At 35.8% G+C, this 72,089-nt stretch overlaps 2 protein-coding genes and 1 non-coding gene across 8 annotated transcripts; 2 read left to right on the top strand and 1 right to left on the bottom strand.

Annotated features, from left to right (window-relative positions):
• Positions 1-6,310: 6,310 nt before the first annotated feature.
• On the top strand, positions 6,311-10,674 carry LOC111920081 (uncharacterized). 4 transcript variants are annotated; one of them, XM_042899310.2, is made up of 17 exons: positions 6,311-6,381; positions 6,479-6,586; positions 6,956-6,992; positions 7,303-7,442; positions 7,541-7,612; positions 7,788-7,860; positions 7,942-7,979; positions 8,105-8,218; positions 8,320-8,439; positions 8,550-8,699; positions 8,777-8,854; positions 8,954-9,106; positions 9,199-9,303; positions 9,400-9,468; positions 9,568-9,630; positions 9,717-9,829; positions 9,941-10,674. In XM_042899310.2, the coding sequence occupies exons 3-17, from the start codon at positions 6,956-6,958 to the stop codon at positions 10,404-10,406; spliced, it is 1,791 nt and encodes a 596-aa protein (XP_042755244.1). In that variant the 5' UTR covers positions 6,311-6,381; positions 6,479-6,586; the 3' UTR covers positions 10,407-10,674. The 4 variants fall into 4 exon arrangements, with proteins under 4 accessions (XP_042755244.1, XP_042755246.1, XP_042755245.1 ...); XM_042899312.2 differs by lacking the exon at positions 6,311-6,381 and having other exon boundaries at positions 6,388-6,586; positions 9,947-10,674; XM_042899311.2 differs by lacking the exon at positions 6,311-6,381 and having other exon boundaries at positions 6,388-6,586; positions 9,944-10,674.
• Positions 10,675-40,525: 29,851 nt separating this feature from the next.
• On the top strand, positions 40,526-40,598 carry TRNAA-UGC (transfer RNA alanine (anticodon UGC)). The gene has a single exon. It is a non-coding gene; the product is annotated as a tRNA-Ala (tRNA).
• A 690-nt stretch (positions 40,599-41,288) lies between these two features.
• On the bottom strand, positions 41,289-45,843 carry LOC111920082 (probable alpha-amylase 2). Of its 3 annotated transcripts, none has more exons than XM_052768537.1 (14): positions 45,155-45,843; positions 44,500-44,648; positions 44,358-44,427; positions 43,879-44,272; positions 43,759-43,790; positions 43,549-43,681; positions 43,352-43,449; positions 43,105-43,255; positions 42,878-43,004; positions 42,662-42,777; positions 42,412-42,488; positions 41,926-42,060; positions 41,760-41,828; positions 41,289-41,676 (listed from the first exon to the last, which is right to left on the bottom strand). In XM_052768537.1, the coding sequence occupies exons 2-14, from the start codon at positions 44,640-44,642 to the stop codon at positions 41,404-41,406; spliced, it is 1,818 nt and encodes a 605-aa protein (XP_052624497.1). In that variant the 5' UTR covers positions 44,643-44,648; positions 45,155-45,843; the 3' UTR covers positions 41,289-41,403. The 3 variants fall into 3 exon arrangements, with proteins under 3 accessions (XP_052624497.1, XP_023771431.1, XP_023771432.1); XM_023915663.3 differs by having other exon boundaries at positions 45,201-45,843; XM_023915664.3 differs by having other exon boundaries at positions 44,358-44,418; positions 45,201-45,843.
• Between the last annotated feature and the right edge of the window lie 26,246 nt (positions 45,844-72,089).

Genomic DNA, 72,089 nt, shown 5'->3' with positions numbered 1-72,089 from the left:
GAGGGTACGCGGGGCGTACTGAACTCGGACACGGGGCGTATGCGAAGGGAGACGTGTCAAGATCCGAAGCGCGTTCCTTCATCAGCGATGGGCGGCCCAGATGCAGCCACGTCATCAACCTCGCAACAGACTTTGTAGATTCATGCTTCAACTTTAAAAATTCGTAACTTTCTCATACGAACTCCGTTTTTGACGTTATTTATATCCACGCGAAGGTGGGAACGTACTCTACAACTTTCGTTTAGACTCCGTCAGCTAATTTTGGCTTGATTTTAAAATTTATATTATTAACGGGCCGGGACAGGATTGGCCCGTTAAATCCTCATAACTTCTTCATCCGACATCCGTTTTCGCCCATCTTTTTCTCGTTACGCTACTCTTAACGAGATCTTCGATTCTCGTTCAGGTCGAGTCGGCTAAAAATCGCTCGATCTAATATTCGAATTTCGGGTTGTACACTGTTAATCCGAAACTTCGAAAAATCATAACTTCTTCATACGAAGTCAGATTTGGGCGTTCTTTTTATCGATGTTCTTAGTTTAACATATTCTACGACTTTTGTTTAGATCGCTAAGGCTAAATCTCGCTCTATCGTAAATTCACTATTTACGCTTCCCGGTATCGTGTCGGTTCCGTCGCGAAACTTCAACGGGTCATAACTTCTTCGTTATAACTCGGATTTCGGTGTTCTTTATATGTACGGAAACCTTGATACATATTCTACAACTTGGTTAAGATTATTTGTTCTAAATAATCTTTTGTCGAAAAGTCATTTTCGACCCCTATTGCCTCTAATTGACTAACCCGGATCTGCGGGCGTTACAAATAAGGTATGGTATACCACCTTTACAAAAGGCCCTTACGTTATTTTTGTCATTTTTAATTATCTCAGTCTCTATTCTAGTCTCAAAAGCATGTTGTTTTATTCTATTTTTCCAACTCTTCAGACGAACCAAAAGTCTGATACATATAAAATGGATCAGTAACACGCGCTTCACTATTTTCTTGTGCCTTTCGTATTGCTTTAATTGACTTTCTTCTACTTTTATTCCCCCCTCATCAGTATTGTCATTGTTAAGCCCTTCAATTTCTTCATCTTCCTTACCATCTTCTACATTCACACTTGATCGTCCATTGTCACCCATCCATTCCACATTTTGGTCAATGTTTAAGAAAAAATCTTTCATATCTATGTCAAATTTATCAATGATGTTATCCTCATCTAATAGGAAGTCACTATAGTCACTATCAATCAAATCATCACCATGCACTTCAATGTCCTCGATTTGATTGACATCATCCTGTACAAATACAGTAAAGTAATTTGGGGGGTTTTCACAATGATCAAATTCTTGGTCAAAACCTTGTGTTTCAAATTGAGGCTTATTTGGGGAGTTTTCTAAATTGATCAACTTCTGGTATTGTAGAACCACTACAATCCCCTATTTTTTGATTTATTCCATTCTAAGAAAATCCTTTTAGAACATGCAGGGGGTTAATAATATCCTCGATCCTAACTTTACTAGGGTTAGGGGACATTAAATATGTCTTCAACATTGTCTTACCATGGTTTATATAAACTTCAATAAGTTTATGTTTCTCCACATATGTCCTCAAGTGGTTAATATCACTATCACAAGCCAAAACAAACCAATGTCCAAATTTGATAATGGTTATTTAAAGTGATAATAGAGCAGCTTACCTTCCTCCACGCAACCAAGGATGTCCATAATTTCGTCAATATTATGGACCGAGAACTCACCAATGTCCACTAAATCAACATACTTTTCTTTTTCCCTTTATGTATCTCCTTCCAGGAAAGTTTGTAAAAACTCCATTATAAAACAGTTTAATCGAGAATATTGACGGATTACCACCTGTGAAGAAGGAGATTGAAGCTTAGGTTTTGAAAGTTTGTACTTTAGATGAGAGTATTAAACACAAAAATACTTACTGTAAACTCGTCCAACGTCTATTTCCGCCATGTCTGCTCAAATCCTCCACCCCACCAGTGTTGCCTTTGCAAAATGTTGATTGAAGTTGAGTAGATTAGGTTTTCTACATGATCTAGTTGAGAGTACATATATTTTTGACGCAAATGAGAACGATGGCTGAGAAGATATAAGAAACATTTGGCATATCCATTTAGGTGCCATATGTAAAAGGACGAATATATCCTTAGCGTGCCAGACACGTGATACATTTAACATAAATGAGTGACATAAAACGTCAATAGGGGTGAGGCGCGTAATAAAATGAAACCTTGAGTATGTGTAACGCCCGTGTTTCTAGGCTAGACATTAATATTGATGTAATAGTCTATTTAACCGTTGTAACTCGTTTTGAAATAATATAAATGTATTATTTGAGTATTATGTGTTTTATGCTTAATTATTGTGACTTAATTGAATTAAGGATAAAATAAGCGTTAAAGTAAATATTAGATAAACACAATATCTATGAAGGAAGTTGTAGTGGTCGTGACAAGGGTTCTAGATATATAAAGAATGCCAAAATCCGAGTTATAATGAAAAAGTTATGACCTGTCGAAGTTTCGCGACAGAACCGATACAACACTGCGTGGCGTAAATAGTGAATTTATGATAAAGTGATAGTTAGTCTTAGTGATCTAAACGAAAGTCATAGAATACGTTAAACCGAGAGCATAAATAAAAAGAACATCCAAATCTGACTTCGTATGATGAAGTTATGATTTTTCGAAGTTTCAACTTAGCAGTATGCTACCCAAAGTTTGAATATGAAATCGAGTGATTTCTAGCCGAAATAATCAAAATGAGAATCGAAGATCTTGTCGATAGTAATGCAACGGTAAAAAGACAGACGAAAACGGACGTCAGATGAAGAAGTTATGAATTCCTAACGGAGTTTTCCCGTCCCGGCCTACTAAAAATAATATAATAAAAATAAAGTCAAAATTAGCCGACGGAGTCTAAATGAGAGTTGTAGAGCATAATCTCACCTACACATGGATATAAAGAACATCGAAAACGGAGCTCGTATGCGAGAGATATGATTTTCTGAAGTTCAGAACACAAACTTCGAGGCCTGTGTCAGAGTTCACGACGTGAACATAGTGTTCACGACGTGTGTGACATCCCCAAAATCACGGCCAGAAAAGACCGATTTTGTTTATGCTTTATAAAAATCAGAGTTACATTTTAAATGAAAGTGTTGCGGAATTTGTCCCAAAACAAAAATATGATAAAGATTTATCAAAAACATTTCCATAGAAATGTATTTCATTAAAAGACTCGGGATGTCATGTTCGTACAGATCAAAAGCATAAACAGTACAATATAAGCCTTACTACATTATTTCATATCTACAGGCCTATATCCGTAATCCCTCGTCCAAAACACCACACCTATGCTCATGCGCCACTACCTGTAATACAAGAAACTGAGTGGGTCAGACTTGGGAGCCTGGTGAGCACATAGGGTTCTCAACCCACAATAAATAAGTTTATTAATTTCATCGATCAACAATAACCCGATTACCCGTTCCCGTTATCCTCACTTTACGTCCCTAAACACCTATCATAAGGGACCTAGCCTAAGGATCATCATCGGGACGGACACTACTGCTAAGGGGATTCCTCAGCAATAAATGTCCTAAAGGCAACCATGTGGGGGATGGAGTACACCGGTGAACACATCGTTCACAAACACCTACAGGTTGCGAGCCTGCTAGTGTTCCACTGGACTGTCTAGAAGAGTCCGTGGTCGTCATCCATACTCCGCTAGATGACAGAAACAACAACATCAACATCGAGGCCTCTCATCATTTTATCACACATCAGCTATTACATCTACCCATGTTTTACCCCAACATTTTCGTAGATATAAAATACATATACAGTTTAAATCATTGAAAACATGTATAACAATGTTCATCCAGCATAGATAGCAAGTATTAAGATAATATGCACACATAGCACGTAATTTATATAAAATACTTCATATCTATGTGTAAGTTGAAAGTAACTATGCACTCACCTGGTAAGGTGGTGACTCGGCACTCGGATAGCTCTTCGTTACTTCTTAAAACAATTTTTCCTTGACCAAACCTTGTATTAATACCACTAGAGTTTAGTTTTAACGTTAATCGCGACTAATTAATAGTCTAGCTATTATTACTATTATATAAGCGTTAAATAACACTCAATATAACTCATAATAATAGCCCAAATAATTATTTTAATGTCCTAATAATGTTACTATAATTAAATAAAAGCTATATTAAATATAGTATAGGCGTAACTCACTTACAATGGGTTTTTATTAAAAACCGGACTTCGCTGGAGCAGCGTTTCCGAGCCGAAAGCTTTTCTTCTCGGAGCCGTCGGGCGCTCCGGGGCTTTCTTCTCGTGATAGGGAGGTTCCCTAGACTTGGGAGGGGTTTAGGGAGGCTAGAGAGAAGTTAGAGAGAGAAAGAGAGGCTTATGGTGTGAAGAAAATATGAGGAGTTCACCCTTGTATTTATAGGAGTTTTATAGTAAAGTAGTCTCTAAGCTTCGTTCGTAACTTTTGCATACGAGCTCCGTTTTTGTCTGTCTTTTTACCGTTGAGTTCCTATTAATGAGATCTTCAACTTTCATTTAGACCTCGTTAGCTAATTCTCATTCTATCTCGGATTTACAAAACTGTATCGAATTCGCCGCGCTCGAAAAGTAGAGACTAAGCTTCGTCCATAACTTTCGCATACGAGTTCCGTTTTTGTCTGTCTTTTTACCGTTGAGTTCCTATTAATGAGATCTTCAACTCTCATTAGACCTCGTTGGCTAAAAATCGACCGATCTAAAATTCAGATTTCGGGCTGTGCACTGCTATGCTAAATCTTAGAAAAATCATAACTTCCTCATACGAAGTCAGATTTGGGCGTTCTTTTTATCGATGTTCTTAGTTTAACATATTCTACGACGTGAACACTTGTGGCTCACGACTTGAATGTCAAATTTCAGCTCTATAAATAGAAATCGAAGGGCAGCCGGCCGTGGTTGCTATTTCCCCATTCTCTCACTCTTTATACCCTCTCTAGCCTTCTTGAAGCACCCCGAAGCCCCGGTATCATCCCGACACCCGAAGCAAGTCCCGACGCTCCGAAGATCCCGAGAAGAAAAGAGTTTCCGAGCCGAAGTTCTGCCCGACAATCGTCTTATCAAGTGAGTGCATAGTCCCTTTCATAAACACGATTTTAATACAAGTATTGTTTGAATGTATTAAATATATGTTTTGTTTGAGTGTATATTCATTTTCTTCTAACAGCTAAATACGAAGTATTCTCTATAAAATACATGCTATGTGTATATACATTATTTGTTTATTTAAGATAAGTGTTGAATGAATGTTTTATACAAGTTTTAAGTTGTATATGTATTTTATCTACAAATATGTTGGGTGAAACATGAGTAGATACTTGATGTGTGACTAATAAAATGATGAGAGGCATCGATGTTGTTGCTGATTCAGTCATCTAGTGGAGTTTAGATGACGACCATAGACTTTTATAAATAGTCTAGTGGAACGCTGGCAGGCTCGCCACCTGTAGGTGTTATTAAACTTGGGTGTTCAATTGTTGTACTCCATTCCCCACATTGTTGCCATGTTTGACATATATTGCTGAGGAACCCCCGAAGCAAGTGTTGTCGCCCCGACGAAAATCCTTAGGCTAGGTCCCTTGTGATAGTTGTTTTAGGGACGTAAAGTGAGGATAACTGGAATGAGTAATTGGGTTATTGATGGTTGATGAAATTAACATAAATATTTATTGTGGGTTGAAAACCCTATATGCTCACCAAACTTCCAAGCCTGACCCACTCAATTTTCTTTGTATTGCTGGTAGTGGTGCCAGATCATAAGTTGGATGACTTATCAAAATATTTTTGATTATAGGCCTGTAGTGTATATAACTGTTATAAGACTTATAATGTGCCGTTTATGCTTTTGGTCTATATCGGAACATGACAACCCGAGTTTTGTTATATAATGCAAATACATTTTTTAAGAAATGCTATGGTAAATCTTATTTTATCATATTTCGTTTTGGGAACAAATTCCGCAATTCTTTTAATCAAAGAATTATTCTAAAAATTATTTTAAAAAACATAAATTAAACCAGTTTTTTTCTGACCGTGAATTTGGAGATGTTACGGTATGTTACGAACGTAAAAAAAAAAAAAAAAAAGGTTAGAAAGTAAACACGCCAATTTTACCTAAACCACAATGACTATTTCGACAATTTAGTCTAAAGATAACACATTAAAACAATGTGATTGCCATACTCTTTAGGCCAAATTTTGGTAATCGGGGAGAGAGACCCAAAAAGATAAAAACACGGAGTAAATACTAAACAGGAGAGAAGGTACGGAAACAAGAACCCTAACCATAACCATAGATAGTTAGATACATCATCGTACAACTCTTTTTCCTAAATCTCAAGAGTTCACTCCTCGTATCAGGATTCTTTCCTTTCCCTTCCCGTAAAACAAGTCAAGTTTCTGCGGCGGAATCACCAGGGTTAGGCCTCAACGGACATCTTTCTCCGAAGATTGGGGGAGCATTTTCAGGTAATCAATCGGAGAAACATGGTAATGTTTTTCTTTTGGCATCCTTGTTACACCAGGGAACATGATCAGTTTTGATTATCAAAATGTTCCTGGATAAATTTGTAGACGTGTAGTGTAAACTTCGATTTCCCATACTTGATTGCACGAAATTCAATTATGAACATGATGCACTTTCAGCACAAATAAATTGTCACAAGTTCCAAAAAAGTGGCGCAATACGAGTATCAAATTGGAGTTCAGTTTCCAACTGACCAACTCAAGTCAGTTGGAAAGAAGTCTGTCTTGATTTTCTTCGATAGGTTTTACGTGATTTTGCAATATGCAAACTTGGAAAGAAGCTTACTAGATTGGATGTGTTATTGATTGCAGATGAGCTACTCACTGGATCAGAATTCCACTGATTATCGTAAGTTCCACTTTGTCTAATCCTCCATTAGCTAAGTTTATTGTCCTAAATTCTAACTATAAGGTAGAATTCGAAACCACAAGTTCATTGTTCTTCTAGTACACAAGGCTTGGATCCTCATCATTATTATTATACTTGCACTATTTAAGCAAATTACATTTGTAAGAAGATGAAAATGTAGCTTTTTTGGAATAGAGGAACATTATTAGTTCTTGAGATAGGGAATTCATCTTCTAATTTATATATTTTTAAAGACTTTATATGCATCCCTTTCAATCATGTGTTGGGTTCTTTCTTTTTGTTTTTTCAGAGCATGGAAGCAGAGGTGTGGAGGTATTTGTTGGGGGTTTAGCTCGTTCTCTGAATGAAGACAAGGTTCGAAAGGTATTTGCTGCTTGTGGAGAAATTACAGACATGCGCTTGATAAAGGATCAAAATGGCATCCTAAAGGTCTTCCATTTCGATATTATTATTATTATTTCTCATTACTCATTATCTGTTTCTCTCTTTTAAAACTCACACATCTCTTTATATGCACAAATATATAGGGATTCGGCTTTGTACGCTTTGCAACAAAAGAAGCTGCTGACAAAGCTCTGAAGGAGTTATCTGGATCTATGGTACAAAAAATATTCTTCTTATTTTTATATTTTTCATGCACATAGAACTCAACCAAATTGTTGTTAGTGTAATGCAATCCCATAGATAATATATATACTTCCTCAAGTTTGATTATGTAAACTGAAAATAATTTAGAATTTTGTAAAGTTTACTTTTTTGGCCTTTATGTTCCAGCTAGAAGGTAAAAAGATTGGTGTTCTTCCATCAGCTGCACAGGATACATTATTTTTAGGAAACCTTAACAAAGGTTTGTTTTAACTTTTGATAACCTCTTCATTACAATCTCAGTCTTTCAGTTCCCTTTATCTTAGTTATTTTCTTCATTTAGGGTGGAGTGCTGATGATTTTAATAAAGTTGTACGCCAGGTAAACTTATATATATATATATATATATATATATATATATATATATATATATATATATATATATATATATATATTTGTTTTTCATTATGCACTAACTATATATAACTGTTCTTTATGGTGTATAGGTTTTTCCAGATGTTGTTTCAATTGATCTTGCAATGCCCCAAAGTGGTAGTGAGGCAACGAGTAAAAAATTTAAAAATCGTGGTTTTGCTTTCGTGAAGTTCTCATCTCATGCTGTAAGTCATTTTTTTTTTACAAAAATATCAACCATTTTATTTTACTCACTTTATTATATTGTTTTTATATTTCTACTCTTTTAAAAAAAAAAAATTCTCAGACTGCAGCACGTGCGTTTAGGGCTGGATCAAAGCCAGATTTTGTTCTTGGTGGTACTTTACATCCATCTGTTCAATGGGTTGAAGAGGATCCTGAAGTAGATCCGGATGAACTTGCTAAGGTGTTCATTGATAATCACAGTAATTTAAAATTCATGATTATTCTGAATTATCTGTTGTTAAATGATTTTTTTTTTTTTTTTTTTTTTTTTTTTTTTTTTTTTATTTCCAGATAAAAATAGCATTTGTTAGAAAACTACCCTCAACTATCGATGAAGGCTACTTAAAGAAACTCTTCATGCCTTTTGGGAAGGTAGAAAAAGTGGTGGTGTCCAGCAAGGGAGATTCTTCAGTTGGATTTGTTCATTTTTCTCAAAGATCAGTAAGTCGTGTGTAATTTTTTCTTTTTTAGTATGTAGATTAAATATTTTAATTTCTAAATTTTGTTTCCACATGTAGCACCTTGATAATGCCATAGAGGGACTAAATGAAAAAATAGTTCCAGGACCAAAAGGTGGGCCATCAATTAAAATTCAGGTACCATAAATTTACTCTTTACTTTTTTTAATTTTATATTATCCAGAACATAAAAAAATAAATCTGAAATTTATTTAATCATTAACGCCTGTGTACTAGGTTGAAGTTGCAAGACCTATGGACAAAAAAAGAAAAAGGGTTCATGAAGATTTTCAAAACACTCAGCCTCGTGATAATTTAAATAAACCCAGACCACAAAATCACGACCCATACTTGAATTCATTTGATGGTCATGAAGAGACACTTCAAAAGGTTTATTTTAATTTTGATGTCTTTTATTTTTTAAAATATTCATTTTTATTTTTTGTTGTAATTTCTATATATCTTTCCAATCATTTATTTAGGAAGCTGTTGTCGATCCCCATGAAGCTGCTGTTCTTTTGTTACCAGTAGCTGTCAGAGAGCGGTTACTTCGAATTTTACGCCTCGGTATTGCCACTCGATTCGATGTACGTTCCGTATTTTTTATTTTAAATTTTCTATTTTACTTATTAAATATGGTCAGAAAGCTGACCTTTTTCTTTTTTTAATTTGTCCTTAACCAGATCGAAGTTGAATCCCTATCTAATCTAGCAGAATTACCTGAATCCATGGCCATATCAGTTCTTGATCAGGTTAAGTATATCTTTAATTCTGTATCTACACACACACAAAAAAAAAAGGTTTCACTTTCAGTCCTTCATAAATTGATCATGTTACACATTTCTCTACAGTTCATGTTATCAGGAGCAGAGAAACATGACAAAGGAGGCTATCTTGCAGCCCTAATTTCTAGGGTATGTTATTAGTTTTTCCAGTTTAAACTATTATTAGTTTATGACCCGATAAACATAATTTTTTTATTTTATAATTATATAAACAGTACCAGGTGGACAAATTTGGAGCCAATCAACAACCTTCAAGTTTATCAAGATTAAGAGAACCAGTAAGGGCCCACCTTCCATCTGTTGACTCTCTTCCCTATGTTGACCCAAGGTTTGTTTTATTATAATTATAAATATATATAAATAAAATTATCAGATGAATAATAAAGTTTATAAAGTACATTGCTATTATGGGTTAAAAAAAGTTTCGTGTACAATGCAGCAGCAGGGGTGACAGTTATACATCCCGTTATTCTACATTATATTCAGATTATCGTCTACCGAGTCGACCGGGTATGGTAAAAACAGAAGACAGAAGTCCTATACAGTTGCATGAATTGCCTGGTTCTTCTTCTTCTTCTTCTTATGGTAAATATTTAGTAAACTCACATATTCCAACAGCTTATGGAAACATGGAGGAAATGAGCCCGGTCCAATCCCACCAAATCCCGGGCCCATCTTTTGCAAAACCTTCACAAGATCCATACAGCAGAATACCGGGTCCTATCCCGACTTTATCTTTTTCAAAAAGTGGCCCGAGCCCGGATCCTCAAATTAATGATAGGCCAGGAAGTAGACCACAAATGAGATTTGACCCGTTTACGGGTCAACCGTATAAGTTTGACCCGTTTACGGGTGAGCCGATTGTTCCGGAAAGTTTGGCCCGTCGTTATGACAGCCCGTATTGATGGGGAGATGTCAATTGATGGTTGTTTATGGTCTGTTAGATTTTACAGCAGAATTAAGCAATGCAATGTACATTAATTAATGGATCTTGTTCATCATTCTTGCGACTTGTCTTGTTAATGTTATCAAAGGGATCGGTCATAAAAATGGGGGGAATGCATGAATATTGGTTTATTACCTAATTAATGTCTATGAGTAAGATTAGCTGTAACATTGTAATTTGAATGTTTTTGTTTAATGATAAATCATAATTCTTTGCGGAAAAGATAATGTTACGGACTTATGAGAATGAATAAGTACCTATATATATATATATATATATATATATATATATATATATATATATATATATATATATATATATATATATATATATATATATATATATCAAGATTAGGGCTGTAAACGAACCAAATGAACACGAACAAGGTCTTGTTCATGTTCGTTCATTTAAGTTAGCCGAAGAACAAACGAACAAGAACGGATAAATGAACAAGATTTTCTTGTTCATGTTCGTTTGTTTAACAAATTACTTTGTTCATGTTCGTTCGTTTATGTTCGTGAACATGCTAAACGAACATAAACTAACAAAGATAAAAAAAAACACAATTGAACATATATGAACATAAACGAACATATAATATAATAAAAAAATGAATATAAATAAACTTAAACGAACGAACATAAACGAACGTAAACGAACATCATAAACGAACGTTCACGAACATAAATGAACGTACTAGACTATTGTTCATGTTCGTTCATTTATTAAATAAATGAACATAAACGAACTTCCCACCGAACAGTTCACGAACGTTTTGCTGAACGTTCAGCTCGTTTTCAGCCCTAATCAAGATGTCATATTTATTTTGTACAGTATCGACATCTAATTGATGTTGGTTTTTGTGAACTCTAGAATAGCACGACCATGAATTTCACTGGTTCTTAACTAGTCATGGGCCAGCGCCGACATCCATTACTGAGCCTAGTGTAACCTGTCTTCTAAACAGGCCTTAATCAGGTATTGTTTAACGGTTTCTCGACTTGAAAACAAATTGTTCAAAATGGTCCGATTCTTTTTGGGCCGGTCTGTTTCTATTCGATCTTTTTTCAAACCGATCATTTGATGTTTTGGGATAAAAGATAATTTATTAATTTTAGACAAATATTTAGAGAAAAATAACAACTTAAATAATGAATTTATAAATAGACTTGAGGCTTTAGAGACGGTATTTCTTTCTATAAACATACTTGACACAAAGACTAGATTGTGTAATGTTGAGACTGAAAAAAAAAAAAAAGAATTGCCTAGTTAACAAAAAGAATTACCTAGTTAAAATGGATGATTCCTTTTTGACTGGGATGTATCGTGGAAGAATCAATAAATTGTTTTCATCTTCAATCATAAATCAAATTTCGATAGAAAATTGCGCAAACACTATTAGGGAAACGTTCTATTGTTTGGTATTTTTCTCACAAGTCAATATGTAAAACTAGGGGTGCAAACGAGCCAAACTACTCGCGAGCTACTCGAGATCGGATCGTTAAAAGCTCGACTCGAAATCGATTTTAAACGAGCCCGAGCTGAGCTCGAGCTTAATATTAAGCTCGTTTATTAAACGAACTCGAGCTCATGTCTATGTCATTAAGCTTGATTAGGCTCGCGAGCCTAGACGAGCCTTTATATAATATAGTTTAATATTATTTATATATATTAAAATAAAAAATATTAGGGGAGTTATGGATTTAGGGTATTAGTAAGCGAGCTTCTTAATGAGCTCGATCCGAGCTTAAGCTTATTTAAACACGTCAGATAAAAAACGAGTCAAGCCCGAGCCCGAGCCCGATCCGAGCTTGTATAATTCTTTACGAGCTCAAGCCGAGCTCAATATAAGGAAGCTCGAATCGAGCCAAGCTCGAGCTCGAGCCTTATATAACTTAAACGAGCCCGAGCCGAGCCTGTCCAGGCTCGAGCTCTGCTCGACTCGTTTGCACCCCATGTAAAACACTATATTTCCGATAGAAAATATAGTATTTTTTAATTATTTGTTTTATTTGTTTCCTGATATTATTCATTCTCAACTTTGAACCCACATGTGTTTGAGAATAGCTTCTTATTAAATTGCTTGAGAATAGCTTTAGATGATTTTAAGTTTGATTTTTTTAAATGAAGTTAAATATGAGAATTAAGGATTTTATATATAAAAAATTGTGGTCTTTTATATTATATTTCACATGAAGTTTTTCACGAATTTTTAGAGATTGTTTGTTTTTTTTTAGTAATGATGCAATACACGTGCAACTTTTGCCATTTTCCAATAGTTTGTTTTTTGGAAGACTTTAGATTACAAAACATCTGTATGTGTTCTGCACAATACAACACTTGACCCGCCTCCTCAAATTTTTTCAACTTTCATTTTTTTTGCAAGTGATTTTTTTAGAATTTTGGTATAGTTTGATTTTTTTTAAACTTTGTTTTTTTAAACTATGATTTACGGATCTGATACAATTTCTTTTTATTGTTTCCACAATTTTTTATAACTTGATATTTTTTTTAAAAAAATTTGACTTTTTGTTTTAAAACTTAGATTTGTTTAAATTTTTTTACCGTTTTTTAGTAATATTTTCGGTTTCGACTCCATCTTTTTTAACATGTGTAATTTTTTTACGAAATTTTCTAGACATTGTTTACAATATTTTCTATTGTTTTTTATGTTAATTTTTTTAATAAATTATCTTAAATTTTTTATGTTCTTTAAAATTAGTTTTTTTTCTAGAAAAAAGCTGATAGGTTCTTTAACATTTTTTTAAGAAATTTTATATTTTTGTTTTTTTATATGTTCTTTTTAGTATTATTTCAATATTTTAAGACTAAAATAATTAAAATTTGGGCGTTGAGAACTATTTTTAGTTTGTAAAATAAGTTTATTTAAATTTCAGTTTATTGTAGCAGTCTGCAAATGTTACAAAACTAACAAGTTTCTTATTATAGGTTGCAGCCGTTTGGTCCACCTCTTCTGTTGCAGAGGATTGCATAGTTGGTCCACATATTTTATGAATTTTGGCTTCCAAAAAAAACAACACCTTAGACAATACGAAACTGACTACGAAAATGACACAAAACGAACGTCAATACTTTTGATATTGTCATAGGGGTCTATGCATAAATTGTAGTTATTTGGGTATTTGGTTTATTTTTATAAATCTTACAACAAGTTTGTAAATTTATCTATTTTTTTTCTAAGACAATTATTAAAAACTAAATTCTTGACAATTCTTTTACTACAATAAAATAGTTATATAAATACTTAATATTAATACAAGGAAGAAAATCCTGGAACTCAATATTTTTATATAAGCACTAAAATTTTCCCAAAATCAAAAATTTGTGTTCTTTAAAAATCTTTTCTTCTTATATATTTTAAGTCATATTCGTCTTCGTCTTATATATTTCTTTTTATATGTACTCTTTTATATAATCGTCTCCGTCTTACACATTTTTAAGACGCATCTTTGTATAAAATATTTATAAAAAAATAAATAAAAGCATCATCATCCTCTAAATTGTCTTTCTTGGCCGTGGGATCTTAGAGTATTAATAAGCCATGTGCTGCTTCTTCTTCCTGTGTCTTATTCTATGTTCTCAGGACCCTCAAGCCAACACATGATGTATATGTTTTGTTTCATCGCAATAACATTTGGAAATATGGAAGCCTCCAGCTCTACATAGATAGCGTTGTTAGTTTTGTTTTTTATGACAACTAAATTAGAGCAATGACAAACACAATCGGAAATAGTTGGTCTTTTTCACTCCACCATGCCGAAATATAAAGATTTACACTTTCGTCAATATATACCATAAACATAAATATAGTATCCTAATTCGGTAATAGAGGATGTGGTATGTAATGGTTTACTAAATTTGTTAACTTAGGTTATAAAAAGTTGTATGATACTACTTGATGTACTAGCACCATCACTTAAAATTATGTTTTTGGGCACCGTAGACTTGACCTAGTTTTGTATTCGTGAAAATTGGTCTTTGTTAGTTAAATGTGTTTGAGTTTCTGTTACTTACCCCATAAACTCATTCCACAAACTCTTCCCAAGACCTTACACACTACGTTCAGTATTGTATCCATGACTTGTGCATTAAACCTCATAAACAATCACAATAGCAAACACTATTATCATTTAAAATTGTCTCATATATATTTATTTATGTGTGACAAACACCTCTAACATTACAACTACAAAAGAAATGAAGAGTTGATAAAACTCATATCAAGTTTCATTGACAATTACATGTCATTCATTTTTAATATAACAGTAAGGTCTAATTTGAAACCGTAAAAATAATTTTTGGGTTGATGTTTTGTTTCGGTTTAAAAAAATCATTTTTTTTTTTTTTTTTGCTTAAAAGATGTTATTCTTTAGGTAAAAAATAATTATTTATAAAAGAAGTTTACATATTAAAAAAATAAATGTTATGACATCTTGTAAACATTATATTATCAACTTAAAAACATGAATATATATATATATATATATATATATATATATATATATATATATATATATATATATATATATATATATATATATATATATATATATATATATATATATATATATATATCTTAACGCTCCATTGGGGATTTCAGGATGGGACTCTCCATACCTGCCCCAAAATTAAAATGGAGAACCCCTAATTTTTTAAACGCATATCCCCTATGGGATCGACGACCCACAAAACTTTTTGACATCTCTAATTCTATTAGTCTTTTCTAATGCAGAGTGAGTGGTGACTATAGATGCATATTACCTAACTACATGTTACTATTTTTGTTGTGGGCGTAGGAGTAAGAAACAATCTCTAACAACCCGTTTGAGTACTTAAGCTAAATACCAAGCTCTAGTCGACATTACTCGAGAACTATTTTGATTTTGTTGGCAGGGGCAGAACACAACCATTACAACTAGGGGCTTAAACCTAAATTCTAAAACAAAACAAAACCATATAATTTAATATGGTTCAAAGTTATAATACATCAAACAATTAAGACAAGACAACTATTAAGCCATGGCCTCCCCCAGTCCTCTTCCGCCACTGTTTGTTGGCTTTTGGCTGGGTGCTCCTAAGACATCTCGTACATCAACATGTTATTCAGATAGCCTACAATGATGTATTTCATGACAAATAGTCAAAATATGATCATTCATTCTCTGATTCATGACCGATTGAATATCACACACAACTCACCACACATTTGGATTATCATATTACAAGATTCGTGATATCAAGACGATTGTAAGGTCGAACTTAAGCATAATGATATGGACAGTGAATAGACACGATCTAGTACCATATCCAGGATTTGATTATTTTCATATCCTATATTCTCTCCGTTTTTCTAACAAATTAGATAATACAATATTTAACATCTACATACAAACGAAAAAAACCTCAATATCAATGTGACTCAAACTCCTTTTTTTTATATATATTTTAAGCTTAATTACTTTCCCATTCAAAGTGGGGATCAGTTTAAAACTGAAGTGGTCTTAGATTCTATAAAAAACAAAAATCATTTTCCGGCATCGTCATTAAATTTCATAAAAGGAAGTAGAGGAGGAAGAAGAGTCCAAAAGCAGGTACAAACATGTATGCAGAAGATACAAGTGTGTCTGAGTGAGTGAAACTGAAAGCGGGCCTCATGGTAGTGGGCTCAACCGACCGGGAAACAAAGGGAATAAAGTGAACTCCGTCTGGCACATGGACTCCCGCCTACACCGGACACAAATCTCACCCCAAAAGTGACCCGATATGGTCCTCCCTTTTCTATCACTTTACATTTTCGATCCCTTGATTACCCCACTAATTTTTACTCTACATCTTCCAAATTGCCTTTATTATTTCTACTTTCAATTGTCGGCTTATGTTCAATTTTACTGGCTCATTTCAATCATGATCATGAATTTTAGCAATTTTTGATGATTAAATTATAAGGATTGTTAGATCATTACCTTTGATGGATTCTTTTACTTATTATAAAAAAATATCAATATTTAGTGATAAGATATCGTTCATGTTTTTTCTTCACAAAAGTAAAAAGCCTATTCTTTAACACCAAATGGCCATTAGTAGGTGGGTTGGAAAGATATCACCTCCTAAATAGGTGAGAGTTCAAATTCTCAGACATATGTGACACGAGACCATTAGATGTATGTTTTATCCCTTTTTGTATTCGTGAATTAACATGCATAAGTACATTATTAGAAGTTGTTGATGATCGATTAACATATATTGTGACTTCATTTGGAATATTGTGGAATAATACAAACAAAACCTCTTTTTAATAAAAGATCAAATGTGTACGAAAAAGTAAAATAATATTCTAGACGAATCATACCAAATATACAATTGTTTATGATATATTATATCATTAAGTTATTCAAGTGAGGCGTTGGAGTAAAAGTAGATATAAGAAGATAAAACAAACGTTGCTCTTATCAAAGTTTATTAATTGCTCCGTATATAATCACGTGCTTTATCTGCCACGTTTCATCATCTCATGCCACCTCAAAGTTTGAATAGTCTAGTCAACTTGTTTATTTAATTTCATAAAAGTCTTTTTCCAAATCTAAAAATATCCAACTAAATACAAAACTATTAGTATATGTATATATTCTTAAAAGTAAATTTCCGTACACGATTTACCTATTATTCATATTATACTGAATTTACTCAATTTTGTTTGAAACAAATAATATTTCACATCAAAACCAACCATTTTTCATAAAATCTACAAAAACTAAACCTGAAACATGAAATAAAACTTGACAGATAGTTAAGGATAAGATAAGGTTTGTGGAAGTTGTACATAGTGCATGGAAAGGTGTACAAATGAGGTAGCAATGGCGTGGTGGCTGGCTGCCATCGGAGCAGAAGCTGCAGGGAATGTGCAGAACATGCGGTACAAGTCATGCTGCTTCACTGTCCCTCACATGCTCTCTCCAACGTACAACTCTCTTCTGCATGTGCTCCTCCATGTGCATGCGCCGCTTTGCGCACTACGCACCCCTTTCACCCTGCTGGCCCATCCCCCTTTCACATGCTCCCTTTAGGGAGGCCACGCTCCCTCTATTTCACAACTAGGCCCCACACATTCTTTTTTCCTAATTTACCCCTCTCTATTTTCCAATTCTATAACCTTTTTTTTTCTTAAATTCGGACAATTTATCATGATTTGAAATTTTTATGAAATGTCGCTAGCTCTCAATAAATCAATAATAGTAGCTAGGGACAAAAAAAACGATTAGCTGTTACCTAATTTGTTGGACGGTTTTACCCATGTGCAGTCCTTTTCGTTATATTAAATAAGGTTCGACACCGATTCACGTGGAAAGCTAAGAGTCGAAATGCCTAGCTATCAATGGCAACATGAAATGTCGTTTTCGATTATGTAAGGGTAACATTGAAGAAGTTTCGAGTTCTGTTTTCATATGTTTTTATATAAATATAGTAAATTTAGACAGATATTATATGGAAAAAAATAGGAAGAGGGGTATTTTGGTAAATTGAGGATGAGAAGGACCCTATGTGATGCTTTCACATGTGCCAATTTGCAGATGAGCAGGCTTTGTAGGAGATGGGTGCCATTTTCTTCCCGCTACAAATCTTTCAAAGTCAAGTGAGATAACATACGTTTGTCGTTTTCTGCGTAATAACAGGTAATAACACGTTTAATAAATAAAAAGTAACAAAAACGTTAATATATTGCATTTTAGGTTTTGTTATAAGATATAAAATGAAGAATGGCAAATTCGTAAATAATGGAGAAAACCGGAGGCAAAGGAAAAAGATCCAATTACTTAAACCCCATAACGCCCATGGCTCTTCCGTTATATGAATCACCCCACTCAAAACGGAAACGCATAATCCTCCACTCTCTCCTTCCTATCTTTGAAGCTCTTGGTTATGGGGTCCACGCCGAGGAGATTAAAGAATTTTCCGGCGAGAAAAGGATCGACGACCACAAACTACAGAAGAAGATCTAGACCACATCATAATAAATCAACAATAACGAGGACATCTTCTGTTTCCGACAAGCTTGAGGCTCTGAAGAACCTCATACCCGCTCAGGAAAACGACAGAGCCGCTTCCACAACCGCCGCTACTGCCACCGCATCATCAGCCGATCAGTTGTTTCAAGAAACGGCCGATTACATTCTCCTTCTACGCACGCAAGTCTCAATTTTACAAAAACTAGTCGATTTTTACGGCTCCTCTTCCTCCTCCCTTGTACAGCAGTAATTAGTAATAACTAAAAATATATTATTATTTTTTTTAATTTGGATCAGCGATATAATCAAAAGAGACCTCTAATTTCTTTTATCTTTTTTTTTTTTTAAATTTTATTTGGCATTTAATTAGAGTATGAATGCGACCTTCTAGTATTTTGAAATCTTTAGTTTTTATCCGCTTGAAGTTTTTGATATGTTGATTTTGATTTGATTTGGGATTTGTATGGTTAATTGATTGATTAATTTTAAAGATTTATTAATTATTAATAAAATCGAGATGAACGGAGGTTGGGCACACAGTGGTGGCGGTGTTCGGTGGAGGTGAAGTAACCATTAATTTTGGCAATTTCTCGTTGTTAACGGTGGATGTTGGTGGTTTGACGCGGTTGAGATACTTTGTGGGCGGCATTTTCGTTTGTGGTTAAATAATGAGTGTGTAGTTAAAAATTAAAAACTTTGTTGCTTGTATTCTATGCATTACGAGTGGTTTATTGAGATTTTACTATTGCATTACAAGCTGTAAATTCAGATTTTACTCAACAACTGTATAAATTATAATTGGCATACAAGTATACTTGAATACAAACATAATCTGATCTAGTGTATTAGTTGGTTTGAAACAAAAGAAATCAAAAATCATACCGAGATCAAATTCAGACAAAACCAAATTTCCAATTCGATTTTTGGTTTAGTAGCGTTCGGATCGTACAAAATAGAATTACCGAAATATGATTAATTAATTTTCTTATTAAGTAAACGTTATAATTTTTATAAAAAGGGATAATGATTAAAAGAGTAATATATTTTTCGATTTCTACACATTTGGAGTTTTTTTTTCGTCCATATTTACCCCTTCAATTTGTTAAACCGTATACATTCAATCCTTATGACCGGCTACTGCAAGTTACCCGGTAAAAATGGTTTAATAGGATAATATATTTCTCACTTTATACACATTTAGTCCTTAATATTATTGTATATATATATATATATATATATATATATATATATATATATATATATATATATATATATATATATATATATATATATATATAGACAAAACTGCAAAAATGGTCCCTGTGGTATGCATTTTTTTGGGGTTTTAGTCCAAACCATGACTTTTTTGGATTGGTGGTCCTTTTGAGGTAGTTTGTATGTGGAAAAGGTCCCTCCCCAAATTGAAAAGACTAAAATACCCTTAAATAATTTATTTTTCATTTATTTTTCTTTTTTTTTTTTATCTATTTTATAATTAATAAATAAATACAAAATCTCTCTCTCTCTCTCTCTCTCTCTCTCTCTCTCTCTCTCTCGACTAGTGTTCCAGTTTGTCTCTCATTTGGAATGACCACCATCAACTGGAACCATCTCTCGTTCTTTATCCTAATCTAACAAACATACACAAACTATAGACTAGAAGCCTCCTTTTCTGATAGATTTGATGATGATTTGGAGGCTTGATTTTGAAGGGTACAAATCCAAGTTCATCCCCCTACCAGATCGGAATCACTATCTCCATCGAGACCAAGCATCCACCTTTAATGGAGCCTCCATCAGTAGTGGGTATGATGGTGCATAGAGTCGGAGATGTAGCCATGTGGAACAAATCAATTCTCCATCAGTGAGATGCGATTCCATTGATAATTAATCTGTTAATGGCACTAGGAAGAAGAATTGATCAAAGCATGTTGCAGATTCTTGATTTTTTGTGTGCTCATCGATGATGGAGGGCTGGGTCATCGCTTCTTCTTCCCTGGTGAAGGGAGAATACCATATCGGAATCCACAAAAATCAAACACATTTCAACCAATTTCAAACCCAAACTCACCTCTGTTCCTATTCTCCAGTTGCAAATCCAGACCTGTGTAAGGGCTTCTGTCAATGTTGTTCATCATCGGTAATACACACAATTAGGGCTCCATCTTCACTCAAGAAGAAAGGGGAGAGGAACAACATAAATCGAAGCAGATCTCCATACACAATCGATGTTTTGAGATCTAAGTTCAATACACACACGAAACTGAAAAAACTCACACTTGAAGGAGACAAAAATGTTGTAAACCCAGTTGAAGAAATATGAACTTGTGGGTGTTTTATCTCTGATTTGCAGGTCTAGTTTAATATTGTGGTGGTAGACAATGGGAATGATGATGTGAATGGGGTATTGGTTTTCGATGAACTGTAACAAATATGAGTTTGTAGGTGGTGTGTTGATGGTGAAAAGATGACGGACCTGTGGGAAGAAGATGAAGGAGCAGCTGGGTTTTTTTGGAGAGAGAGAGAGAGAGAGGTGGGTCCCATATATTTTTATTAATAAAACTTTAATTTAAATTAAAAAAAAACATAAAAATTTATCAGAAGGGTATTTTAGTCTTTTCAGTTTACCAAAGGACCAAAATCACAAGCAAACTACCTTAAAAGGACCACCAATCCAAAAAAGTCATGGTTTGGACTAAAACCCCAAAAAAATGCATACCACAGGGACCATTTTTGCAATTTTGTCATATATATATATATATATATATATATATATATATATATATATATATATATATATATATTGCAAATTAAGTCATTTTTTTATACTCGTTCACTACTTATGAATGATATTTTAGTTTTTTTCTCACGAAATTTTACGTAGGACATTCATTAATGAGGTGTATGAGGCTTTTGATGCTTATATCCATCGGGATCTCGACTACTTGGTTGCTTATGTCATGTGTTCTGAACGTCATAACTTTTTCATATGATCTCGGATTTTAACGATTTTTATATTCATACGTTCATATTTTAGTCTACTACAACTTTCATTTAGATTACTCCCATTAAAAAATAATATATTTTTTCTTACCATTTTTATATCCATACCCGGTGGCAGATTTAGTATGGTCCCGGTGTTGCACCGACAACACCTGTTTATTCTGTTAGCAGTGGAAAATTTTCGCTTTATTTTTTACGCTTATATCGATTTTCCATGTATCAACAACACCTATTTCATCTCGGCAACACCTACTATGTATTACTGCGTCTTCCCCTGTCCATACGTTTTTTTATGAATGCATGTATGTATGTTTTTTTATAAAATCGTTAGTAAAAATATATTACATTTTAACGGGGGTAATCTTAATGAAAGTTGTAGTAGACTCAAAAAATGAACAATGTGGATAAAGATCCTTAAAATCTGATATCGTATGAAGAAGTTACGATGTTCAAAATACAAGACCTAAGTCAAACTACAAGACTTACGCAACCAAACAATCGAGATTGCATTGGACATAAGCATCAACAACCCCAAGCACCTCATCAATGATTATTTCACGTAAGATGTCGTGAAAAAAACCTAAAGAAATCATTCATAAGTACTGAATGAGTACAAAAAACGACTTCTTTTGAAACAAATTTTTTTTAAGGACTAAATGTGTACAAAATGAAAAATATATTACCCAATCAAATCATTTTTCCCGGCTAACCTGGAGTAACATGTCATAATGACTGAATGTGTACAGTTTAACAAGTTTAAGGGGTAAATGTGGACGGAAAAAAACTTAGTGATCAAATGTGTACAAATCGAGTAATATGTTACCATTTTAAGTCATTATCCCTTATAAAAATTACATAGAAAAAATGAAAATACATTATGATATTTTATATTTCAAAATTACATCTTGAAAATTTCAAAATTTGCGTTCTTTAGCCGATTCTTCGCATCTTCTCTTATGTTTGTTTTAATTTTATATTTGACATTTGAAATTTTAGATATTTATATTTAAAACTTTTGGATTTTATGTTCGTGAAATTTAAACTTGTGGATTTTTTTTTTTTATCTTAAACTTGTGGATTTTTGGGAAATTGTTTTGTTAGAGTAATTATCATTTTATGTTCATATTTTGGTAATTTTTTTTGGAAAAATATAGGCAAGGAACTTATTGAAAGTGTTCATAAATGACCATTAAAACAACTTATATAGCAAGTTACAACTTAAGAAGTATATACGTGACAAAGAGGGTAATGAATTATTTGTTTTGTTTAAATTTAGGCATTTTTTTTGTTTGTAATTGGGCATCCAACTTGTTGAAGTTGTTCACATAATACTATTATTTTGAAAATAAAAAACAAGTAGTTGAAGTTGGGAAAATCGTAGGTTAGGTTTTAGAAATTGAAGTGTTGACAACAATCCATTCTTAATCTTCTTGTCACAGAAATTTTTGCGCAGCCGAATTATATTAATAAAGTCATTAGAGTTCATTTGTAATCTTCTTATCGAATACATCTAATTTGCTGAAAATGTGAAATTTTAACATGGTCTAAATACATTAAAGGTATTTTCCTTAGAACCACAAACTCAATAGATTCTATGTTTACCTAGTTAGAATTTTGGAGATACACTGGCATACTTTAGATGATTGATTTATATGTTATTATATGCTAGCCGGTTGATTGTATTTTCTTACTTGATATATATTAAGATTTTTTGCATTGGTATTAGTACATTAAAGGTAATAACTGGTGACAATTTACCAAAAAAGTCCATAATTTGATTGAGGTAACAAGAGTAGAGCAAATGTTTCTGACTTCAACTATCGACTTCAATTCTGAAACTAGTCTTATATAGACAACCTTAACATATGTTGTTTGATTGCATGTGAACAAGAAAAGGAAAATGCCTGTGAACAAAACTAATAATTCCTTACCCTCATGGATAATTATCTTTGTCATGTATACGTCAATTAAGTTGTAACTTGTTACAACCGACGATAATGATTATATGCGAACATTTCTAATAAGTTTGTTGCCTACATGTATAAAAAATACTTAAATATGAACAAATTTAAAACATGATCCCTTTAAAGATTAGTTGTTTCGTTTGGAGATTATTTAAAAACAAGAACCCTCTCTTTCAAAACCTTTTGAACCGTGGTATTAATGTTCATTACTTCTTATGTCATTTCTGTCAGATTAGCGTCGAGACTCTAGAGCATGTGTTCTTCAACTGTGATATGGTGAAGGTTTTATGGAGTTGGCTTGTGGGGTGGGATGTGATTATCCAGAATCCTCCTATGTGGGGATCTTCTGGAGATGTTGAATTATAATGCTATTGACAAAAAAAATTCAAAAGCTTAAGTTGGCAATTACTTATTCCACCTTATGGGTCATTTGGAAAGCACGTAATGATATTGTTTACATGAATGTTCGGCGAGCTTCGATGCTTTTGGCGAATAATATTTGCATTAGCACATTTAATTGGATTAAATTAAGATCCAAGTTAAGTTATCTTGATTGGTAGATTTGGTGTACTTCTCCTACTACGAATGTTCTCTTATACTCGATTTGACTCTTTATATTTGGCTTAAGTTTCTTACTTAAGTATTTTTGCTTTATGCTAACACTATTCTCGCCGTTCAAAAAAAAAAAAAAAAAAATCCAACAATTTGTAACTTGCCCCCCACCTTAATAATTATTAAATTCTAATATTTATATTTTCATGATTATAATTTTCTAACATTTGTCAATTTACTTTATGTATGGATTATTTTGGTTTTTAAAAAGGGCCTGCGTATTAAATATCTTGAGTTTGTAAACGGAGTTTAAGCTAGAATTTAGACATGAATTGATGCTAAAGGTTCGAATGTTCGATTTTGTATTTGTATGTACTTAATTTTTTCTTTGTAATATTGTATGATATTTGACATGGCAAACACATTGTGTTGGATTCATGTTGAATTGAAACATTAAATGAGTAGAGAGTTTGACCATAATCCAACCAATTTAATTAGTATGTTGTGTCATTCTGTTTATTTTCGTGTCGTTATAGCAGATTAGGGTTAGATATTGTAAATGTATTGTATAATGTCGGATTGAAACATTTAATATGGTAAAAGAATAAAAGTTGGGTACGGACAAGGAAAAATGAAAATTGTAAATAGTGAAAGTTGGGAGGTTTAGATGACAATATGGAAAGAATATGAATTAGGATGATAAAAGGGTAAGATCATGAAAAGGAGAGAGTTAATTGTGGAGTATGAGATAGAAAGAAAAATATGTGAATAGAGTTTTGACCCAGGGTCTAGGTAGTTGCTACATTACAAAGAGAAAGTTTTTATTTCATATATCGTTGGGTCCATCCAATTTATCTAACGAATTAAAAACATATATACTTACAAATAAACGAGACATTTTTGAATTGAAATCATCAGCCCTGAATTTATCCATTTAATTCGTGTTGTCTCATATCAATCTGTTTAATTTAATTATTAAACAAATATAAATATTTTACACAAACATGTGTATATACATTTAATTACTGATTTATGCAAGATATAAGTGGAAATAGAATGTCGAGATTTGGTCAACAAGTTACAGATTCAGAGATTCCTTTAGCATTTTGCGGGTGGTACTACTGGCCTGCTGGGTTCAGAGTTCTGATTGAAATAAACGGATCTGAGCTGGATGCATTTTGGGCCCAAGAGTAGTTCTAGAAAAACACGAGGAAGCCCATTTGAGTGTAAAGCATTAGTGAAATGTGATCCTTAAGAGTTTAGAAATAAGAATTGATACATGACTTCTTTTCACTCCGTTTAAATGATTTATATATTTTTTAAAGATCATGTGAAAGTGAAAGTGAAACACAATATACGAACTTATCTAGTGTTACAATATTAATAAGTCCAAGCTTTTGGATTCTGTCGTTCCACGAATACATAACTTCTATTTCCTCAAGTTAAACAATACTAAACTTTATATTTATAATTAAAATGAGTAACGAAGAAAAAGAACACTACGTATTGTAAGATACACAATTTTAAATTATGGAAATATATTGTTTAAGAAAACACACTAAATTCAACACTTTTCCATCTAAAATTGTTTAATCATATGAAATACATTAAGGGTATGAGGTATACATACATCTAAATCGTACACTTGATGTGATGTTAGTAACGGGCGTGTTGATGTGAACATCACTCCCTCACCCTCACCCTCACCCTACACACATTTTGGCCAACCACGATGGTAAATCATTGTATACTACATCTTTTTTTTTTTTTTTTTTTTTTCATTTGTAGTAATATAACTATATAAGAACCTTTAACATATAAAAAATGAAAGAAAATGAGAGATGATTAGTTCCTAAGTGACAAGGGAAGAGAGGGGAGAAAGGTGGGAAGTGACGTGGTATTGAGGTTACATGGGAAAAAAAATAGAGGTGTGGTTTTACCACACCCCTTAATGTACTATATTTTAATCATTTTTATATTATTTTGACAAGTAGATTTTCAATAATGGGAATGTGAACATTACCCAAGGGACATGAAACATGTTTGGCATCCTATGGTGTGGGCAAAACCACTAAGGGAGAGGGAAATGTTAAAATATATAATGTTGAGCATTTAAAAAGATTTTTTTCCCAAAATATTACGGTGTTACAACTATAAATAAGAACAACACTTCCACACTTCTATAATCTCTATTATTTTATCACCTACAATTTTAATCAAACCATTGACCCACCGGTCTGTATGAGCTAAACATAACAACCCGAAAATACCCGCATTTTTATTCTCCACCGGTGGCTTCATGAACTTTTATAAAGGTCACTAATTCAACATCAACCCATTTTTCAATAACCAATTCCATTAAAAAAATTCCAACTAAACACCTTCCCACAACAATTTCAACAAAAATTTCAAGCTTCTCAAGCAAACATTCTCAAGCCCAAACTTCACAAGACGAGAACGAATCAATACCCAGTGACGGAGCTTGGACATTTATTTTTGGGGGACCGAAAGTATAATATACATGAAAATTTAAGAGCAGGGGGGGCCACAACATAAATTTTATATTATTAGGCTAGATATGTATATAAACTAAAGTGGAAGGACTATTTCTAACAAAAAATTCAGCCCCCCCCCTTGCCCTAAGCAAGCTTCGTCCATGTCAATACTCGAAACGTAACCAGCAAAATAACGTAAAGCTTCGAATAGAAAAAAAAATGAAATGACCTACACCTCCTTCAATCAAATCATCTCGATATATTACACGCATGTTGATTGCTTGACCAACAAAAATGTTGGTTTTAGTAAACTCCATATGAACATTCTTTATTACCATCTTGTACATGTTATTGTTAAACTCATATATCGACACTAGTCCCTTCGATATCCTAGGAAAATGCAACACATCTCGAAAGTGACTCGGTGATCATTCTTGAAATTCACTTGCATCATGCGAATGCCAAATACCTCAACTTTTTTTTTTTTGCCATTAGCGCATACCACCATTGTTCTTTCTTGAACGAGACCATAATTATGGAAGTCCAACTTGCTTCTGTAGACGTACACGATAGCTTCTATATCCATGAACTAACTTCGGGCTGTCACTACCCGTATAAGAGAGTAAATCATGATGAATCCTACAAGATCCACGTTTTCTACCAAGTGAGTAATCTCTTCGACTGTGTTTGTTGATCCATGTGTAGGATCAGATGTGGCATTTCTGATTCTTTTTGGTTGTTGGTGGCTGGTTGTCGTTAATTGTAACGCCCGTAGATCAGGGCTAGTCAATTTAGAGACAATAAGAGTCAAAAATGACTTTTTGATAGAAGATTATTTAGGATGAATAATCCTAACTAAGTTGTAGTATATGTTACAAGGTTTCCGTGCATATAAAGAACGCCAAAATCTGAGTTATAACAAAGAAGTTATGACCTGTCGAAGTTTCGCGACAGAACCGGCACGACACAGCGCGACGTAAAAAGTGAATTTACGTTAGAGAGATATTTAGCCTTAGCAATCTAAACGAGAATCGAAGATCTCGTTGTTGGTATCGAAGCGATAAAAAGTTAGGCGAGAACGGACGTCAAACGAAGAAGTTATGAATTTATAACGAAGTTTTCTGTCGCGGCCTATTAAAAATAATTAATAAAAATAAAAGTCAAAATTAGCCGACGGAGTCTAAACGAAAGTTGTAGAGCGTAGTCTCACCTTCGCGTGGATATAAAGAACGTCGAAAACGGAGTTCGTATGAAGAAGATATGAATTTACGAAGTTTATTAATCATTTTGTATTTAAATTTAAAAGGAAATTCGGAAGCATTATCCGAAGGAGTCACCGGTCTGATCCGAGGTACGCGCCGCGTACTCCGAAGTGTCGACATTCGTAGCAAGTGGCTTCGGATGACGAACGCCATGACGCATTCGGACCAGTACGCCCCGCGTACTCCGAGGCTCCAGCCTCCTATAAATAGGATGCGAAGGCAGCCGACCCAATTGCCAATTTCTTCTTTTCTCTCTCCCGTTTTGCATCGTTTTGCGTGCCAGAAATACCCCGAAGCCCCGGTATTATTCTCTAGCCCCGAGGCAAGTCCCGAGATCCCGAAGATCCCGAGAAGTGCGGTTCCCGAGCCGAAGCTCTGCCCACGAGAAGTTCGATTTTTGTGGAGATCTTCCAGATCTGCGGTGGATTACTACTTCTGCAAGTCGTAGTGCTGTCCGATCATCTTCTGATCAAGTGAGTGTATACTACCTTTCATAAACACGATAATAATACAAGTGTGGTTTGAGTGTATTAAGTATATTGTTGTTTATATGTGTGGGTGTGTAGTTACCTTCTTCTAACACATAAATATGAAGTATTTGCTATGAAATACGTGCTATGTGTTTATATGTTATTTGTCTATTTGAGATGGGCATGGAAATTGGAGTTTTATACAGGTGTTAAATGATTTAAACTGTGTAAGTATTTATATCTACAAAAATTGTTGGGTAGAACATAGGTAGATGGAATAGTTGGTGACTATGGAGTTAGCGCCTATTGTATAAACCTTGGTGACTATAGAGTTAGCGCCTTTTGTATAAACCTTGGTGACTATGGAGTTAGCACCTATTGTATAGACCTTGGCGACGATGTGACTTCGTGCCTATTTGATGAACTTTGGCGACTATGGAGTTAGCGCTTGTTAAATAAACCTTGGCGACTATGGAGTTAGCGCTTGTTAAGTGAACCTTGGTGACTATGGAGTTAGCGCCGCTTGAGTGAACCCCGACGACTATGGAGTTAGCGTCTGATAAACTATGGATTTAGTACTCGATAGATAAACTTTGGTAGCAATGGATTTCGTGCCGATTCCTTAGGAATAAGTGAATGAAGGATAGTTGGTTCTTAGGGTGGAACCTTAAGAACATAATGGGGATGGGTATTTGGGTTGATTGTTTGATAATTGAATATAATAAATGTATTATTGTGGGTTGAAAACCCTATATGCTCACCAGGCTCCCAAGCCTGACCCACTCAGTTTTCTTTTCATTACAGGTAATGACACAAGAATATAAGTCGGCGGACTTGACGAGAGATTTTGGATTATAGATCAGTAGTTGAATAACTATTGTAAGGTCTATTTTATATTGTTTATGCTTTTGGTCTGTAACGAACATGACATCCCGAGGTTTTATTATTTAATGAAAATACATTCTCTTTGAAAAACGTTTTGATAAATTTTATCATATTTTATTTTGGGAACAAATTCCGCAACTCTTTTAATCAAAAGATTACTCTGATTTTATAAAAACAAAGCATAAATAAATCGGTCTTTTCTGGCCGTGAAATTGGGGATGTCACATTAATCATTTCTTACTCTTGAGCCTAATTTTGCTCTTTTGACTAGAATCCCCTTCTGATAACGGTTGATGCACACTCAATCCGACTTTACCCCACTTGTCCTTGTTGCGAGTGTAACACCCAAAGTTTTGAAGGCCAAGAAAGGGAAGAAAACCCTAACTTTAAGGGGGACTCGGCGAGTCCAAGGAGGAACTCGGCAAGTCCAAGCGGGATCCGGGTCGAGGAGTAAGTGACCGACTCGGCGAGTCGGCCAAGGAGACTCAGCGAGTCAGGTCTGTTCGAGGAAAACCCTAAATCCGGGACTTTGGGCGCTATTTAAACTCCTTATTCTCTCCATTAGGGTTCCTTAGAGCCTCCCTCATACAGAAAACGAACCCTAAGCCCCATTGTTGTGCATTCAAGTTTCCAAGCCATTTTGGAGTGATTTGAAGGAAGAAGGAGAAGGGGGAAACATTGAAGCTGCAAGGATTGGCCTTGGATCTGAAGTTTGGGGAAACTTTCTGAGTTATTGAAGGTAATAAGCCGTTTCTTTCCTTTAGATCTTCTTTGGTTGTGAGATTTGGGCTTTTTAAGCCATGGATAGTTATCCATTTGAATTAGAAGCTGGATCTAGGGTTGCTACTTCAGATCCAAGCATATTATGGTCTTGAGAAGCGTAAAGTTTCAGTCCTTGAGTTGATTATGGAGCCTCCTTGCCTTAAACCCTAGCTTATGGTGTATTTTGCCTAGATCTCCTTCTCTACACGTAAAGTTTGCAACTTTACGTGAGGAATAGGCTTGGGAAGGGTAGATCTACAGTTTGGAGTCCATGCATGACTCAAAAGTCCTCTGCATGTATGGGGATCTAAATGGACTCGGCGAGTCCTTTGAGTGGACTCGGCGAGTAGTATGAAGACTTGGAGGAACTCGACGAGTGGGATGAACAGCTCGTCGAGTCAGATGAAGTTGGGCAGGAACTCGGTGAGTCGATTCGCAAAGAGAAGGACTCTGAACATATGAACTCGGCGAGTCACTGGGGTGACTCGGCGAGTAGGGTTGACCTGGAAGGTTGACTTTGACCAGGACTTTGACTTTGACCAGAGTTGACTTGGTAGTCTTTCGGGGGTCAGTTAGACTCAGTGTTGCATTGATATTGGTAGCTCGGGGAGCGAGTGGAGCAGGAGTTCAGAGAGTTGTCGTGCAGCAGCTAGTGGGTTCATCAGCCAGTTCAGCCAGTGCAGGTGAGTTACCTTCCAGTAGCGGTGGGTCTAAGGCCACAATGCCGACCCACCAGTAGGAGTCGTATGATAGATGATTGTCTCTGTGATATCATCTATGTTTGCTACTACCTGATATGTTATATGCTAGCATGATATATTGTATGTGATAGTAGTAGAGTTCGGTTGTTAGGACCGAAGGGTAGTCAGACACCCCAGATACGTCTGACAGTATGTGATGATATGTTCGCATGCCGGCTTGTTATGTTATATGCGATGGAGGTAGTAGGAGGGGACTAGTCCCCGAGTTCGGTTGCTAGAACCAAAGGGTAGTTCAGGCACCCCAGATATGTATGATAATATGTTATGTTATGATATATGTGATAGTAGCAGTAGGGGGTGAAATAGTCCCCGAGGTTCGGTCGTCAGGACCGAAGGGTAATCATCACCCCAGAACGGCGTGACATGGGTAGTTAGCACCCTAGAATGGCTTGACATGGGTAGTCAGCACTCCAGAATGGCTTGACACGGGTAGGTCGGCACCCCAAAATGGCCGTACCAGGTAGGTCAGGCACCCCAGAAATTCCTGGCAATATGTATGATATGTGATTGTATGGTATGCGGTACGATGGGGGGAACTCACTAAGCTTCACGCTTACGGTTTTCAGTTTTGGTTTCAGGTACTTCCGACAGCGGAGGAAATAGCTCGGGGTGATCGCATGGCACACACCATAGATTAGACAGCCTGAGAATGTTTTACTCTTATAATGAACCTGTGTTTTGGAAATTAATACTCTGATTATGTTTGGATTGATGGTTTTGCTTAAGTAATGTTTTATTAAAAGAAATTTTCTAGTCTTGAATTTTGGGACGTTACAGCGAGTCTCGTCAATTCGAAGGTGCTTCAAAAAATCATCCAAGGAGTAGTCATTGACCTTGTGCATCATCCTCTTAGATAAGTCTTTCTAGGATGTTGGCTTGTTTGTAATAATCGCACCCATTTGGAAGAGTCTAGTAGAGAAACAAAAAGTGTAGTCAACTCGTTGACTAAGACCCAAACCCCATGCACTTGGTTCAAGATGGGTCTTTTGTCGACCATTTGGAAGTCAATGTACTTGGAAACTAGACACTTGTTCGTACCGGAGACAACCCAAACTTTAATTATTTAAAAGTTATGGTTGTTACAAGTGTTGGGTTTTTATTAAAAATCGATTTTCTAAAAACACTAAAAACGACAACGAAAGTCTAAAATTATGAATAAGCTTAAAACTCTTTTTTAACTCACCAATGATCATCTTGCAATCAATGAAAAATTAAATTAACCATAGAAAGAAAAATATTACAATATTTGAAGACTTCGATTCTCTTCTGTGACTTCGAAAAAGTTTTCTCTAATTAATTGTCACTTCTAAGTCTTTGCTTTTGAAATCCTATGACACATGGCATTTAAAAGAAACAATATGCAAGTCGAATTGCTCATGAGTTACATGGTTTTAGGACTTGTCAAAATTATTTTATTTAACTCATACTTTGACTTTTCAAAATACTTGATAATAACTTATATCAAACTTCATGTAATATAATTACAAAGCATGTTGAACACTTTCAATATGACTTATACAAAAATAATCTTCATGCAAATATATAAGATACATAATTCTTTATCATAAACCTTTCGATAAAACTTGTTCCCAAACAAACTTTATATAAAATATGCAAAATCACTTGCATGATCTTACACTAAAAACAAATTAAATAACTCGGTGCAAATAAAACATTATATACTTTGATAAACTCAAGTTCTCATGAATAAACTGTAGTTATAATCAAATCATTAAACAATAGAAAGCATATGGGTTCTCCCCGTATATCGGATTCTCTCTAATAAAAATGATCTCATGGATTCTCTCTGTATTGTTTCTTACCAAAATAAAAAGAATAAATCAACTCACTAAGATATCGTTGGTCTAGGCATCTACTTCGTGGCGGGAGGTATCATCCCAGTAAAGCCTTCTCTTCACGTTATGTGGACATTTGTCTAGACTTGATTAACCAAAACATTAAAAAAATTAATCTAGCTTGGTATGTCTTTAAATATGAGTCTCGTGGCAATGCTTAAATCAAAACATCAACATATATTAAACTTCAAATTTTCAAGCAAACTTGAACCTTTATTAGTTATTCATAGTAATGAACCAAATCAAAAGCCATAGTCTTGAATACTTTAAAACTTATGACAGATTCAGATATTACCCAAACAATAAATAAAATTCTTATGTGAAAGATGTTTCATGATTCATAATAAAAGTTCTAAAAAATAACTAACATAGAAAACTCATTTCATATTATACAATTACTCAAAACCACATCTATAAACATTTTTCATGCTTGCACCACATAACTTAAAACAAGTATCATGACTCTTTCTTGCAAATATTTATAATCATATGAAAATTAACATTAATTCATAGAGAATAACTTGTTATCCATGCATCTAATGATAAAAATTCACATATACCCACATCGATAGTTAGGTTGTCGGACTATGTATCCAATACTTTCTTCCCCTTCCCTTGAATTCCTGAATATTTAACTCATGTGGATTTGATTCATCATATCCACATTAGATCAAGGTATCAACTAATCATACTAAACAATCTTTCATACATCTATCTTGGTTTATTGTCACTCTGTGATATCTATTATAGTTCTTTCCATTTTATCACATGTTTTAATTTCTGATTCACTAAGACAATGACAATTGTTCCTTTCTTTCACAAATTACAAGCTATATTAACTCATTTGAACTATAAGTAATATCAACACCAAACATGTCAATAAATAATATTAAGAGTAAAATGTTGATTCATCGCAAATAATAAATCATATTATTATTATTAGATTACCAAGTCTCGTTTAGAAATCAGATTGATCATTCCCGAATTTGTTTTATTATAAGAAATGTAGAATGAGACTGTTCCATTATTGGACGAATTAAAAGACGGAACAGAACATATAAAATCAACCTGAAGATCACAGATTCTTTATGCATGGAAGACCTCTTGTCCTTAAACCCTTAAAGGTTTTACAACACTACAGATGTAAGCTTCAATATAAACCCCCATATTATTGTTCTTTCCATCAGTCATGGAAGAACCAATAAACACAGTGAATACTCAAAAATACAGAAATAGAGAATCGGGAACCACATGCATGTTGACCCACTAAATCAAGGCACCCATGTGGGCTTAGCCTATCCTTTGACCCACTAAATCGAGATATGCTTGTGGGCTTAGCCTATACTTTGACCCACTAAATCCTTTGAAGACAAAGGACAAATGTTTCCTTATAAACCTATTTCAAGTTCTTATAAACTAGCCGACTTTCCTACTTTTATATTTTCCAACATGTAACGCCCGTAGATCCGGGCTAGTCAATTTAGAGACAATAAGTGTCGAAAATGACTTTTAGATAAAAGATTATTTATAATAAATAGTCTTAACCAAGTTGTAGAATATGTCTCAAGGTTTCCGTACATATAAAGAGCGTCGAAATCTGAGTTATAACGAAGAAGTTATGACCCGTCGAAGTTTCGCGACGGAACCGACACGATACCGAGAAGCATAAATAGTGAATTTATGATAGAGCGAGATTTAGACTTAGCGATCTAAACAAAAGTCGTAGAATACGTTAAACCGAGAGTGTCCATAAAAATAACGCCCAAATCTGACTTCGTATGAGGAAGTTATGATTTTCGAAGTTTCGGATTAGCAGTATACAACCCAAAATTCGAATATTAGATCAAGTAGTTTTTAGCCGACATGACCTAAACGAGAATCGAAGATCTTGTTAATTGTAGCGTAACGATAAAAAGACAGACGAAAACGGACGTCGGATGAAGAAGTTATGAGCATTTAACGGACCAATCTTGTCCCGGCCTGTTAATAATATAACTTTTAAAATAAATTCAAAATTAGCCGACGGAGTCTAAACGAAAGTTGTAGAGTATGTTCCCTCCTTCGCGTGGATATAAAGAACGTCGAAAACGGAGCTCGTATGTGAAAGTTATGATTTTTAGAAATCAGGAAAGAAAAATGCGAAATTGCGAGGAGAGTGATGACGTGGCGCGATCCCAACCCTCCATTGATGATCAGGATACTCGCTTCGGATTCGGACACCTGGCCCTCGGTACGCCCAGCGTACAGTTGTGCTCTGCGAACCCAAATGAACCACGCACCACCATCCGAAGTGCGACGCGTGTTGTACGAACGAAGTGTTACGCCCAACGTAGGTCCGAGGTACGCCCAGCGTATTGAGGCCTCGCAGGCTATAAAAAGGCAGCGAAGGCAGCCGGCTTTCCACACCATTTCTCACTTCTCTCTCTAACTTCTTTCTCTCTCTAGCTCCCCAAGCCACCCCAAAACCCTAGGAAACCCCCTAACACCCGAGGGAAGCCCTGAGGCTCCCGGAGTCCCAAGAAAAAGGGCCTTTCGGTTTTGAAACGCTGCTCCAAGCGAAGCCTGGTTTTCTTTAAAATCTGTTGTAAGTGAGCTACGCTTACGCAATTTTTAATATAGCTTTCAAATAATTATAGTAATGTTATTAGGTCCTTAAAATAATTATTCGGGCCATTATTATGAGTTATATAAGTATCATTTAACGCTTACATAATAGTAATAATAGTCAGACTATTAATTTGTCGCGGTTATCGTTAGACTAAACCCTAGTGGTATTAATACTAGGTTTTATCGAAGGAAAATTGTTTTGAGAGTATCGAAGCGTTGTCCGAGTGCTGAGTCACCACCTTTCAAGTGAGTGCATAGTCCCTTTCATGAACATGATTTTAGTACAAGTATTGATTGAATGTATTAAATATATGTTTATGTGTGAATTATTTGATGTTGTCTGAATTACATGTTAAAGAACATACCCGATTATTTATAATGATTTAGGTTAATGAGTAAACCTAAAATTTGTTATGAGGGTCATTGGGTAGTATCTCCTTATGAGTACGAGTGAGATATACACGGGGAATAGAACCCTTAAACATGTCATTGATCCAGAAGCACGGATTAGACATAGTCATTTGTCCCTAGTCCAAGAGTATGGATTGGACTCAGTCAACTGTCGTTAATCCGGGAGTATGGATTAAGACATAGTTAGTTGTCCTTAATCCAGGAGTATGGATTAAGACATAGTCAGTTGTCATTAGTCCGAGAGTATGGACAGGACATAGTCATCTGTCTTTAATCCGGGAGTATGGATTTAGACACAGACCAATTGTCCCTCATCCGAGAGTATGGAATAGGTACAACCAAGGACTCGAGAGCATGGATTAGATCCGGAGTAAGAGGGTAAATTTATGGTCCGTGAGTATGGATAGTCTCGTTGTGAGGACTGACGGGGTGGGGTAAGAGTTGATTATATATGGGGAAATTGTATATGGTGTGAATTTTATACATATGTATAACATTGTGGGATTGAAATCCCTATGTACTCACCAGGTTTCCCAACCTGACCCACTTAGTTTATTTATATCACAGGTGTTGGGATGAAATCACATTACATTAAGAGACTTAAAAGAGATATAGATCACTAGTGATAATGAAGGTAAGTTCTGTTTATGCTTATGTTTCTGTATTGACGATGACATCACAAATGTTTTAAAATGAATAAAAATACTTTTCTTCGGAAGTGCTTTGATAACGTATTTATCATGTTTTACTGGGAACAAATTCTGCAACATTTTTATTAAAAGAGATACTCTGATTTTTATAAAACATAAACAAAATCGGTCTTTTCTGGCCGTGAAAATGGGGATGTCACACAACACATACCAAATTAATAGATAACTGTTACTACATGTATTATATCATTATATGTAATGGTAATATAACACCATTACTGCTTTAACCCCACATGTTTTTTCTTGGATGTATTGTTGACTCCATAGTTTTTGAATTTATTGTGTCTTTAAAGTCGCCATATTATTCAAATACTTGCTAATTTGACATGGTGACAGTTTTTCATCTTTAGTTAACACTATATCATGCTTTCATTTTAAGTTACATAGTGAAAGAAGCCACCTAAGGATAGCTAATCATTCTCCTCATGCATCTGTTTGGAGTCGTTGGTGAGTTCAAGGTCACAGATTTTAATGCTAAAGCTACATAAATGAGTGATCCATCCAAGTAGATTGCTAGTAGTTCACACTAATTGGTAACAAATTACATATCCAAGTATTAAATATTCTTTCCTTTGTGGGACCATAATTACATAAATGTGGGCCATGAAGAAACCATTATCCCACTTGACATCACAAAGGAACAAAAGAACATACTTTCTTTTGTAATGTTGTCAAAAGATCTTTCTTCCCATGTTTATGTATAAAATCCAAAAACCCCACACACCCACATGTGGAAAAATAAACATATTCATATATAGTTATATATATTCAATCCTTCTCACACATCACTTTCCAACTAACATGGTTATTAATAGTATCATGACCAAATCTTTATCTGCATCATCTGACATGTTACTCTTCTTTTTAGGTATACAAAATCCCAACAAATATAGCATGCTAAAAACTCTTCTTTTCTCTCTTTTACTTTTTCCATTTCCATGCTATAAATACTATATACTAGCATAAACACCAAACACCAAAGCTTTTTCCCACCAGCAAGATCAAGAAACCAAAGCATGTGACTTGAGAAAAACACAAGATTAGCAAGATTAAAAGTTAATTTCAATTTTCTTTTTTCCATAAAAGGGATGAAAATCTAGAATCTTTTCACCATTATGCTAAAAGCAAGATGCACATCTAATATCAACTTTTTTAGAAACTACACATCTTAATCAAGATGCCAACTTTCAGAAAGCGGAAGAAATTAAAGTACATACATGCCGTTACTTTGATCTGTGTTGATAAAAAAGATTTGGTAACCCCCAAAAGCTCCCTAGTATCTTATTGACATGTACAAAAAAGGTTATATACTTTGTCAAAAGTTAACTTAGCTCAAAAGATCAACTTAAGTGTTAGTTAGACAAACATTGGGGGATACATAAGGGTGGAGAAGGGATTGTATCAAACTAATTATCATAGTGAAAGACAATATTGTCGTTGTGGCACTACGTTTGGCATTTCACTAGCTGTAACATATCTTTGAGGGTTAAGTTTCTGCATAGTGGAAGAGGCTCCACAAAATAATGACGTGTCAGTTGTTGTAACCAACGGCCCTCGACTATGAAGCTTTGCAAAACGATTGATCACTGAAACTTTTCCAAATCTTGAAACTCCACCTTTATGTCAACAATTGAAGATCCTTCTTTCTCCCACCTTCATTCAACATTTTATAATTCATTAAAATATGCAAGTAAAACCATAAAACATAATATGCTATTGTTATTTGTTACCTCAATAACATGTCTTCCAGCCTCTTTGATCTATCAATAAAGGCTTCTACAACTTTTAAAAGAATATCCTGTTCAACACTTCTTCTAGAAGTCCTATATGCATCACCCATACCAAATTTTGCAACATAGTATGTGATTGTATCACAATTTTTAGTAGCATCTTCTGAAATGACAATATTTGGTGCAGATCGAAACATTTGCATAAGTTGTGTTGTTAAGATAAGTCTTCTTCTCTTTCTGTCAGCAATTGAAATCAAGTGTGCTACATTTTCAGGTATCCGATTTCAGGAAGTCCCATTGTCCCATTCAACTACAATTCCAGGGAGGAAAAATTAAACCAATTTCAAAGAACACACACTTATGCACTAGAACCAAGCAAAACCCTATGTAGCAAAAACACTCGCACATGAGCTTAGGGCCCAAATTATCGACTGACAAGTTAAATTTGGGGCAAATCCGAAACTCAAACCCCAGAAAAACCTCTGCATGAAACCAACATTGAAAAGTTTCCTAAAAATAGAAAAAAAATAATGCAAAACTATTTATCCAAGAAAATGCTAAGTTTTAGCGGAATTACAGCTACCAGTACAAAGTTATTGAGCGTACAAGTTACAACACAAATGAAGCCAATAATCAGCTAAATGCAGGATGCACCTTCTTTCTTTCTCTACTACTTTCTCCCTGTATGTGCACATGTGTGTATATATGCATCTCTTACTTTTTCGCACTAATTTTAACACACTTTCTCTTTCCAAAACGATGAGCGAGAAAGATCGATTTTTTTTCTTTTTTCTTTTTTTCGGACAAATGTGATAAACACTTTGGTTATGTTTTTTTTTTTTTTTACTTTTTTATCGGTTTAGGTTCGGTTATGAACCTGAAGGCTTGGTGCCGAGGCTGAGGTCTGGTATTCACTATTCAGTACGTAGAGATCAAAGTTGAGGTTAGGGCTGCGAGATATATCGGTGTTATGGTTTTAGCCGTGGATGTCGATATTTGGGGAGATTAGATCAGACGGGTGATTTTGAAGAGCTGTACCATAAAATCTTCCCTTTTTTTCATATCTTTTCATTAAACTTTAGATTTTATATAGGTTAAATACTATAAAGTTCACTGTAAATTTATATAAATTTTCAGTTCATTGATTAGAAGAATTTTTAATTATTTAATCATAAAAATGATAATTTTTTTCTTTTAAAGGTTGTTTAGGAAAATTTGCTTATATAAGCTATAATGAAATAGCAACAAATAAGTTTTTTTAATTTAAAACAGTCTGTTAATAAGTTAATAAACTCATTTATCAAACACCCTTTTAGAAAAACTACTTGACTGTTTGAAGAAGTTTTTTTATAATTTTGCTTAACCAAAAACTTTTAAATGATATAGAAATCCAATGATTTATTATTTTTATGATGTAACCGTAGAAAAATAATCAATTAATATTTTAAATTTATATATTAATTAGAGTTAATTACGTGTTGTGAAATTCAGTTAACTCGGTGATTAATATGTATAATATACTTAATGATTTATTATTTAACACATACACATGTGATTATTACTACATATATATCTTAAATTTTCAGTAATTATTCATGAAGTGAGACCATTATGTGTTTTTCATTTTTTGTGTATTCACATGTATCCAATTTTGTTATATATTTCAATCAACTTATGATTTTATCTTATGATTTTAACATATATAATTTCCCTAAATATATTTCTATAAAAATTTCCAAATCCGAGTACTCCCCGAGTACTCGGTACTCGGTAGTCGGCCGAACAGGTACCAAGTAACGAGTTCTACAACCTTGACTGCATTATTGGTCCAACTATAAACATCGATGCGATAGAATCAAAGTAAAGGGATATCACAATTTTTTTTAAGGTAGTTTAAATTTTTTTTCCAAGGTATCACCGCAACATAAAACGAAATTTTTCAAAAAAAGTTACACTATTGAAAAACAAATTGAGAGGGATCTCGGGCTACCCAGACTCTACATTGGATCTGCCTCAGAGTATAGAGCTGATATGGATGATTTTATGGTTTCCAAGTATTGCATCGAAGGTCCTTTGGTCATTACATGTAATAGCTAAGATGTTATTTTCTTAATATGACCACTTTGCCCTTCTATTGATTTTTTTTTTTAAATTTTATTTCATAATATTAAGGGTAAATTATATAAAATGGTTAATCAACTATTGCAAACTCTTAGATCCTAGAAAAATGGCCAACTTTTTGAAATTTTCTATTAAAGGCTACGACATCTAACTTTTATTTCTATTTAAGCTAGCGAACTTTTAATTTTATTCTTAGTCAAGGTAATCAGCTTTCATATTCTTTTTCTATCATTCATGGTTTTTATTGGATAAGGTTATTTTTTAGTTATCGTCAAGTTTAGCTTTTGCATGTTAGTTGTTAAGATTTAAGAATATTAATAGTTACTCAAAATAGTAAACTTGAAAAGGTAAAATTATTTGTTTTTTAATTGGTCTATTTTTTTATGGGATTAGATCATAATCGAATAACAACATTACGATTCATTATAATAATAATAATAAACTGATTCCAACTTACAACAAGTTGGGGATGTAGCTCAAATGGTAGAGCGCTCGCTTTGCATGCGAGAGGCACGGGGTTCGATCCCCCGCATCTCCACTTTTTATATTCGATTTCATACCCCTTTCACCTCCATTATTTTCTTTTTTCAAAAATAATGTCAGCTCTTTGGTAAATATAGTGTGTACAATCTTTTTTATAAATAGTTATTAGCTTAAAACATGTATTCTACGAAATGGTGTGTTAAATTAGTATATATTTTAACTAAAAAGTCTTAGATTATTATTATTATTATTATTTGTTTACATTGAGTTTCCTTATTGTAATGAAAAAAGTAGATATAAGTTATATGTACCTCAAGGAGAAACTGTTATTTATCTAAACACTAATAATATATTAAAAAAAAATCCTCAACTATTGATCAGATTCCTAAATTGTTCCCGTTCCCGAGTTCAACTTAACGAGAGAAATGAAAGGAAATGGGTGGAAATGAGAAGAAAATGAAAGAAATTGTGTTCCCGAGTTTCATTAAAGGAAAAAAGTGGAAGGAAGTGGAGAGAAATGAAAGGATCATTTCCCCTCCTATCTTTCCTTCCGATTTGGGAGGATTTGGAAGGAAAGAAAAAAATGATTAATTTTACTTCCATTTCTCTCCAACTCGGGAACACAAAAGAAAATTTTGTTTTCCTTTCTTTTCTTTTCTTTTGATAAACTCGGGAACGGGGTGAAAACGCTTATTCTAAAGCAAAACCAAAGTTAGAAAATCAAATCAAAATATCGGTGTTGCACTTGTATAGACAAATGGATATTACTTATTAAGAAGTAAATATTAGTGAAAGTTGGATTCGATTTAGTTATTAGTTGTAATTTCCTGGAATATGGAAATTATAAAAGAAGTAGTGTACTAGATTCTGAACCAAATCTGGTAATCTGAGTGTTTATCCAGGAACTTTTGCCAAGTCCCATGAAGATCAATTTGTTTAGAAGGATTCCAATCAAAGTGACCAAGTTTGATGACCAAGGTGTCCCCTATCTGGGCCACATACCCATCGCTATTTGCATGATAAATCTTGACAACACTCCTGCAGTGGACCCCTGCTCGTTTCCTAGCCTCAATTAGCTCCGTTATCACATCATGGATCCCAAAATCATAAAAATGGTCATAAAACACCACAGGCTGCAATATAAATTATAAAGCCATTAAATCCAACAGAAAATATATATATACAAAATAACAAATAATATTCAGATGGAGCTTACAGTCCCCGGATGGGTTAAGATGTAAGCATATCCTTGCATAAGTTTATCCCGTGGAAATGGCCAATGTCCCTGTATTATATGTATGTAACAAATTATTAAATACCCATGAGACCAAAAATTTCATATAATATGTGACTGTGTGAGAGAGAGAGAGAGAGGAGTTGACCTGTGTTGAGCCGGTATCATGATTTTCCAAGAAAGTGACAGCACGTGAGGGCCACCATCCCATGACTCCTGGTGGCTTTCCAGCAGGATCTATTAATCTCCAATATTCATTATGCAATGCCGAATGAAGTATTCCCTGCATGGAACACAGAATGGAATGTGATTCCTTCTTTATACTCTGGTTTTTTTATTTCGTTCCTTGATGGAATATGTCTATATGCACTTTTCTAGCGATATATTTTTATGTGATTAAAGTTTATTTTTATATAAAAAAAAAAATAAATAACATTTTCTTTGTTATTTATCAACTTAATTTTCTAATTGTACATAACAAACATGTTTGAACGACTCATTTCATTCCCTTAAGCCAACCAAAAATGATAATGGAATGTAATGATCCATTTCATTATATGTTGCTCATTCCATTCCATCAAGTAGTTTCTATTTCCTCTTGAAAACAAATGATATGATAAGCATAAGCTCATACCTTTGTTGTGACATCAAATGCAGATGAGGTACCACCAGTCGCGTTGATCCAGTTAATTACACGTTGACGATGTGCGTCTGAGAACATATTAATAATCCAAATCAGCTATTAATGAGTAATTTAAATGAAAGACCAAAACAAACACAGATTACAACAAGAACTAGAAAAAGGTTCGCTTTTAAAGTTTTCAGTTTTATGTTTCTGTTCTTTCCGTGACGTGGTATCTAAGAAAAATGTGTATAAAAGTTACCTTGGTTGTAGCACAGATTACCACCTTCATAAGCCATACTATCCCAATACTCCCCAATGGCAAATGCAGGATTTGAAGCTTCAATGTATTCTTTAACATATCCACCTGAGAAACCCCTACAAAGATGAATAAATTAAGAGATAACATAAATAACATGACAATCGGCTTGTAAGAAAAAAAAATATATATCTAGTATTGACCAAAATAGCCTTTGACCTCACAAAGTCAAGGCGCCACCCATCATAACCAATATTGTTCCGAAGCCAGTTCAGCCACTGTTTTACATCATTTCGTACAAAATCCTGGGAATGATCAATGTTTGGTGCTGCATGAAATATGTCACCTGCAATTCATAACATGTAAAACACATATCCTTACATAAACATATAATCTATAAACCATATTTATATTTGTTTTAGAGAGATATATTCAATTATTCATACCACTTGAAGGATTTCCACGACCATGAAAATTTGGATCATCACAAACAATTGCTTCAGGTCCCCAGGTAAGTTTCCCGCCAAAAATATTCCATACTCCATTTTCACTCTGTTTATGAGCACATCTATGATTTAGTACAACATCTCCCAACGCCTGCAAAAGATTTAAAAAAAAAAAAAAAAAAAAATTCATATTTATGTATCATCAGATTTTCCTCCAAACTATTTTTTAAAGATGACTAAATAATACCAGAAGATGGTGATTGTGCATCTCCTCTATGCAATGCTTCAGCTCCTCCTGTGTCCCGTATGCTGAGTTCAAGTTGTATAGATCAGAAGGCATGTACCCTGAAGTCATTCCATAAAATGTATTAACACTTTATATATCATGCCATGTATTTTTTTTTTAAAAAAAATTCAAAGTAAATGCTTTTAAGTCATAAAGACCTTGTGGAGCAACAGATTCAGTTGGAGGAGGTAACCACACTGCTGTTATACCACAGCGAGATAAATCTGCAGCCTTTGGAGCCAGATCCATGTACCACTTTTTTCTACAACTTTCCCAATTAAAACCTTGAAACTATGGAAACGGTTTATCAAAGATCAATGAAAGAACATAAATTGTAGCTAATTAGTAATTTATATTAAGTTACTAACCACTATCTCACGTCCTGTGCCAGTTCCTGGCTCTGTGATTTGTGAAGCAAAGAACAAGTCAAATTACAAATAATGGGCAAAATAGATAGAAAAGAAAAGATTAATAAAAAAAAAAAAAACCTAGTTTTATTTCTTCTGGGGTCTTCTGCCATTGAATAGTTTTTCGTTGCAGAGCACGTTCTAGAGACTTCCGTTTCTTTTCAATTAACTCTTTCTCAATCACATGTTCAATTAATGTGTCCCCATCTTTTGGCTTTGCTTTTGCAATTGACCATACTTCAGAAGGATTAGGCAATTCCAAAGACTTGAATTTTGATGTGTTGACTTCAGAAATGTCAATCTTTTTAGGAGGAAACTTAGGACGAACAGAACCTATCCTTCGTGCCATCCAGTCTGGTATTTCTCTACGTGGTCCATCACTGAGTAATTTTGATTTTTGAGAATCATCATCAACTACAAGAGCTAGTCTTCCACCATTATCAACAGTTATTGAACCTTCTGATATTGCTATTTCCTTTTCACGCATTATGCCATGGATGTCAAAATGGTGTCAATAACAATGATGTTCAACAACATACAACTAAAGGAGTATAACATACCACAGTGCAACACATAAAGTTACTTGATTTGAACAGGCGGTGACTTTTGTGTAAGCTTTTTCTGCAAAGACTACATGTTGGATTCTAACAAATTTATGAACATTTGAAAGTAAGGTGAGTAAGAAAGGTAATATAAATAAACCTTTTACTATTGGAGTGCTTTCTACAGTTTAGTGTGTATTTCTTGGGACTGACATACGATTTAGATCCACCAATGCCTGAGGAAACAAAAAGGTGGTGTGGATGGGTCTGGAAGGCAATATCTGTTACTGAGATTGTAGCCATTTATTCCTGTCAAGAGAATGAATAATCATAACAAATCTTAGAGTTAAAACTGCAAATATTATTGAGTATTAAAATTACTACAGGGAAGTAATAGTGACAAAGTTTTCACATAATCAAACTGATAAACGTGATTAATTTCTCCTTAATCTGGAAACCGTATGATCATGTCACACTAGCACTTCTAGTAATGTATCTATAGGTTATTTTATTAAGCTAGGTTAAATGGTGCCAAATCACCCCTTCCAAGAGAAAAAAGAACAAGCAGTTTCAACTACGAAATTGAATTTGATGAAATGGAGTATAGAAACTAGTTAGTCGAATCAACATCAGATGTAAAATCTCACTATGATACCAGCAGTCAAATCAAACAGACATACAAATATAAAAAGAAAAAAACAGTTCAAAGCACACACACATTAAAGCATGTAGATTATAGCATGCATAAACATTTGCGTTGAGCATGTAAAAATCCTAATTTCAGATAGAAATTCATACCATACAAATTAACATACATTAGTGATTACAGAAGTAGGTAGAGGAATACGAGATATCTCTGACCTGAAATCGGGAATTCAACACCAGAAGCAGGCTGCTATCAAGTATCTGGGTGGTTAATTGAGCATTATTTGCATTTGGCAGCTGCAACAGTGTTTCGATACAATTATCAATGGATAAATATCGTCATTTATGTAAGTATTGGCGACGAAAACGGGAGTTCTTAATTCCTAATGGCGCGGAGAAAAAGGAGAGAGACTTTTCGGTGCTGGTGCCGCACACGGGATCTCGCCATAAAGCACTCTTTGCGTAAATGACCTTATTGCCCCCGCAAGGAACTTGAGTCACCTGGAGTTTTATACTTTTAAAAATATATATTTACATACCTTTGTTAACACAAGCCAAACACTTAAAAAAATATATTTACATATTAGGTGGGGGTTGCAAGTCGGTCGCCAAGACCTTTGCTAGTACAGGCCAAACACCGCCCCATGTGTCTCGTTAAGGGGCTATCGTTAAGTGCTTAACGACAGGAGAGAGGAGAGAGCAAATGGTAAATGGTAAGGGTGAAGTTTGATTAGCTATTGCTATTTTTTTGAAAATAAAATCTATTTAAAACTATACACTACCACTCTCTATCTTTTTCAATGTAAACATTCTAAACTTACATGACAATAAAAAATTATAAAAAAAAAAAAAATAAAAAAAATAAAAAAAAACTTATGTGTCAATAAAAAAAAACTTACGTGACAATGTGTTATGAGTGTTATCACTCCTTCCCGCCTTAGGCTATAAGGAGTGGAGTCGCTATGGGGCTCGTTAGGAGAAGGAACACCGCCCCTTAGCTTTCACTAAAGAACTCGCTAAGCTAGGGTCGCTACAGACGTAGTGAGAGAAGAGAGAGGGAAATGGCTTGTTGTGTAATCCCGTGCCCTATCCTTCAATAGGCAGGAAGCATATCTGACATTCGCCTCCGCAGGGCAGAAACTCGTCCTGAACACGTTAGCCATATCTGCTAACCACCTCATACTGGCAATGGGGTCCCTCTCCCCTATGGAACGTAGGAGCTCCACAAGCACGGAACTCTCGGAAAGAAAGAGTACGAGCTCCAATGATGGTCATAACCTCAACATGGAACGCACCCAAACGCTCATCCAAGATCTCCGAAATACTACAAGAAATCTCTGATGAGATGAATTCCCGCATCTGCTCGCTAATTGGCTCAGCACCTGCACCTGAGCCGGAACCAAATCTAGAACCAGAACCACCTCCCTACGTGCTCATTATGAAACTGAAATACGACATGCCAAAGATCAAAACATATACAAAATCCTCCTCCCATACGCTTCTTGGATTCTCCAAGACTCTCACCGATTCGTGTATGGATAATGTGCTTTCAATAGTATGGGCCCAATACTACCTCCATACATGTCCATACTTTTCTCAGCAATCATTCTGAATCCTCTAAGTCACATTCTCAAGCCATTGCACCAAAACTCACTAAATAGCGCAACAAAACCCACTGAAGCACATCCTAGGCTCTCCTAGGTTCCCGACCCCACCTAGCCCTTGGCTGCTGAAGGACTCCCACCAATGTCAACCAACTACCTCATGAATATAGTCACATGCAACAGAGATCATATAATCCTTCGAGTAAAAGACTCAACCCTAGAACGGTTGGACTCAAACGAGAGTTTCACAATAGGGTCAAATCAATCACTTTGAGATTATTTAACCTGTGTCACATATGGCTTAACATATTCACTTAGTAACTGATCCACATCACTAAGAGCCCCACAAAGCACAAAACAAGCAGCATTCAGACAACGGAAAAATCTAACCAACATACACTAATCAAGTCATTATATCCACATGTATGAAAACCATACTAGCATGCAATCCTAAAAGCTTATACAATCAGGCACAAAACGCATCTCTCCTAGCATACAATCCTGAGCAGATCCTTAGCCCTAAACTAGCATGCGGTTCTTATAATCATATCATATATCATAATAAACATGTATTGGTATTTTGGGAACCACTTACTTAAGTTCGGCTGATTGCAAGCATCACACCCCTTTCTTTAATTAGAAATTCCTTTTTAATTAGATGTTTATTTTATAAAAATTTCACCAAACCCTCAGTTTGAGTTCAGACACACCCGAGAGTATTCCCAAATCCCTCAAACCAAGGCTCTGATACCAACTTGTAACGTCCCGAAAATCACAGGGTAAAAATTTCATTTTTAATATAAATATTCAGACATTCCTTTATCCTTATCCAAACAATTTAAAAGTATTCCAGAGTAAAAACATTTATCAGAGTAAATCTAAAAATCATGAATTGCAAAAAAAACATTGGTGTATGTGCTACGATCAAGCCGGGTCATTCCCTTTCGAATCGGAAGTACCTGAAATAATAAACCAAAAATGTAAACACAAAGCTTAGTGAGTTCCCCAAATACCACATATCATACATATCAAACGAGCCATACATGACATATATATTCAATAAATCAATAAAAGTGTTATGTGCCAACCATATTCTTGCCATTATGCTACGAGCCGCCTCGTGGTCTTCCTTGCCAGGTCGGGGGCCAAAACCATGGGTCTTACAAACAAGTGCCAAAAGCCACCTCCTGGTCTTCCATGCAAGCATCACAAAGACATCCAATATACAATCTACAACTACTTAACTAGTAACTTCCAGAGTTCAGACTCTGGTCTTGCATACAGTTTGCCAGGAGCCGCCTCATGGTCTTTCATAAAAATGTCAAGGGCTACCCCCAGGTCTTCCTACAATACATAAACCAAATGGGCTAGCATTGGTGCCTTCGATCCATAAAACAGTGAGGAGACTCACCTCGACAGACGAACCCAAGAATAGATCTCTGACTGCTGACCCGCTAGAAACCCTGCTCTATCAAACAAATAACACCCAACTAACATTCAGGTTCCGATCCAAAACCAATAATCCATACATGGGGTAAAACGACCATTTTACCCCTCACCTAGTTTGGTCCAAGACTAAGGTGTTAACACGCTGCCGCACACGTATTAAACAAATAAATTTATCACTGCATGGAATGCACTAAAAAGATAGCACAGGGAAGCAGGGTCGAATCCTCAGGGACACAGCCTAAAAGTCAATGCCTTTGTGCATTAGGCACATCTAGTCAAGAAACAGAATATAAAAAGGGGATTTTGAATTAAACTAAAACTAAAAATGCAGTGATATTAAATTAAACGAAAATGAATATAAAAAACGATTTCAGCTCTGCTACGACTTTCCTAATCATGCAATCAACCCAGATCCGATTATTTGAGATGCGTTCTATCTAAGCTGGTACTGAGAAAAACTAACAAGTTCTAGTAATTTCTCTTTGACCTTATTTAGTTAACCAAAACAAGCTATTCAATTAACCCTAACTTTTTACTGTCTAATTAAACAAGCTCTTAATTAAGATCAGAAAAGTTGCAATATAATCTATGTAAAATTCCCAGCAATATCCAATACTTCTCACAGGCTCGGAAGCGTAAAGATATGATTTTTATAGTTTATAATAAAGTCAAATCCCAAACACGGAACCGATTTATTACTTGTTACTTTTACCAGTTAAAAAGAACAATTACGGATTCTATTAACTGATTAACTGGAATGATAAAACCCTAGCTAGGTGATCAAGCTAACAATAATCAAAATCAAACATTTATTAAGAACAAAACGGTAGAATCTAGATAGGAACACAAATCAAAAACCAGATCTAATGATCAATCACATGAAAAGTACTCGTCTTTGCAAGACTGAAAACTAGGGTTTAGCCAGACATGGCCAAAAACAAAATCAAACTAGATAAAAGAAACATTACTGATCAATCTAGATAAACTAAATGTGTGAGATGATTCACAGTCTTCAGATCTCCAAAAGTCGTTGAAAGAGCTCAAAAATCGCCTTCTAAAGTGGTTTTCTTCGTTTGGAATTGTCCAACCCTTACAACTGATTATGAGGATTGTATTTATACTCAAGTTGGAAGCTTCCAGAACAAGAAACGGATAACATGCGATCACATGTATTGAGGTTGCGATCGCAAGTTTTTAAATAAACGCGTCACAGGCCTTTTTTATGAAGTAGGATGCTATTTTGGCACTTTCTGGCCAACATGCGATCGCATATACACAACCTGCGATCACATGTATTGATTTTTCACTCCCGGATAAATTTTTGGCACAAAAAAACCTCGAATCCATGTTGCGACCAAACCTGCGATCGCAAAAAGTGTAACATCCTGTTTAATTAATAAATAAATAGATAAAATTTGATGAATGAATAGTCGCAATAAATTTATATTATTTAGGGGATTATTGGTTTTGGGAAGCCAAATGTTATAAATCGGATCATTCGGGAGTTAAAAAGTAATTTTGGAATATATTTTGAAAAGATTTTGGAGGCCAAGGGGCTATTTGGTAAGTATTAGACTTAAATTGTAAAGGATTTCAGGAGGCTAGGTTAAAAAGGTAAATTTCGGACTTAAAATGAAAGGAATTGGGGGAGCGGGGTATAAAGAGTAAATTTTGGGCCTTTGTTGCAAAAGTGTTTATGGGGAGGGACCAGTTCTACCATTATGGCAAACATTTAGATGGAGTGGGTATTTAGGGGTTTAAAACCCTAACCCTAGCGCAACATAACCAGCCGCCACCTTCACCTTGTACCTCCCGTCTCCGGCGTCGCACCCCCTTTATGTCTCCCCACTGCCGCCGTCATCATGTTATTTCCGATCGGCCACCAATGACTTGGACCACCAAGGCCGACAGCCATGCCCCATCCTCCTGATCAGGAGATCCGTTGGTGACCAAGTCGAAGCAAGAGAACCGCCGCCACCACTTTTCTTTCATCTATTTTCCGATCAGCCGAGACTGTGAAGCGGGTTACGTTGTCTATACGAGTCGTGAGCGGAAAGGAGCTCACGGTAAGGTTCGTTGCCACCACCTAGGTCTTCTTCTTCGCTCTTTCTGCGGCCTAACATCGTGTACGTCGACAGGAACCGGTGGTGGGGAGGGTGTAACTCCTGTGTTTCTGGGCTTGTCATTAATGTTGATATAATAGTCTAGGTTAACCTTTGTAACCCGTTTTGAAATAATAGAAGTGTATTATTTGAGTATTATGTGTTATGTGCTTAATTATGTGTCTTAATTTAATTAAGAATAAAAATAAGCGTCAAAATGAAATGTTAGATAAAGCCGATATCTATGGATAATGTTGTAGTAGTTGAAACGAGGTTTCCGAATATATAAAGAATGCCAAAATCCGAGTTACAACGAAGAACTTATGACTTGTCGAAGTTTCGCGACAGAACCGGCAACGCTGAATGACGTAAAAAGTGAAATTTACGTTAGTGCAATATTTAGCCTTAGTGATCTAAGAGAATGTTGTAGAGTTCCTTAAACCAATAGCGTGCATGAAAAGAACGCCCAAATCTGACTTCGTATGAGGAAGTTATGATTTATCGAAGTTTCGACTTAGCGGTATGCAGCCTGAATACTCGAAATAGAGATCGAGTGATATTTAGCCAAAAATTTCTAAATGAGAATTGAAGATCTCATTGATAGTAGTCCAACGATAAAAAGACAGACGAAAACAGAGTTCAGATGAAGGAGTTATGAATTACGAACAGAGTTTTCCTGTCCCGGCCTACTAAAAATAACATATAAGTAATATACTTATAATATATTAAAAATCAAGTCAAAATTAGCCAATGGAGTCTAAACGAGAGTTGTAGAGCATAATCTCACCTTCGCGTCGATATAAAGAACGTCGAAAACGGAGTTCGTATGCGAACGTTATGAATTTCTGAAGTTCGGGGCGCGAACCCCAAAGCTGTGTCAGAGACCACGACGTGGCAAGCAGTGCCACGACGTGGCAAGTCTCCTGACACCTCCGGGATTCCCCCAGATGTGTAACAATTGGTAAAAATAGGAACAATCGTACGATGCTATGTTTTGATTATTAAACAATATGAGTATTTTATCAAGAATGGTTGAAAGAATTTAACATCTTTTATTTAAATAAGTTCTTGTGAAATATAAAACAAGTAACTAACGATAATTTCGTTATGATGTATGACTACGAACCATCACCGGTTTGTGAAATTAGCATATAACATCATTTAAACGCAACAAACTTAATTTTTGTATCAACATGCCTCTAGTTGATAAGTAAGTTAGGTTCTATGTAAAACGTTTGCTTAATAGATGTGAAGGATCTAAATTTGACAAATATACGAACCAAAGTGACAAAACGTGTTTAACGATATGGTTAACCGGTTAAATGTCACGAAATTATACATTGCTCAATAAATTTTATATTTAAATAAATTAAAATATAAAATGAATTATTATAAGGTATAATTAAAATGTATTTAAGTGTTTTTGAATAAAAAGAATAAAACATAAACATTAAAGTTCAAATACACAAAAACTACATTGTTATTTTATACTAAGTATACATGTATGTATTTGTATATATGTATTATTATCTAGTGAATGACTAGTTATGAGTCATGAATTAAAGTGATTTCATGTAAGTTTTATGATGTCTAAATCAATTAAGATAAGAGAATTGGTGGAGATAAGTGCCAACTTAACTAATAAGTGCTTAATCACTTAAGACATTTTACTAAGAATGCTTATTAATCACTCTTCTAATTTTTGAGATTAAGACCTTCCCTCTCCTTAACTAGAACTCCTAACTAACTAAATAACTAGTAGTTAGTTAGTTAACTAACTCTATCTCTAAACAACCACCCAAGCAAGTGGCTAGACAAGATCACATCACTTAAACTCACATCCCATCACAAGCTAGTCTAGGTTTTGTCCCCTTATCCTCTTCCACTCTTTTCTCCTTCATAATCACAAAATTTCATCTTCATTTTACCCTCATTTGACCAGCAAATACTCCAGGGAATTTCTCTCAACCTTCATCTCATTTTCAAGCACAAGAACTTCCTTCCAAAGCCATCAACATCATGAACTAAAGGGTTGCGGTCCCCTTTGTGTTTCAGCCACCATTTCACCCATCTACACCTTCCTTTTGCTTGATATTTTTACCACCAAATACCCCTGGAAGTTACTTGTTTTGATACTCAAAATTATTGATTCAAAACAGTGAGTAAACTACCATTTCTCTTGCTCTTTTGCTGTGAAATTTTCGTGACAGCAACATAGCCAAAAGAGTGGCTGTTTTGGAGCATCAAACCAACAACCAAAAGTTCATCTTCAACCTTCCATTCTTCAAGTATTCACATAAGTTGAGTTCACACCCCTACATTTTCATGTTTTCTTCAAGTTTTAAGGGGGGAATACAAGTTAGAACACTAAACATAACTTAAATTTAAATGACAGCTTTCTACAGAAAAGTTGAGTCCTGTTCACGGACTGTTTTGACCATCTTAAACTTAATATCTTTCAAAACTGTACAATATGAAAATAGTTCAAGTTTATACCTTTCTAATGACTACTTGCACGCGTTCATACGATTTTTCTACAATTTATGGCGATTTTTATAAAACTGCCTGTCATTTCAGAAGTGATTTCGGACCAGTCTGTGAAGATGTTCATTTTCACACTAGTTTGAGACCACTAAAAATCATAATAAAAATTAGGAACAAAGTAGACTCATTTTATAAACTCTCAAAGGTGACAGATTCAGTTTTTGACTTACGATGATTTTTCTATGAGTTTTCTAAAAACAGGGACAGTAAAGGGTAAAACTGTCAAAAGCGGTTTATAGATTTATTAACACCTTCTAACATTTTTGAGAAATGTTTATACATTGAGGAAGTTAAAACACAATCATTTAAATATGTTTAATTACCATTTTTACAAAAGTGATAAGTACAAAAAGGTCTTTAGTATCAAACTTAAGGATTATTTCATGCAAAGTTTCTAATAAAAACGTAAGAATATGAACAACAATTACGAAACATACCAAATCATCTTTTAAAACTTATACATATATATATATATATATATATATATATATATATATATATATATATATATATATATATATATAACCATATACATATATAGGTTTTGTTTACAAACTTGTCTTCTACATCAAAAATTTCACTTTACTCGTTTTTATCAAATGAATCACTTGTGATTTATTACTACTATGTGAAAACTCTTGTCATACTTTACATGCACTAGATTTATACAAAGTATTTAGAAATTCCAAAGTATCCTTCGTTGTTAAACCGTTTTAATACATTTTAAAAACTTATGATTTATGCATTGTCAAAACTTTGTGAGAAAGGATGATCTTTGCATACAAAACTATTACTTTAATACAGACTTAGTTGAGAATCCGTGAGACAAGTACATCTTCAAACACCGCCTTTTTGCTAGAAGGTATCGCTACAAGTCTTGTCTATAACCAGAGTCTTCCGTTCGGAGAACGTGTCAAATGTGTATAGATCTATACGGGAAGTCATGATCCCGCGCACTGACTGTTAGCTACAGTCCGTCCTTTGGGGTGACAGTTTGTCATAACGCTACGACGCCTGAAGAACGTCGCTACAGGCATATTATGTTTAGTATGGTTATAAAACTCACCGGATATACAATTAATACGGTATTATGCTTTTATGAACGAGTAGCTATTAAAACTATGCTACAACTTTTAAGCATGTCGGTTGCTTGCGATTTTCGGTCTTAGAGACTGCTAGTTATGTTAGGAAAATAAGGGTTTTTCCTGGATACAAACCAAACAACTAATAGGAAAATAAGGGATTTTCCTGGTACAATTACTTACAACTTATAACACGAACATTCATATGCATTTCATACTTTTATAAGAAAGTAAGGGTTTTTCTTGGAAAACACAACAGTTCGTATCTCAACCATTAGGGAAAATATGGGATTTTCTGGATCTAATACATTCATTGTCAACACAACGAATCATAACTCTTTACATTTGAAATACTGCGTTTTCTGGAAAACATACACGAACTTTCGAATGGCGTACATTTTCTCAAAACACTACTTATGAACTCACCAACTTAATTGTTGACACTTTTTCTTTGAAATAACTTGTATTCTCAGGGAACCGCTAAGCAGATTTGGAAATCAACTTTTGGGGATTAACGTGCTGACGTTAATTACTTCTTTTGAAAGATGTTTATGTATTTATCTTTTGATCATGTAACGAATACAATTATGTAAACATTTTGAAAAACTCAATATATATGGTGGTGTGTACTTTCCTTTCTATGAACTGTTATGATACTGAATATGACATCCTCCGCCCTCGAACGTTTCCGCCGTTCTGGTTTGGGGGTGTGACAAGATGCAACTTGGGATGACGCATGCAGTGACGACCAAGCCCACGACGTGGAAAAAGGTTGCCACTACGTGGCAAGGGCCAGTTTTGCCCTATAAATAGATTTGAAGGGCCAACCATTTAGGGTTGCTCATTCTCTCATCTCTCTCCCATATTACCTCGATTTACGTGTAAAGAAGTACCCCCGAAGCCCCAGTATCAACCCCGAGACCCAAAGCAAGTCCCGAAGCCCGAAGATCCCGAGAAGAAAAGAGTTTCCGAGCCGAAGCTCTGCTCGCGAGAAACCCGGTGTGTGAAGTGATCCCGGTTTCACTAAAGAATACTACTTCTACAAGTCGTAGTGTTGTCCGATCATCTTCTGATCAGGTGAGTGTGTAGTTACTTTCTTCTAACGCATAATTATGAAGTATTTTATACGAAATACGTGTTATGTGTATATTTTTTTGGTTATGTGTGTGAATGTATATTCACTTTCTTCTATCCTATAGATCTAATTATTTATCTATGAAATACGTGTTATGTGTGTGTGCCTCATCTGTTATGTGGAAAATGTATTGATTGAGCATGCTATACAGGTTTTAAAACTATGTATAAAAATGTATATTTTATCTACTAATATGTTAGGTAGAACATGGGTAGATAGTTGGTGTGTAATAAACAAATGAGAGGCCTCGATGTTGTTTTAATCCAGTCATCTAGTGGAATTTAGATGACGACCACGGACTTTTCTAGACAGTCCAGTGGAACGCTAGCAGGCTCATAACCTGTAGGTGTTAATGAACTTGGGTGTTCATTCACTGTATTCCATCCCCCTCATGGTTGCCTTATTTAACTTATATTGCTGAGGAACCCCCGAAGCATGTGTTGTCGCCCCGATGAAATATTCTTAGACTAGGTCCCTTGTGTTAGTTGTCTTAGGGACGTAAAGTGAGAATGACGGGAATGGGTAATTGGGTTCTTGTTGGTTGGTGGAAATTAAATATAATTATTTATTATGGGTTGAAAATCCTATATGCTCACCAGGCTCCTAAGCCTGACCCTATATGCAAGGGCATAAGATGGATGAACCATCAAGTTGTTTTGTTTACAAGTCTGTATATGTATATATTCGTTGAATGACTTGTAATGTTATCGTTTATGCTTTATGGTCTGTATCGGAACATGACATCCCGAGTTTTGATTATATAATGAAAATACATTTCTTTTATGAAATGCTTTGGTAAACATTGTTTTATCACGTTTTGTTTTTGGGAACAAATTCCACAACTCTTTCAAATCAAAAGGATTTACTCTGAAATTATTTTAAAAGCATAAATGAAAATCGGTTTTTTCTGGCCGAGATTTTGGGGATGTCACAGTTGGTATCAGAGCATTAGTTTAAGCGAACTAGGAATTTGTAGGATTTCTAGACTTAAACTTAGAATACTAACTGAAATTTTGAGATTTGTGTCTGTTATGTTTTAGACACGAGCACTAGTTTATTTTAGGAAAGTTGCCTAAAATGCTTTTATGTGCTAAATGTTATATGTTGCCATATATGATATTATTTGTCCGGATCTATGGTCTGTTTCCGACCGGATCTAGAAACCTTACGTGTATAGGATTTTAAGCGTACGTCTACGAATTTAGAACTAGCATGTAAATGTTTTAGAGTGATAAGGATGATTTGAAAATCTATCGTGAATGAGGATCTAATTTCACCTTATTCGGTGTGTAGGTCAAAAATGGTGAGAACAAGAAGTGGAGTTGGAAATGCTGATGAAGACAGGAATCAACCACCAGTGATTGAGCAAATACCTGTCGTAGCAGCAGCACCTGAGCCGATAACAATGGCTGGTGTACAATTGATGATTCAGACGATGTTGGATCATTAGACTGATGAAACGAGGCGGTTGCTTCAATAGAATCGTGAAGAACTGTCAATTCGTGTGGAAGAGCCCGAATTAAATGAAGGGCACTCGGAAGTTGGAAACTTCAGTGGGTCTATTGGTCAAGCCAACCCACCGATAGTTAGGCAAAACAACCATGATGGAAGGAATGATGGAATGGGATGAAAGTACAAGGACTTTCTAACTTGCAAACCATCGACCTTCAATGGAAAGGAGGATCCGATTGGAGTTATGGATTGGATCTCCGAAATGGAGTTAGCCTTCATGACTTGTGGCTACAGAGGCAAGTTGCAAACTATCTATGCAGTGCGTCAATTCCGAGGTGGAGCCATTCGTTGGTGGAACACTCTAGGGAAGACTTTAAGCCCTAATGAGCCACTGCAACTGACGTGGGCAGAATTCTTAGTGCAGTTCAAGCGTAAGTTCTGCTCGGCCCAAAATCTGTTGGAATTAGAAAACAAGTTTTTGGCATTGACTAAAGGCAGCATGTCAGTTGATGAATACACCAATAACTTCACCGATAAGATGGAGTTTGCCTTGCGTATCGTCCTAGACGAGCTGACAAAGGTGGACCGGTATGCGAAGGGACTCCCATGGGAGTACGAGGTGCCAGTACGTCAGGTACATACTTTAGAGGCAGCTATCTGGGCTGCCAAGTCTGTTGAGAACATGATTAAGGGGAGAACCACCGACAAGGTTGAGGTTGGTGAGAAGAGAAAGTTTGAGGGAACATCTGGTTCCGGTAAGAAAGCAAATTTTCGAAATCTGATTCGAAAAAGTTTGGTGGAGGAAAAGGAGGCGAAGCGAAGTGGTGTGATAAGTGCAAGAAAAAGCACTTTGGGAAATGTAGCGAGAATGTAACCTGCTACAAGTGCGGAAAAATTGGGCATTTTGCCAATAAGTGTCCAAACAACAAAAGGATGTGTTTTGGTTGTAATGAAGAGGGGCACATTTTGAAAGACTGTCCGAAGAAGAAGGAGGCAGCTAAGCCCAACATTCCACCAAAGCCGAAGGCGAGAGCCTTCCAGATGACACTTGAAGCTGCAAAAGATGAAGGTGATGTCGCTTTAGGTACCTTTCTCTTAAACGAATTACTTGCTCAAATTTTGTTTGATTCTGGAACCAACTACTCCTTTATTTCGCATGAGTTTGGTAGAAAACTAGCTTTGCCTATTGATAGACTAGATGATGTTTTATTAGTCGAAGTTGCTAGTGGCAAGTTGTAGTGACAAAGAACATGGTTTGGCATGCGGAATTAAAGTTTGCACAATTGAACATGGTGATTTGGGTGCTAAAAGATATATTCGATCATAGTAAATGAGTACAAAAAGGGATCTAGTCTAGAGCTTCATAAATATCTCACTCACTAATCACTATGAACTACATCTTTCAAGCACACCTCTACAAGTGGACAAACCCACCTTATATAGAGAATTTTACATGTCTCTCTCTCTCTCTCTCTCTCTCTCTCACTCTCTATCTCTCATGAGTCTAAAGGCTAATGCACCACATGCAAGTGGGTTTTACAAAAGTCAAACATTTACAAAGTCATGAATGAAGAACTTTGCACCCCAACATTCTCCCCCTCAAAGTTAGGAATGAATGACCCACTTCAAATCTTCCAAAATCAAGCACTACGCGGTTCGAGCCTCAAAGGTGACACATGTCGAAACGAACTTCAATCTTCAATTCTTCCATGACTCTTCAATTTGGGCTCTAGGATGTGAGACCATACAATCTGAGCAACAACGAATGATTAAGAGTATTCCAAACTCCAAATAATCACCCAAAAGTTGTGCATAAAAACACACCCCAAAAATCTTCAATAAATCCAAACCCATTTCGAATACATCACTTCCGAACTTCCAATTGCATCATCTCGTGGCTTCAAAACTTCAAGATCACTTCGGTCTTCAAATCCGCGTAATATGAAAAATTCAAGTTCGAATTTCCATATAAAACTTCTCCCCCTTTTTATAATCGAAATTTGATTATAAAACTCCAAAGGAAAAAGAGCGTTCCCTATTCGGAATTTTTCATGCCAAAACTCCCCCTTAACATGTGGCATAAAGTTTGTGCTTTAATCCGGAAAATCCAAAACATAATCAATTTTTAGCTTCGTTCACGGATCGCCTTTGACAAAATATCTCAAAAATGGGTAGAAATTGTCAATTTCAAATTTCTGCAGTGACCCGTTGTGCCCAAAATAGCAAAATATGCAAAACTCTCCCCTTTTCCAAAGCTGGGTAGAAAGCGTCAATTTGCACAAACTGCAGGGGCCTGAAATGCACAATCTTCAATTTTCAGCAAAAAATAGTCCTTTTTCGAATTTGGGTGAAAACTGCCAAAAATTTGAAGTCTCAGGGACCATCTTCGTAAATTCTGCCCTTTTTGCTCAAACATACGAAGACTTGTACCAAATATGCGAAGCCTCAAACAATTTTCGAAGTTGGGTGAAAAGTGTTAAACATACGAAACTTGCTTTAATTTTCGAAGTGTCAAAAATTCGAAGGTTCAGGGGCCAGATTTGAAACTTTGTCATTTCCTTTTTCATGCCAAATACGAAGACTTTGGAATATACGAAGCATACGAAGGATCAATTATGAACAGTAAAAGTCTTCGTATGAATTTCCAAAATACCCCCTTCGAATATTCAGCATATACCCTTCGAATATTCAACATATACCCTTCATATGATTCCCCAAAGCAATCACCCCTTCGAATCAAATCAAAACACAACTCTTCGTATGAATCTTTTAAAATCTCTTCGTACAAATCCAAGTTCTTCCTAAACCAACTCCAACTTAGTCTTCGAAAATTAGTAACCCAAACCAATCCTTCGCTTTTTGGTGTAAACCATCTGTTCTTACAGTTCTTCTTCACTTCGTACATCAATCACCAAAAACCAATCCTTCATTCATTAACCATGTAAAGCCCTGTCGTCCAAATCGATTTCATTAAAATCCAAACAGGCTTCGCTTTTCCAGTTGATGCCAATGAACAAACGTGATCAACCATTCGATTTTACAGTTCACTCTTTGAATCTTAACCCAAATCGATCATTAACCCTTCGTTTTTCCAGTTTATTCCAAAACTGATTCCACTACTTTCATTCTTCACTTTTCAGTTTAACCCAAAACGAACGAAATCGTTTCTTCATTCCTTACATTTCTTCCCAAACTCATGGACATCAAGAACAAACATATCTATTCATTCACTACTTCAATCGATAGCAGCACAAATCAAGCTTGCAAACTCACAGAACGAACCGAATCAACAAACCAAACTCGATTATCAACCATACTAAATCAAAATCATCAGACTTCTCTATTTATGTAAACTCGATTTTGACTTTTTGGTTGACCCTGAAAAACACCAAAACTATCGATCTTTAATCCAATTTTGGATCAAACACTCATTTTTAACATAAATCGTAACATTCTTCAACTGTTCTTCATCGACTTCTTGACCGATTTTTAATCGACCTTAATGGGAATAAGTTTCACGAGGAATTATTACCTATCGAACTAAATGGTTTCGACATCATTTTGGGAATGGATTGGCTTAGCGCCAATGACGCCAAGATACCGTGCAAGAAGAAGATAGTTAAAGTAAACCCGCATGGGAAAGATTCGTTTATGGTGTATGGGGAAAAACGCAGAGTGAATTCTGGAATCATGTCCCTAATGAAAGGAAGAAAGTGTTTGACCAAGGGATGTACATCATATTTAGCATTTGTGATTGATGCTAAGAAGGAAAAGAAGGTGATGCAGAGTATTTCAGTGGTGTGTGATTATCCGGAAGTATTTCCCGAAGATCTTCCTGGATTACCACCTGATAGACAAGTGGAGTTCAGAATTGACTTGTTACCAGGAACCACGCCAATAGCAAAAGCACCTTACCGATTAGCACCGACGGAGATGAAGGAGCTGATGATGCAACTTCAGGAGTTATTGGACAAAGGTTTCATTAGACCTAGTTCATCGCCCTGGGGAGCTCCGGTGTTATTCGTAAAGAAGAAAGACGGGAGCATGAGAATGTGCATTGATTACAGAGAGCTGAATAAGGCAACAATAAAGAATAGCTATTTCTCATTAGACCTAGTTCATCACCCTGGGGAGCTCCGGTGTTATTCGTAAAGAAGAAAGACGGGAGCATGAGAATGTGCATTGATTACAGAGAGCTGAATAAGGCAACAATAAAGAATAGATACCCGTTGCCGATGATTGATGACCTGTTTGATCAATTGCAAGGTTCGAGCTATTTCTCGAAGATCAATCAAAGGTCAGGATATCATCAGCTGAAAGTAAGAGAGCAGGATATATAGAGAAGACTAAATTCAAAACACGATATGGACACTACGAGTTTTTGGTTATGTCGTTTGGACTAACCAATGCTCCAGCAGCATTCATGGATTTAATGAACAGGGTTTGTAATCCGTTCTTAGATAAATCTGTGATAGTATTCATAGATGACATTCTGATTTACTCGAAAAGCCAGGAGGAGCATGGCAGACACTTGCAAGAAGTGTTAGAAGTTTTGAAGCAGGAGAAGCTGTCTGCAAAGTTCTCCAAATGTGATTTTTGGATTCGTGAAGTCCAATTCTTGGGTCACGTGGTCAACCAAGAAGGGATAATGGTTGATCCAACAAAGATTGAAGCTGTAATGAAGTGGGAACTGATGGGTTTTGAGCATTCTAACACTTCCTAAGTGTACATGCAACCCTAATAAACCTTGGATCTATGTTTGTCTAAGATACATGCAAATAATTATTTTTCCAAGGCTTATATCCTAACTAGCATGGCATGGGGAACTTGAATCAAATAAAGCTAGTAGAAACACTTACCTTGTAGTTGTAGTTGATTCCTTGGAGTTTTAGAGCCTAGCACCAATAATGTGGATGCCTCAAATGAAAGTCACAAATCACCACAAACTTGGAACTTTGAGAGAATAGTCACACTTCTCTTGAAATCGGCCCTCACCTCAACATGTGTCAACTAGTGTGATTTCAAGAGCCAAAGCCTCCTTTATACAGTGTGGTGGATTAGGGTTACATCCATGTAAACCCTAATACCCATGTCTCTTCATTTCCATGAGATCCATGGGTTAAAGCTCCATGGAGTATCCATGGACTTCTCCATCCAAGCCTAGCCCATTCCAAATAAGTATAAGCCCACACTATATAAATATAGAAGCCCATATTTAATTAGTAATATCTTTGATCACTAAATTAATCCTAGATTAATTATAAATCACTACTAATTAAATAATATGATCTTATATTAATATATTAGAACTTATAATATATTAATAAATCATAACTTGTACTATTCTCAAATATTATCCATAAATTGTTCGGGTGAAGTGCAACCCAAATGGACCATGCCGGGTCGGGTCAAGTATATACCAAATATAGTTATGGGCTTAGACACTATATCCAACAGTCTCCCACTTGGATAAGTCTAGTAACTATATTTGCAAGTATAACTTCAGGAACCGATCCGCAATCGTAGCTCTTTAAACTCTGTTGAACTAGAACGCGCCATTTAGATAAGTGATCATATGATCCTCTGTTCTAGATATCAGCCGGACAAACACATGGAACATTGTCTTGTTTATTGTCCAGCATTTGTTTCCCGATTTCCGATTTGTTTGACATAGAACTCAACTGAACACATCAATTTAGTTCTGACCGGGCCCGGTACATAGGTCAAAACAAAATCATCGAGGGGCCCAGATATCAGCTTCTAATCCAAGAAGGAACAAATAAACTTCGACTCATATGTTTGTTCTACCACTCATTGAATTACACACAAAGGCACGTTTTATAACATCGAGTTACCAATGCGTTTACGTACAATCAATGCATAACCAACTCGTAAGTAACAAATCATATCTCTAGGTTTAAAGACTTATATTACCGTCTCACGATCACTCGAGATAAAATTCCATGAAGTGATTCCAGTGAGCGTGGGTTGAGTCTAATGCTCAGAACTTATGAGCACTCATGATTGTTGTAGCCATGTCCAACACCTTAGACCTCTGCAACCAATCATGACAGTCTTGATTCATACCTACTTCCGACATATGACCAACTGTGGAGGTTTGAATAATATGATATACCAAACATAATTATTCTGGAAGTCAAAACATGCAAAAGAAATATAGTAAAAGATCGACAAGAGATAGCAACACTTTACTCATAAATAAAACACGTTTTATTCATCATCAAATGTCAATTACACTTTACAAATTTCTGGGTTATCTAACTACTAAAACTTATATCATCCTTCAGCGCTATGCTCCGAGCATGCTGGAGATGTTTAACCCTACTCAGTCCCTTCGTGAGGGGATCTGCCGGGTTCTCATCCGATGATACCTTCTTCGCCATGAGGAGTCCTTCTTCAATTCGATGTCTGATAAAATGGTATTTTCTGTCGATGTGTCTGGATCTCCCGTGATCCCTTGGTTCCTTGGCTAAGGCAACCGCACTATTGCTGTCACAGAAAATCTCCATTGGCTCTTTTATAGCTGGAACAACTCCAAGGTCTCCGATGAAGTTCTTTAGCCATATCGCCTCCTTTGCTGCCTCGCTTGCTGCTATATACTCTGATTCACAAGTGGAATCAGCCACTGTCTCCTGCTTGGAACTCTTCCAAGAAATTGCTCCTCCGTTTAGGGTAAAGACCCAGCCTGACTGAGAGCGGAAATTATCCCTATCAGTCTGGAAACTAGCATCACTATACCCTACAACTCTCAAGTCATCACTCCCACCGAAGGTAAGGACCCAGTCCTTAGTCCTTCGCAGGTACTTGAGGATATTCTTTACCGCAGTCCAGTGTTCCTTTCCAGGGTTCGCCTGATACCTGCTAACCATGCTCAAAGCAAAGGCTACATCAGGTCGAGTACATGTCATAGCATACATGATCGATCCTACAGCTGAAGCATAAGGAAATCGACTCATTTCTGCTATCTCAGCCTCAGTACTAGGGCTTTGTGTCTTACTCAATCTAGCGTTACACTGAATGGGTAACTCACCTTTCTTGGAGTTATACATGTTGAATCTTTTCAACACTTTGTGCAAGTAGGTACTTTGACTAAGTCCAATTAGTCTTTTACTCCTGTTTCTCAAAATCTTTATCCCTAGGATATAGGCAGCTTCACCAAGGTCCTTCATAGCGAAACACTTCCCAAGCCAGGACTTTACTTCCTGCAGGGTTGGGAAGTCATTTCCTATGAGTAGTATGTCATCCACATACAGTACCAAAAAACTGACTATGCTCCCACTAGCCTTGATATAGACGCAAGATTCATCTTCACTCTTCGAAAAGCCAAATTCCTTGACTTTCTCATCAAAGCAAAGATTCCACCTGCGAGGTGCCTGTTTCAATCCATAAATGGATTTCTCGAGTTTACACACTCTATTAGGGTACTCGTTGCTGACAAAACCCTCTGGCTGACTCATGTAAACATCTTCAGCCAACTTTCCATTAAGGAAAGCGGTTTTGACATCCATTTGCCATATTTCATAGTCATGAAATGCAGCTATGGCTAACAGAACCCGAATAGACTTAATCTTGGCTACTGTAGAAAAGGTCTCATCATAGTCCACTCCAGGAATTTGAGAGAAGCCCTTTGCAACCAGTCTCGCCTTATAAGTGTGTACTTTACCATCCATGTCGGTCTTCTTCTTGAAGACCCACTTGCACCCTACAGTCTTACGACCAGGTACATTCTCAACCAAGTTCCAAACTTGATTGTCATACATGGATTGTATCTCGGTATCCATGGCCTCTTTCCATTTAGCAGCCTCAGGGCCTGCCATGGCTTCCATGTAGCTGTTAGGTTCATCCAGACCTACTAGTGTCTCATCACTAATAAGTGTCTCACCTTCCGCAGTAATATGGAAACCATAGTAATGCTCAGGTGCATTCCTAACTCTCGTGGAACGCCTCAGAGGTACAGGCTCATCAACTGGCTCAACAGGAGTTTCCTCCTCAAGTTGAGGGCTAGTGTTTGAAGTTCCTTCACCGCTTGATTCTTGAATTTCTTCAAGATCAATTTGCCTCCCACTGTCTCCTTGGCTTATAAATTCTCTCTCTCGAAAGACTCCTCTTCTTGCTACAAAGACCACATTGTCACTAGGTCTGTAGAAGAGGTAACCATAGGATTGTTGTGGGTAGCCGATGAAAATACACCTCTCGCTTCGAGGTTCGAGCTTATCATGAGTCTCGCGTCTCACGAAAGCCTCACAACCCCAAATCTTGATGTGGTCTAGCTTAGGTACTTTGCCAGTCCACATCTCGTGAGGAGTTTTGGCAACTTTCTTTGTAGGGACAAGATTAAGAATATGGGCGGCAGTCTCTAAGGCATACCCCCAGAATGAGATTGGTAGTGTAGCTCGACTCATCATGGAACGAACCATATCCAACAAGGTTCGATTACGCCTCTCAGCCACACCATTCAACTGTGGTGTCCTGGGAGGTGTCAATTGTGAGACAATCCCACATTCCCTAAGATAGTCGAGGAACTCTGAACTAAGATACTCACCTCCTCGATCGGATCGAAGCATCTTAATGTTCCTGCCCAATTGATTCTCGACTTCCTGTTTAAATTCCTTAAACCTCTCGAAAGTCTCTGACTTATGCTTGATTAAGTAGACATATCCATATCTACTGTAATCATCAGTAAAAGTCAAATAATAACGATTAGCATCCCTTGTGGCATGTTTGAATGGTCCACACACATCCGTGTGTATAAGGTCCAACAAACCTTCACCCCTCTCACACGAGCCTGTGAAGGGTGACTTTGTCATTTTTCCAAGTAAGCATGATTCGCAACTATCATCTGACTTTAGGTCAAACGACTCGAAGACTCCATCCTTTTGGAGTTGGCCTATGCGTTTCTTGCTTATATGTCCAAGACGACAATGCCATAATGATGCTTTATCCAAGTTATTATTATTAGTAGAATCAATACACAAAACATTATTTCCCAAGTTATCTACAACAGATACAGCTTCATACACACCATCACAAGGTAATGCTTTAAAATAAAAAACATTATTATAGAAAACATCTATAGAACCAACTTCATTATTAAATGAAAAGGTAAACCCTTGTTTGTACAAAGAATGAAAGGAAATAATATTTCTTGCCATTCCTGGCGAATAACAACACTTATTCAAATCTAAATTAAACCCACTACTTAGCGATAAAGTATAAACTCCAATCTTGGTAACAGGTAAAGCTTTCCTATTCCCCATGATCAAGTTTATTCTTCCTTGCTCCACATTCTCACTTCTTCTTAGTCCCTGCAAGTCACAACAAATATGAATACCACAACCGGTATCAAGGACCCAAGACTTAGAATGGGGTGAGTTATTAGAAATGATAGTGTAAGTACCTGCATGGTTGGGTTTGACTTTCCCATCCTTCACATCCTGTTGGTACTTTGGGCAGTTCTGCTTCCAATGAGATTTTTCATGACAATAGAAAGCATTCAGCCTCTTTTGGGTCAAAAGAAGGAGTGACGAAACCTTTCTTGGTTCCATTTGAAGAAGAGCCATCAAGGGTCCGAGCCTTGGTACCCTTCGAGGATCTCTTTCTCTTCCTCCATCGATTTTTCCCAATTGCCAAAACCGGAGTTGAGTTTGGAGTAGGAGTGATAGCAACCGACTTCCCCTTAAGACCTGATTCTGCGGTCTTGAGAAGTCCCTGAAGTTTGCTGAGTGTGACCTCTTCCTTATTCATGTGATATGTCATACGGAATTGATCATAGCACGATGGTAAGGAGTGCAAAATGATATCTATTGCAAGATCCTCAGGGAAGTTCACATTAAGCTTAAGCAAACGATCCACATACCTTTGCATTTTCTGCATGTGGCTCGTGACGGATTCCCCGTCCTTCATCATGGTTGTTATCATGGAGCAGATGATTTCATACCTCTCTTGTCTTGCACTTTGATGGTATCTTTCCATCAAATCTTGGTGCATTTCATAAGGGTAGAAATCCTCATAAGACTTTTGGAGTTCCGTTGTCATCGTGGCCATCATGATGCAAGCCACTTTCGTAGCATCCCTTTCATGTGCCCGAAATTCAGCGATCTCCTGAGGAGTTGCAGTGGTCTCATCAATCTCCTTAAGCTCCTTGTCAAGGACATATTCTTTGTCCTCGAAGCGGGTAATCATCCTGATGTTTCTGATCCACTCATTGAAGTTGGATCCATCAAAGGTGACTTTCCCACACAAGTTCATAAGGGTAAAGGAGCCATTAGGATTAGAGCCAGAAGCAGCATTGTTTGAAGACATCTAAAAAGAAGAGAACAAGATTAGTTTAGATATAAGAGAGTCCTTAATAAAACACCCAAATGTAATATTAAGGCTAGGATCCAATCACAATATAATATAACTTAGAAGAGGTATGTCGTAATCTAAGCTATACCATATTTGAAAGGTAGGTGAATGACGATTCACCAATTTCCACCACGAAAACCGAAATATTTAAGTATTAGGCTTTGATTGGTTCTTAGAAATTCCTAGATTCTTTGAGATTCAATGAACTTTTCAAAGGCATATTTCAATCTCGAGTGTGCCCTCCAGGTTTTGTGACTGGGATGCCGAGGATCACAAAACGAGGTGTGAAGTAACCATGCAAATCACTTGGTACCCTTTAAAGTTTATCACTCAATCGATGTGCCGGTAAACCACACACGCTCCATCGATACTATAATAAACCTTTAAGTCACCCTTTACCTACCTTGTTAAGTCCAAGTTAGTGTGCCGGTTAACCACACACGCTCCACCAACGACTTAAACAAAGTGTAAAGTGTAATTTCATGGATTAGCACCTTATTCACATTTTTCCTAAAGTAACTAAGATTGGGAATTTAATAAAACATTTAGTTACTTTATAATATTCATCATACTTTGAATGAGAATTTATAAGTCCTTGTCTTACCCGTTCGGCTAACGACCCTCCACCAGTCAAGCAAGCGGTGGGTGAGAGTGGACACCCATTAAGTCACCATTTTATAGGCAACAACCTTATACCCACCTTATAGACCGGCTTCGTTAATGAGGCGTACTAGCGGTAAGACGACTTTGTTCTTATACATATATATATAATTATTAAATCATAATAATATAAGTATAAGGGTTGAATTTTAACTTTTAAAATTCTAAGGGTTGGAACTAAAGTTTTAACTTGACTTTACTTGTTCCAAAACTTGAGGGCAAGTTTTGTAAACTTTCAAAACTTTTCATATCTTGTAACTTATGAGTTTAATAGAGTAATAAAATGAAGACTCTTCATTTTTCTAACTCTTGTGTTCTTTTAATGGTTTTCAATCCAAAAGACTTTTGGTTTTCCATAACTTGAGGACAAGTTATGGACTCCATTAAAAAACATTATGATCAAGAATTAATCTACCACATAGGTTACAAATAATTCCTATGATCATCTAAACATCATAAGAACAAGATCATGAACATGAACACTTTCATATATCAAAATCACACTTAATCTTTGTAATTTTGATAACTAGTTGTTGTAAATGAGTTAGAAAAGACATTACACCTTCTAAAACAAGTTTTCAAGTACCAAAACAGTTTAGGATAATGTTTCTAATCCATTTCCAGCAACTAAAGTCGAAAAACTGCACTCTGTCGACCCTACTCGTCGAGTGCATGAACCTACTCGGCGAGTAGGCTGAAGATACAAGTGGACTCGGCGAGTCCCCCCATGGACTCGGCGAGTCCATCAGTCAGACAGCAAGATTTCGACTTTTTCAAGCATATTGCAACAAGTATCAAACAAACAAGACTAGGCTCTGATACCACTGATGGGTTTTGAGCATTCTAACACTTCCTAAGTGTACATGCAACCCTAATAAACCTTGGATCTATGTTTGTCTAAGATACATGCAAATAATTATTTTTCCAAGGCTTATATCCTAACTAGCATGGCATGGGGAACTTGAATCAAATAAAGCTAGTAGAAACACTTACCTTGTAGTTGTAGTTGATTCCTTGGAGTTTTAGAGCCTAGCACCAATAATATGGATGCCTCAAATGAAAGTCACAAATCACCACAAACTTGGAACTTTGAGAGAATAGTCACACTTCTCTTGAAATCGGCCCTCACCTCAACATGTGTCAACTAGTGTGATTTCAAGAGCCAAAGCCTCCTTTATATAGTGTGGTGGATTAGGGTTACATCCATGTAAACCCTAATACCCATGTCTCTTCATTTCCATGAGATAAATGGGTTAAAGCTCCATGGAGTATCCATGGACTTCTCCATCCAAGCCTAGCCCATTCCAAATAAGCATAAGCCCACACTATATAAATATAGAAGCCCATATTTAATTAGTAATATCTTTGATCACTAAATTAATCCTAGATTAATTATAGATCACTACTAATTAAATAATATGATCTTATATTAATATATTAGAACTTATAATATATTAATAAATCATAACTTGTACTATTCTCAAATATTATCCATAAATTGTTCGGGTGAAGTGCAACCCAAATGGACCATGCCGAGTCGGGTCAAGTATATACCAAATATAGTTATGGGCTTAGACACTATATCCAACAGGAACAGCCGAAAAGTCCCACGGAGATCCGAAGCTTTTTAGGATTAGCCGGATATTACCGAAGGTTTATCCAAGGCTTTTCTTCGATTGCTACTCCATTAACAACTTTGAACCACAAAGGAGCTACTTATGCTTGGAGTGATAAGCATAAAGAAGCATTCGAGAAGCTAAAGAAGAAGCTATGCGAGGCACCGATACTTTCTCTACCTGATGGAGTTGAAGACTTCGCTGTTTATAGCGATGCGTCTGGTGTTGGATTGGGTTGTGTTTTGACCCAAAGAGAAAAGGTGATAGCATATGCGTCTCGACAGGTGAAGGAGCATGAAAAGAATTACCCGACTCATGATTTGGGTTGGCAGCGGTAGTTTTCGCTCTGAAAATATGGAGGCATTACCTCTATGGCACAAAGTGTAAACTTTTCACTGATCATAAGAGTCTCCAATATCTCTTTAATCAGAAAGAGTTAAATATGAGGCAACGACGCTGGCTAGAGTTACTCGAGGACTACGACTGTGAGATACTTTACCATCCTGGTAAAGCTAATGTTGTTGCTGATGCTCTCAGTCGGAAAGTCAATCTTGAAAGGAAGAGGCCAAGAGCGTTGAGAATAAAAGTTGTCTCAACAATTGTGGAGAGTATAAATAAAGCTCAAGAAGAATCTTTAGAGAAGACTGACCGAAAGGCGGAACGTTTGGGTAAAACGTTAGTGTTCGGTATAAACAGTCACGGACCGAAGGTGTTCCAAGATCGGATTTGGGTACCTAAGTCCGGAGGAATTAGAGATCTCCTGATGGAAGAAGCTCACAATGTAACGCCCGTGTTTCTAGGCTAGGCGTTAATATTGACATAATGGTCTAGGTTAACCTTTGTAACTCATTTAGAAGAAATGAAAAGGAATTATGTGAATTTTATGTGAATTATGTGTTTTATGCTTAATTATTAGGGTTTAATTAATTAAAAATAAAAATAAGCGTCAAAATTAAAGTGTGAGATAAGCCCGGTATCTTTACATAAAGTTGTAGTGGTCGAAACCAGGATTTCGGGAATATAAGGAATGCCGAAATCCGAGTTATAACGAAGAAGTTATGACCTGTCGAAGTTTCGCGACAAAACCGGCACGGTGCTGAATGTCGTAAAAAGTGAGTTTTCGATAAACTACTTTTTAGCCTTATAAATCTAAACGAAAGTTGTTGTCTTCGTTAAACCGAGAAGTTCGATAAAAAGAACGCCCAAATCTGACTTCGTATGAGGAAGTTATGATTTTTCGAAGTTTCAGCGTAGTAGTAGACAGCTAAAAACTCGAATTTTAGATCGAGCGATTTTTAGCCGACACAACCTAAACGAGAATTGAAGGTCTCGTCATTAGGAGCACAACGGTAAAAAGTCTGACGAAAACGGACGTCGGATGAAGAAGTTATGAATTTTTAACGGATTTCCTGTCCCGGTCTGTTAAAAATAATAATATAAAATTTAAATTCAAAATTAGCCGAAGAAGTCTAAACGGAAGTTGTAGATTGTAATTTTAGCTACGCGTGCATATAAAGAAAGTCAAAAACGGAGCTCGTATGCGAAAGTTATGGATTTTAGAAGTTTTGGCACGAAAACCGAGAAATTTCGCATAGTCACACTTTGCCACATCACCCTCGCTTAGAATGTGACACGTGTCCTGCTGAGTCACCAGGCTGCTGAGTCATCAGGCTGCTGAGTCACCGAGGCTTCTGAGTCATGCGAAGCCACGTGCCCTCTTCTGATTCGACCGAGGAGGAGGCCCAATCCGAAGCAGCCAGCTCCCCAGCCGAAGCTTCGCCCAGCTGTCGCGTGTGTCCGAGCCTCGCATAGCCTAGCTCCGAGCCACGCAGGTGCGCCAGTAAGCCGCGGTCCACTTAGAAGCCGCCAGCGAGCCCTCGCAGGTGTGAGCCATGTGCGAGCCATGCGAGCCTTCGCCTGCGAGCCTTCTCAACCGTTGGATCAGAAGCTTCTCAACCGTCTGATCAGAACCTTCCCCCTATAAATAGAAGGCTGCAAGCCTTCTCGGATATTTTTAAGAAATTGCCACTTTTAGCCCCTTTCTCCATATTTTCTTCATCTTAACATCCCGCAAAGCCCCGGTATCGATTGTAAAGCCCGGAATACCCCACGAAGTGCCCGAGAAGCCCGGAAAATTTATCTTTTCGGTTTCGAAGCCCGACTTTTGCAGAGCCCGGTTTCTCAATAAAACTCCCGGTTTTATTAGAAACGATCGTTTTAGGAAACGAATTGCTGCCCGGTTTTCACCAAAATAAGTGAGTGTGTAGTTACTTTCAATTTACACATAGATATGAAGTATTTACCTTGAAATACGTGTTATGTGTAAATATATTAATTGTTTAATTGAGGTGACTGTTGAATTGATGTTTTATACAAGTTTTAAACTGTATATGCTTTTTATCTATGAAAAATGTTGGGTAAAACATGGGTAGATGAAATAGTGGGTATGATGAAAGATGAGTTGGATAAAGGAGATGATCAATAATATTGATCATGAGTTGAGGGTGAGTGGTGAAAATTTGAGAGAATCACTTACCCAAATTGTTGGCCCCCGTCATTCAGCAGAGTATGGATGACAACCATGGACTATTGTAGACAGTCTATGGAACACTAGCAGGCCCGCAACCTGTAGGTGTAATGAACTATATGTTCATTTGCTGTACTCTAAAACCCATTGACATGTATTGCAGGAGAGAACACCTGTAAATTATACTGTCGCTAAATGAGAGCTATGGACTTAGCACATGTTGAATAAACTTTGGCAGCTATGGAATTAGTGCCCGTTGTATAAACCCTGGTCACGAGGTGACTTTGTGTCTATTCCTTAGGATGAATCCTAAGGAAGGAATGATAGTTGATTCTTAGGGTAAACCCTTAAGAAATAAATAAAATAATGGGGTTTGGGGTAGTTAGGTTGATTGATTGATGTTTAAACATAATAAATTTATGTATTGTGGGTTGAAAACCCTATATGCTCACCAGGCTTCCAAGCCTGACCCACTCAGCTGTTTATATTACAGGTAGAGGACCCCAAGCATATTCGGATGATGATGATGAGTGAATTTTGGATTATAGGCCAGTAGTTACAAATAA

The sequence above is a fragment of the Lactuca sativa genome, chromosome 2 (assembly GCF_002870075.4).
Source record: "Lactuca sativa cultivar Salinas chromosome 2, Lsat_Salinas_v11, whole genome shotgun sequence".
Lineage (NCBI taxonomy): Eukaryota > Viridiplantae > Streptophyta > Magnoliopsida > Asterales > Asteraceae > Lactuca > Lactuca sativa.
This window is presented reverse-complemented; position numbering and strand designations above follow the sequence as displayed.

What these genes read in the sequence shown, in the direction of transcription:
- LOC111920081 (XM_042899310.2), top strand. Translation starts at nt 6,956, where the DNA reads ATGAGCTACTCACTGGATCAGAATTCCACTGATTATC. An exon ending in ATCAAAATGGCATCCTAAAG is followed by an intron (nt 7,443 to 7,540) that starts GTCTTCCATTTC and finishes ACAAATATATAG; the next exon opens with GGATTCGGCTTTGTACGCTT. An exon ending in ATGAAGAGACACTTCAAAAG is followed by an intron (nt 9,107 to 9,198) that starts GTTTATTTTAAT and finishes TCATTTATTTAG; the next exon opens with GAAGCTGTTGTCGATCCCCA.
- LOC111920082 (XM_052768537.1), bottom strand. Translation starts at nt 44,642, where the DNA reads ATGGCTACAATCTCAGTAACAGATATTGCCTTCCAGACCCATCCACAC. An exon ending in CCCAGAAGAAATAAAACTAG is followed by an intron (nt 43,791 to 43,878) that starts GTTTTTTTTTTT and finishes CACAAATCACAG; the next exon opens with AGCCAGGAACTGGCACAGGA. An exon ending in TCTTAACCCATCCGGGGACT is followed by an intron (nt 41,677 to 41,759) that starts GTAAGCTCCATC and finishes TTTATATTGCAG; the next exon opens with CCTGTGGTGTTTTATGACCA.